The 72,089-nt window shown below is 34.7% G+C and overlaps 1 protein-coding gene across 1 annotated transcript; it reads left to right on the forward strand.

Moving 5' to 3' along the window:
• The first annotated feature begins 31,902 nt into the window (after positions 1–31,902).
• Positions 31,903–34,120, forward strand: LOC139861768 (probable E3 ubiquitin-protein ligase LUL2). Its single transcript, XM_071850274.1, has 3 exons — positions 31,903–32,666; positions 33,292–33,784; positions 33,871–34,120. The coding sequence occupies exons 1-3, from the start codon at positions 32,146–32,148 to the stop codon at positions 33,985–33,987; spliced, it is 1,131 nt and encodes a 376-aa protein (XP_071706375.1). The 5' UTR covers positions 31,903–32,145; the 3' UTR covers positions 33,988–34,120.
• Positions 34,121–72,089: the final 37,969 nt, after the last annotated feature.

Raw genomic sequence — 72,089 nt, forward strand, 5'->3', positions numbered from 1 at the left:
CAATTGAGGTGGAAGATCTAAACGATAAGCAACGGTTCCAATACGCTCCAAGATTTCGAAAGGACCAATATACCGCGGATTTAGCTTCCCGCGTTTCCCAAAACGGATTACACCCTTCCAAGGTGCGACTTTTAACATTACTCGGTCACCGACTTGAAATTCAAGATCGTTGCGTCGTTTGTCGGTATAGCTCTTTTGACGACTTCGGGCCGTCCTAAGCCTATCTCGGATTTGAACGATTTTCTCGGTGGTTTCGTGAATGAGTTCGGGTCCGGTGATTTGCACGTCGCCTACCTCGGCCCAACAAAGAGGTGAACGACATTTGCGGCCATATAGCGCTTCAAAGGGTGCGGCTTTAATACTCGCGTGATAACTATTGTTGTAAGAGAACTCGGCGAGAGGTAAGTGCTTGTCCCAAGCTTTTCCGAAATCAACCACGCAAGCTCGTAACATGTCCTCTAAGGTTTGAATTATACGTTCGCTTTGTCCATCGGTTTGAGGATGATATGCGGTGCTCATGTCTAAACGTGTTCCCAACGCTTCTTGCAATGTACGCCAAAATCTAGAAACGAAACGGCCATCTCGGTCGGAGATAATCGATAAAGGTACACCGTGTCGGGCTACGATCTCCTTAATGTAAAGTTGTGCAAGTTTCTCCATTTTGTCCGTTTCTTTCATGGCCAGGAAGTGTGCGGATTTGGTGAGACGGTCAACAATAACCCAAATGGTATCATAACCGCCCGTCGTTTTTGGTAGTTTGGTGATAAAATCCATCGTTATCCTTTCCCACTTCCATTGCGGGATCTCGGGTTGTCGAAGTAGTCCGGACGGTCTTTGGTGTTCAGCTTTGACTTTGGAACATGTCAAACACTTGGAAACATAAGTAGCTACGTCCCTTTTGATGTTCGGCCACCAATATAGCTGTTTAAGGTCGTGGTACATCTTATTGGCACCGGGGTGAATCGAGTATCGTGACTTATGGGCTTCATCTAAAATAAGGCTTCGTAGGTCCCCATAACTAGGCACCCAAATCCTTCCGGCGAAATATCGGAGTCCGGTTTCTTTAACTTCGAATCGAGAGGTGAGGACGTTCAAGTGTTCGAGAGAGATGTTTTCATCCTTGAGAGTCTCATCTTGGGCTACCCGAATTTGGCTATTAAGGTTTGTGTGGATGGTGATGTTTAAGGCTCGAACACGAAGAGGCACCACTCTTTCTTTTCGACTTAAGGCATCGGCTACTACATTTGCCTTCCCGGGATGGTAACGAAGCTCGCAATCGTAATCGTTTAAGGTTTCAATCCACCTTCGTTGTCTCATGTTTAGTTGCTTTTGATCGAAAATGTGTTGAAGGCTTTTGTGATCGGTGAAGATAGTACTCTTGGTTCCATAAAGATAGTGTCTCCACATTTTAAGTGCAAAGACGACGGCTCCGAGTTCGAGATCATGCGTCGTGTAGTTTCGTTCATGGATTTTGAGTTGTCGAGAAGCATAAGCAATGACTTTCGTTCGTTGCATCAATACACACCCAAAACCATGTTTCGAGGCATCACAATATACAACAAAGTCATCATTGCCTTCGGGAAGTGACAAGATAGGAGCGGTGGTTAGCTTCGTTTTCAAGATTTGGAATGCGGATTCATGTTCGGTCGCCCAAATGAATTTCTTTCCCTTGTGAGTCAATGCGGTTAGAGGACGTGCAACCAAAGAGAAATTTTCGATGAATCTACGATAGTACCCGGCGAGACCCAAAAATTGACGAATGTGAGTAGGAGTAGTAGGAGTCTCCCATTTGCTAATGGCTTCGATTTTCGTTGGATCGACTTTAATACCTTGGTCACTTACAACATGACCAAGAAATTGAACTTCCTTTAACCAAAATTCACACTTGGAGAATTTGGCATAGAGTTGTTCTTGTCTTAAAAGTTCAAGCACAAGTCGGAGATGTTGTTCGTGCTCTTCTTCATTTTTAGAATAGATCAATATGTCATCGATGAACACAATAACGAATTTATCGAGATACGGTTTGCACACGCGGTTCATAAGATCCATGAACACCGCCGGTGCGTTAGTGAGACCAAATGGCATGACAAGGAATTCATAACTACCATAACGAGTTCGGAAAGCGGTTTTGGAGACATCTTCCCCCTTAACCCTCAATTGATGATAACCTGAGCGGAGATCGATTTTCGAATATACACAAGACCCTTGTAGTTGATCAAAGAGGTCATCGATGCGAGGAAGAGGATATCGGTTCTTAACCGTCAATTTATTTAGTTCACGATAATCAATGCACATTCGTAGGGATCCGTCTTTCTTTTTAACAAACGAAATCGGAGCGCCCCAAGGTGAATGGCTAGGTTGGATAAAACCACGATCAAGTAGTTCTTGGATTTGACTTTGCAATTCTTGCATTTCAGATGGAGCGAGTCTATATGGTGCACGTGCTACGGGTGCGGCTCCTGGAATAAGATCGATTTGGAATTCAACCGGTCGATGAGGCGGAAGACCCGGCAATTCGTCGGGAAATACATCGGAATAGTCACTAACAATTGGCACATCATCGATGTGCTTCTCATCGGACCCGACTTTCTTAACGTGGGCAAGGATCGCAAAACAACCCTTACGGAGTAGTTTTCTAACTTTAAGGCACGAAACGAGGTTGAGTCTGGTGCAACTCTTATCGCCATAAACAATCAAAGGTTCACCATTCTCGATAGGAATTCGGATTGCGTTAAGATCACAAAGAATGTGAGATTTCGTTTTGACTAACCAATTCATACCAATTATTACATCAAAGCTTCCTAGTTCCATGGGTATCAAGTCAATTTCAAATTCCCTACCCAAAATGTTTAACGTACACCCCCGGTAATATGTGTTGGCACTTAATAGTTTCCCGTTAGCCACTTCAATGGTATAAGTGGTATCTAATGGAAGAGGTGGAGTGCTAAAAGAATGAGTCAAAGTCTTGGATACAAAGCATTTATCGGCACCCGAATCGAATAAACAGGAGACATAGGAATTGTTGAGAAGAAACGTACCCGTGACTAGTTCAGTGTCATCCCGGGCTTCCTCGGTGTTGATGTTAAAAGCTCGGCCGGGCGTATTGGTGTTATCTCTCCTTTTCGGGCATGCATTTCTATAATGACCCGTTTGGCCACATTCGTAACAAGTGCCCGTCTTTGGTGCATTGGGCCACTTTCGAGCGACGGGATTAGCACTTTTACAATCGTTGGCCTTATGACCAACTCCTTGGCACCGGTGGCAAGTTAACTTACTACATTCGCCAAAGTGATGTTTGTTGCATTTGTTGCAAAGAGGTAGGTTCCCGGCATAACCTTTCTTGCCGTCGGAGGTGTAAGGCTTCTTAGCAAAGTTGTTGTTGCTTGATTGGGAGGGTTCCCACTTTCTTTTGTTGCCGCCCGATTTATCCTCGGCCTTAGGTGCCGGAACTACGATTTCGTCAACCGTTTCAATTAGTTGGCGAGCCATGTTCATAGCGGCTTGATGAGTAGTGGGTTTGGATGACATCACCCCTTGTTTGATGCTTTTTGGAAGACCGAGCATGTAGAGCTCAATCCTTTGAGATTCGGGGTTAACAAGATTAGGACACATCAAGGATAGTTCGGCGAAGCGTTGATTATAAGCTTTAAGATCGTTTCCGACCGCTTTCAAAGCTCTTAGTTCTTCCTCAAGCTTTCGGGTTTCTTCGCGCGGAAAATATTCAACAATCATCTTTTCCTTTAGATCGGCCCAAGAGAGGGCATGAGCTTCATCGGTACCCACCGATTGTACATAAGTATTCCACCATGTAAGAGTGACACCGGCGAAGGTGTGAGTGGAGTATTTGACCTTGTCTTGGTCCCGACAACCGCTTATGCTAAAGACGGCTTCCGTTTGCTCAAACCATCGGGTGAGCACGACCGGTCCCCCGGTTCCATCAAAAGTGTGAGGTTTGCACCCCATGAAAGCTTTATAGGAGCATCCCTCGTTTGAGTTTCCGGCTCCATTGTTGTTGTTGTTGTTGTTGTGGTTGTGGTTGTTATTATTATTGTTGTTGGATGAGTGACCGGCCATGGCCGCATCTACGGCGGTAGCTATCATCCGTTCGAGAGCTTGTTCGGGAGTTTCATTGCGGCGTACACGACGAGGAGCCATTGTTCCTTCAAGACACAAGAATATCATTGATTAGTATTCTCAATAATACTAACCGTGATATAGAATAAAGATAAAGAGAAGTTTTTTTTTTTTTTTTTTTTTTTTTTTTTTTTCTCGACTCGCCTTAAATTCTTTATGTCATAATGTCGGAACGTTCATACGAGTCACCGTAATATAATCCCGGAAATTATATTACCCTGATTCATATGTGCATTCGACATCATTTCATATAGTCAAGGTGGCGTGTCAATCAAATTAAACAACGTGAGATTAAGATGAACTAAGAGTAGATATGAGTAGAAACGTTCGAGTATAAATGCACAAGTAGTCAAGTAATTCCTACTTCAAGTCTATATGCCGGTTGTAGTCTAGACTCACCAATGTACCCTATGACTCGGGGTTGACACTAATGAACTCTAAATCCCTACAACCAACGCTCTGATACCATCTGTAGCGACCCGACCAAATCATGTTTGACGGCGCCGTCTACTTAGGTCCCGTTACGTGGTCGTAAGTCTTTAAGACAAAGTTTGACCAAAATATGTCGCCTTCATTTCAAAATAAAGATTGTTCCCAAAGTTTACAAGAATTGTTCAACCAATAGTTAAGTTACAACGTTATAATACGAATGAAATCTAGGCGACACGGTTTAAAGTAAAGTCAAAAGACGCTCCATGAAATGCACATATACTCGACATCCAATGCAAGTATCAAATAATGAGCGGAAGCATGTATCATGTATCGTTCAAGGACCTGAGAAAAACATAGAAATCTGTCAACGAAAACGTTGGTGAAATCATAGGTTTAAGTAAGTAAGTACAAGTGAACCACAAGATTTGCATCAATGAAATAATAGTAATACATTCCAAAAGTTTGTTTCACGAGCACCCAATTATCAAAGCTTAACATTCCTTCCATTGTATACCCCATCACTTAGTGCTAGAACAAACACTGATTCTCGAAAATATATTTCATCCGTAGACGGTAGCGAACCGTCAAGGATGAGGGTTGTCAACCCATATGGCCATATAACATAAGTTCTCGCTTACACCCGGCAAGTGTAACTAATGATAATCGAATTGAGGATTTTGTTCTAAACTCGTATGTAGAATGTTTGTTTTCCCGTTCTTATGTTCACTTAGTTCAAAAGAATCGTTTATGTTTTCTCATCCCAATATAAGTTCAAAAAGAGTAAAAGTGGGACTATGATCTCACCTTGAGTGCACGAGTAGTAAAGTACTTCGACAAGTAAACGTGTGCAAAGAACAATGCTAGTCTTGACCTAAACAATAGGTTGTATCAATAACGGTAAACACGATAGGTCAAAGATGTTCAATTAGTCCTATGGCTCGTTACGACTCGATTATTTAGCATGTGAAATCAAATTGCCAAGTTTCATGCAAGATACAAGTATATAAATAAGTTAGGAAGGTTGCATAATCATTTGGTTAAGTTTGACAAAAAGTCAAACTTTGGTCGGTCAAAGTCAACGAAAGTCAACACGTTCGGGTCGGGTTCCGAACTATTTTTCTGAGGTTTTTAATCATATATGAACATGTTAGAACAAGTTTCATGTGAATCGGAGGTCCGTAGTATGCCAAACATTTTTCGTAATTTGGACATGGTGGTCAGAGCCTGACCAAGGCTTATGTCGCGCCGCGACATAGTCTGGCCGCGCCGCGGCATTAGCCGTGCGCTGGTACCTGGTCAGTCTCAATTGTTCAAGTCCCAAATCAAAACTCTTTCAAGCATAAATTACAAACCGCTAACATTTAGAACTCGCACCTTATATCGTTGGAAAGGTAATTTGACAAAGAACACAACTAAACACAATTCATCAACCAAACTTCCACTTACAACAACCAAAAACCGTAATTAAACGTTCATAATCAAAGTTCAAGTTCCAAAAACGCATTTTATGATTCGGGCAACCAATTTACATGAATGATATGCCGTTTCGAAGGTAATCAAGCATACAATCCAACTAAACACTTACCAATAATAATCCATGGCATTCAATGCATCAAAAGTCCATTTCAAGTTCATCAAACCCTAACCCAAATTCACCAAAATCAATAATCAAGTTCATGAAGTTTTTCTAAGGCAACCTACACATCAAATTGAAGCTAGTGATGCTAGTAACACAATTAAAACATCAACTTTTAACATCTAACAACATATGATCATCCAAAATTCAAGAATAACACACCAAAATTCAAGTTCATGCTAGTTACACTAAAACAACGAGATCGAGCATACAAATTACATATTCATGTTAGACTTGAGCCATAGACACTAATTAACACTTTTATAAGTTAAAAACATCAAGAACACAAAATCTAGTGATTTTAGAAAGTTACCCAAATGAGATGAAGTTGGTACCAAAACGAAGAGGATGAAGAGAGGATCACGAATATGTAATTTATTTTGTTGTAAGCCTCCTAGATCGAATTTAGATGATGATTGAATGAATTTGGAAATTGGGTGTGTGTGTTCTTGCTAGAGAGAAAGAGAGAGAGATGAAGATGAAATGAATGGGTGAAAGGGGTTTGACCCTTTGACCTAGTCAAGGGTTTGATCCCTTGTCAAGTTTAGTCCCTCAACTTTCGCTCGGGTGCGGGAATTACCTAAACGAGATAATTTAAAACGCGTATCAACGGGAGATGTTATAAACATATAACGGACTTTATATTAGTATAACGGAAAAATAAATGGAAAAAGGCGGGATGTTACAAAATAGTACTAAATCAGTAAATCGTATTAATAGGTTTAAAATTATGTAATTAAGTTCTTAAGGGTCATCATCAATCATCATTAAACAAAAGGCGTAAAGTAGGTTTCGTTTATGAAAGTAGTTTAAAACAAAGTCTGACTTCAGTCAGTCACCACGGCCTCTAACCTTACTGAATTAAGGTGAGACCAGTGGCCATGGCTCCGTCTATGAGTCCCTTAAGTGTGGTAAAATTTACAGAAGCAAAATCGTCTTGGTTTGACCGTGGCGACGGTCTAAGTGCGAGTAGGTCAGAAATTTCTGCACAACGTTAAAGGACATAGTAACGATCGGAGGGCCATAAATCCTAAACCGTAACTCGGATTAAGACGAGTACTATATGAAAAGTTATCTACTCGAAAAGATCTATCTAAAAATCAAGGTTAGAACAGCTCAGGTATACTGGTCTGTTACAGAATCACCAGACCAGTAGCTTTTGGACAGAACAGTGAGTTTAAAAGGGTTTCGGTGGTCTTGGTGCTTGATGTTCATCATGGTTCTCATCCTTGATGCATATAGCTTCAAGTGTACAACTCATTGATGTATCTACATCATCTTAACCAAGTCTTGACCATCATAACCCATGTGCAAGTCTAAGACATGAAGCACAACTCACTTAAGAGTTGTATGAAGTTTGATGAACCAAAGTTGCATCCAAGTCTTAGATCTAACACATACATAGACTTGAAAGCTAATAACAAGTTACAAACTTGAAAGTAAACTAACTAATCAAGATCATAAGTAGTAGAACATAGTTCTTAGTTTGATCTTGAAGATCCAAGACTCAAAAGTCTAGATCCAAAGTTATATTTAAAGAAAACTTATTTGTGTGTTCTTGAACTTTCAAAGTTAACTTAATTTGTTCAAGAGATATGAGATCAAGACTAACTTGTAGTACTTGACCATATAAACTAACTACATGAAATTAAAGTGTATAAATTGAAGAAGTAAACTTAAATAAACAAGAAAAGGTTCATGGTTGTTCATACTTTAAAGATTCAAACCAAAGTTTGATCTTTAGAAAGTAAACTTTAAAGTTTACTTCATGAACTTCAAGTATGTCTTTCAACCATGAACTTTATAAACTTTGAACAAGTATTTAGTGGAGATCATAAACTAGAGAGTTTATGTCTTGTATGTTCTTGAAGATTCAAGATAAAAGAAGAATTAAACTAAGAAGTTTGATTCTTGAAAACATGCAAGTAAATAAAGATAATAACAACTAGTAATCAACACAAGTAACAAAAGATTATAACAATTAAAGAATGATGATGATTTAAGGGTGCTAGAAATCGGTTTTAGCCAAGAAAGAAGAGAGAAAAAAGTTTGTTACATACAAGGTTTAGAGAGAAAAGTGAGAGAGAAAGAGTGAAAAGATGAAAGCAAATGAATGTGTGTTTGAATGAGAGAAGTCTTAGCAAGTTAACAAGTAATGTAAAAAAAAATTTGAACCCCTTTGTGCCCATGAATGGTCACGGCTGCAGCAGCCCAAAAGGAGGAGGGGGAAGTTGTTCTATGGTTACTAGCATGAAAAGCTTACAAAAGTTGGATAAAATGGGTGTTTGCATGGGAATGAACAAGTAACTTGATTCTTTACTAAGTTAACTAACTAGTTTGCTTCTAATTGATACTTACAAGTGTTAGTGGGCTAACTAAGTCCACTTAAAATGTAGGGTGGGCTTGGAAGTCCAATAACATGAGTCCATTACAGTAACAAAGCCCAAGTTCCAATAAATCACAAGTTAAACTAATTAAAGCCCAAGTAACTAACTAATAGCCTTAGTTAATTAAAATGATTAATAAATTTAATCATGAATGTAAATAATATCTAAAAATATTATTCGTGAAAGTTCCGGGTGTCACAAAGACGTTTCGGGCACTTAAAAGTCAAGTACGGGCAATCATGGTAACATGTAAATGTAATAACATACATTCATTTAATCACACGTATTAATAATAATAATTATTAATAAATAAATGTTGGAAATTCCAGGGTCGTTACATTACCCACCTGTTAAAGAAAATTTCGTCCCGAAATTTAAGCTGTAGTAGATGGAGGAGTCGGGAAAAGGTGAGGATACTTCCGCATCATTTGATCCTCTCGCTCCCAAGTAAACTCAGGTCCTCGTTTGGCATTCCATCGCACTCGGACGATCGGAATCTTGTTGCGTTTCAAAGTTTTGATCTCACGATCCATAATCTCAACAGGCTCTTCCACGAAGTGGAGTTTGTCGTCAATCGTAAGTTCCTCAAGTGGTATGATAAGTTCAGGTGCAGCAAGACACTTTTTCAAGTTTGACACATGGAAGGTAGGACGAACTGAGCTCAATTGTGCTGGTAGATCCAAACGGTATGCAACGGGTCCAACACGTTCCAAAATTTCAAAAGGACCAATGTATCGTGGGTTTAACTTCCCACGTTTTCCAAAACGGATCACACCTTTCCAAGGTGCAACCTTTAACATTACACGATCACCAACGTTGAATTCAAAGTCCTTACGTTTAAGATCGGCATAACTCTTTTGGCGATCACGGGCAGTCTTAAGTCTAGCTTGAATCTGAGCAATCTTCTCTGTGGTTTCATGGACTACCTCGGGTCCGGTGATTTGCTTTTCGCCTACTTCGGCCCAACAAATAGGAGATCGGCACTTACGGCCATACAATGCTTCAAAAGGTGCAGCATTAATGCTTGAGTGATAACTGTTGTTGTACGAGAATTTGGCGAGTGGCAAATGCCTTTCCCAGGCCTTTCCAAAATCAATAACACATGCACGCAACATGTCCTCCAAGGTCTGAATCGTTCGTTCACTTTGCCCGTCATTCTGAGGGTAATATGCAGTGCTCATGTCGAGACGAGTTCCCATGGCTTCTTGCAAAGAACGCCAAAATCTAGAAGCAAATCGGGGATCGCGATCTGAGATGATCGATAAAGGTACACCATGACGAGACACTACCTCCTTGATGTATAATTGAGCAAGTTTTTCCATTGTATCCGTTTCCTTCATCGCTAGAAAGTGTGCAGATTTGGTAAGGCGGTCAACAATAACCCAAATAGTATCGTATCCGCCCACCGTCTTCGGCAGCTTAGTAATGAAATCCATTGTGATCCTTTCCCACTTCCATTGTGGGATTTCCGGCTGTTGGAGTAAACCAGAAGGTCTCTGATGCTCGGCTTTAACCTTTAAGCAAGTTAAACACTTACCAACATAAGTCGCAACGTCCTTCTTAAGATTCGGCCACCAATACTGTTCTTTAAGGTCGTGGTACATCTTGCCCGCACCGGGGTGAATCGAATATCTCGATTTATGTGCTTCATCAAGTATCAGGTTTCGTAGATCTCCATAATAAGGTACCCAAATTCTTCCGGCATAACATCGGAGTCCAGACTCCCTAACCTCGAATCGAGAGACAAGTATGTTCAAATGTTCGTGAGATATATTCTCCTCCTTAAGAGCCTCATCTTGGGCTACTCTGATCTGGCTGTTGAGGTTCGAATGGATGGTGATGTTCAGAGCCCTAACACGAAGAGGTGCCGTCCTCTCCTTTCGGCTTAAAGCGTCAGCTACAACATTGGCCTTGCCAGGGTGATAACGGAGTTCACAGTCGTAGTCGTTGAGCGTCTCGATCCATCGACGCTGTCTCATATTCAGTTGCTTCTGATCAAAGATGTGTTGGAGACTCTTGTGATCGGTGAAAATAGTGCTCTTAGTTCCATACAAATAATGTCTCCACAATTTGAGCGCAAAGACAACGGCTCCAAGTTCAAGATCGTGAGTAGTGTAGTTCCGTTCGTGAATCTTCAATTGTCGGGAGGCGTAAGCGATAACCTTCGATCGTTGCATCAGTACACAACCAAAACCACTCTTCGATGCATCACAATAAACAACAAAGTCATCACTGCCCTCAGGAAGTGATAGGATAGGTGCGGTGGTTAACTTCTTCTTCAAAGTTTGAAATGCTGATTTGTGTGCGGGTTCCCAAATGAACTTCTTACCCTTGTGAGTCAGCGCGGTAAAAGGACGCGCAATCAGAGAGAAACCTTCGATAAACCTTCGATAATAACCAGCGAGACCTAGGAATTGGCGAATATGCGTCGGAGTAGTGGGGGTCTCCCACTTGCTGATGACTTCAATCTTGGCGGGATCAACTTTGATACCCTGGTCGCTTACAACATGACCCAAAAATTGTACTTCCTTCAACCAAAATTCACACTTGGAGAATTTGGCGTAAAGTTGCTCTTGTCTTAAGAGTTCAAGCACTAATCGGAGGTGTTGCTCATGTTCTTCTTCGCTCTTAGAGTAGATGAGGATATCATCTATGAAGACGATAACAAACTTGTCCAAGTAAGGCTTGCAGACACGATTCATGAGGTCCATGAACACGGCAGGTGCATTTGTTTTACCGAACGGCATCACGAGAAACTCATAATGACCATAACGAGTCCTGAATGCAGTTTTCATCACGTCACTTTCCTTCACCCTCAGCTGGTGATATCCGGATCGCAAATTGATCTTTGAATAAACGCTCGATCCTTGTAGTTGATCAAAAAGATCGTCAATTCGTGGAAGAGGATACCGATTCTTGATAGTCAATTTGTTGAGCTCACGGTAGTCGATACACATACGAAAGGATCCATCCTTCTTCTTCACAAACAGAACCGGTGCGCCCCAAGGCGAGAAACTTGGTTGGATAAATCCTCGGTCAAGTAGCTCTTGTAGTTGACTCTGTAATTCTTGCATCTCAGAAGGTGCAAGTCTATAAGGTGCGCGAGCTACAGGTGCAGCTCCTGGCACTAAGTCAATCTGAAACTCTACGGCTCTCTGCGGTGGCAATCCAGGCAATTCCTCTGGGAAGACATCGGAAAATTCGTTCACAATTCGAACGTCATTCACGCTCTTCACCTCAGTTTCTACCGCTTTCACATGTGCTAGGACAGCAAAACATCCCTTCTTCATAATCTTTTGCGCTTTCACGCAACTAATGAGGTTCAACTTCGAGGTACATCTCTCTCCATAGATAACCAGCAGTTCGCCATCTCCTTGTGGTATGCGAAGTGCTTTATCTCCACAGATAAAATCGGCCTTTATCTTACTCAACCAATCCATACCAACGATCACGTCAAAGCTACCCAGTTTGATAGGTATCAAATCAATTTCGAAATCTGCACCATCAATGTTGATAATAGCTCCACGACTAATATGGTCAACCTTTTCAAGTTTTCCATTTGCGACCTCGACAAGCATACTTTCTTTTAACGGGACTAATGACCAATTAATCTTATCGCAAAAATGTCTACATACATAACTTCTATCCGCACCAGTATCAAACAAGACAGAAGCTAAAAGATTGTTGATTTTGAATATACCTGTCACCAAGTCGGGGTTATCGCGTGCATCCCTTGCATTAACATTAAAAGCTCTACCACGGGGTGGCCCGCCATCTTTTCGCTTGTTGGGGCATGCATTTCTGAAATGGCCCGTCTGTCCACATTCGTAGCACTTCTTAGGTCCATTGGTGTTCAGTTTCCCATTCAAAGTGGTGACCTTGTAGTCCTTTCCGATATGCCCAGCCCGTTGGCACTTCTCACAGACAACATTGCAATATCCAGTATGGTGCTTGTAGCACCGCTTGCATTGTGGTAAGGTTCCTTTGTAGTTCGGGTTGGTGTTGGTGTTGTTGTTAGGATTAGGGTTTCCACCGTTGTTGTGCCTCTTGGCGGGGGTCTAATCGTAGTTTCTCCCCCTGTTATTGTTGTTGTTGTTGTCCCATTTCCTCTTTTCGCTACTACCGGCTTCAAACTTAGCCTTCTCCGGCTTGTCAAGGATGATTTGATTCAGGAGAGTATGCGCCATGCACATTGCTTCGGGGACATTTGGTGGCTTGGATGAGGTGACATTACCCTTGATGGACTTAGGAAGTCCCGAGAAGTATTTCTCCATGCGCTTGAATTCGGGGGTGACCATGGTCAGACACATCAGTGCTAACTCCAAAAACCTACGATTGTAACTGTTAAGGTCATTCCCTACGGCCTTTAATTGTATGAATTCAATTTCCATCTTCTGAATTTCGGTTCTTGGACAGTATTCCTCAATCATAGCACACTTAAACTCTTCCCAAGGCGTAGCATACGCCTCATCAATCCCTTTTGCTTGAGCTAATGTGTTCCACCACGTTAGCGCGCCGTCAGATAGCGTGCAAGATGCAAACTTGGTCTTATTATCCTCTGAACAGTTGCTAACTCGGAATACTGATTCAAGTTTTTCGAACCATCTGGTGAGACCAACTGGTCCCTCGGTGCCGCTGAAGTTATGCGGTTTGTAGCTCTGGAATTCCTTGTATGTACACCCATTTCGAACGGGTGAAATAACCGGTGGCGGTGGCGGTGGAGCTTCGAGATTTCTTTCTGCTAGGGCTGCAGCGACCCGTTCGTTGATCATGTCCTCAATCTGGGCAGCGGTAGGTGTGGATCTTCCGTTAGCCATGGTATTCTAAACAAAAATTTTGACTCAAGTCAAAATCCAGTATGCAAGTAGTAATAATACAGTATATAGTGACCAACATAGAATCAAAACATCACGTGTTATTAAATAATGCATCTAGGTACAAATACCACAGAATCATCGTACAGCAAAGTAAATAGAACATCGTGCAAGAATTAAATAACGCAAAGTTCCATTCATTAATAATAATAAGTTTCATACATCTGAATAAGTTCGTACAATACATATGAAATACATGAAACTATATCTAGATTACATCATGAAATCTAAATACAAGGTCCTACGGTGAAGGCGGGTGAACTGCTCCTCGAGCCAACCGCTCCTCGAGCTCAGTGACTCGAGCTCGGAGGATCTCAATCTCCCTCATCAGTTCCTCGTTAGAGGGAGCTAGTGGGGCAGGCGGTGCAGGTGGGGCGGGTGGTGCGGGTGGTGCCGGTGGTGCTGATGTAGATGGTCCGGCTCCGGATGTAGACGGTACGTCCCTAGATGTAAGTGGTCCGTATCTAAATCTAGGTGGTACGGTTCCAGGAATAGTCAATACGTAACGGGGAACCTTACGTATCTGTGGGTCGGCAGGGTATGGCACAACTCGTTTACGAGCAGTAACCCTACGACGATGGCCAAAAGCGTCAGTAAAAGCACGACCTCCATTCACCCCTGGAATGACGCTGCCGTCGAAATGGTACCGCTTCCTCGGCGGGGTGGAGGGTGCCTGAATAGGTCTATCAGCAGGATCCTCATCATCGCTGGAGTCGTCTGATGATGAAGAATCGGCGGATGATGAGTCATCTGAATCGTGTGGCGGTGACACTGGTGGCTGAGCTGGTAATCCGAAGCATCCGAAGGCGGCCAACATCTGTCTGTGTCTGCCTGGCAGAATCAAGACTAAACGTCCGTCGGGAGTGCGTCGGCAAGGCGTGCGCATGTGGTTACGAAACGGCCCTTCCCCGAACTCCGCGGGGATCTCAATACCACCAATGCGGGGCTGTGACCTCGAGGGTCCGGGAGCAGACACTGGGGCAGGTGCACTAGTACCAGCTCCGGAAGTAGAAACACCGGGATCACTAGTGGGTATCGGGGCCGGTGTATCGGCAGTAGCAGCAGCAGGTGTAGAAGTAGGTAGGGCGACGGGGTCTGAGTCTGTACTGCTCGAAATGCCAGCAGGTGGAACATCCGACATCTGAACAAGGAAAAATAAATTTTCCATGTCAGTATGTCATAAAGCAAGCAAATAATAGGCCAACAGTTTAAATCATGTATAACGGTAACTAGCATGGCAATAACAGTAATTCGTATGAAGGTAGCATGCAATCGAAAGCAAGTAGCATCATGCAGTAGTGAAATCATGTAGTAGCATACGGCATATAGCGGAAAAAGTAAGCAGTAGCATGCAGTAAATTCAGCGGAAACAAGTAAACTAGCAAGTTGTAGATTAGTCCTATTAGTGAATCCTACTCGGGTCGGTCTTAGACTCACTAATGCAACCTAGTTCCCTACAACCAATGCTCTGATACCAAATGTGATGCCCCGTACAAAACGATCGTGTACGAATCATCAACAATAGGATCATTACAAGGTTAAGTACTATATGCTGTAATTAAAGAAGTTGCATTCATGATAAGAAGGTGATGTCATAACCGACATCAAATGTTTTACATTTCAAAAGCATGCTTCACTAAGTAGAAGCAATAAATAAGTGTACGTGACCCCAAATGGTCGTTACAAGTCATAATTCAAAAGTACTAGTGTTTGAATGCAAAGTAAAGTAGTTCATGCGTGGACAACTCTAAGCAGCGGGTGTCTACAGCACAACAAGTAAGACAGCGGAAGCAACCTCAAGCACCTGAGAAATACATGCTTAAAAACGTCAACACAAAGGTTGGTGAGCTATAGTTTAAGTATAACAGTATGTAAGGTAGGCCACAAGATTTCAGTGCTACAAAGAGCGTTTCAAAACAGTATGATAAAGTATATGTTAACCGTGGGCACTTGGTAACTAACTTAACGTTTATACCCCCTGAAAGTACACTTGGCAAGTGCGTATGTTTACGAAGTATTAAACACTCATTAAATGCTAGCGCTACTAGCCCGAGTGGGGATGTCAAACCCTATGGATCCATATATAAGATTCGCGTTCATGGTTCAAAAACCAATGATTAAACGTTACCGAGCTAAAGGGAATGTTTCTGCCGTTATATAACCCACACATATATAAAGTTTAAGTACTCGTGCCTGGTATGTAAAACATAAAATCCGCATGTATTCTCAGTTCCCAAAATAAGTTAAAGTAAAAAGGGAATGCTATAACTCACAATGATATGTAGCGGTAAAGTAGTAGTCAGGAAAGGTGTGCAAGTAAATGGTCCGAAGTCCTCAACCTAAGTCAAATAGTACTAAGTCAGTAAATCGTCTTAATAGGTTTAAAAGTATGTAATTAAGGTCTTAAGGGTCATCATCATCATCAATCATCATTAAACAAAAGACGTAAAGTAGGTTTCATTTATGAAAGTAGTTTAAAACAAAGTCTGACTTCAGTCAGTCACCACGGCCTCTACCCTTACTGAATTAAGGTGAGACCAGTGGCCATGGCTCCGTATATGAGTACCTTAAGTGTGGTAAAATTTATAGAATCAAACTCGTCTTGGTTTGACCGTGGCGACAGTCTAAGTGCGAGTAGGTCAGAAATTTCTGCACAACGTTAAAGGACATAGTAACGATCGGAGGGCCATAAATCCTAAACCGTAACTTGGATTAAGACGAGTCCTATATGAAAAGTTATCTACTCGAAAATATCTATCTAAAAATCAAGGTTAGAACAGCTCAGGTATACTGGTCTGTTACAGAATCACCAGACCAGTAGCTTTTGGACAGAACAGTGAGTTTAAAAGGGTTCCGGTGGTCTTGGTGCTTGATGTTCATCATGGTTCTCATCCTTGATGCATATAGCTTCAAGTGTACAAATCATTGATGTATCTACATCATCTTAACCAAGTCTTAACCATCATAACCCATGTGCAAGTCTAAGACATGAAGCACAACTCACTTAAGAGTTGTATGAAGTTTGATGAACCAAAGTTGCATCAAAGTCTTAGATCTAACACATACATGGACTTTAAAGCTAATAACAAGTTACAAACTTGAAAGTAAACTAACTAATCAAGATCATAAGTAGTAGAACATAGTTCTTAGTTTGATCTTGAAGATCCAAGACTCAAAAGTCTAGATCCAAAGTTATATTTAAAGAAAACTTATTTGTTTGTTCTTGAACTTTCAAAGTTAACTTAATTTGTTCAAGAGATATGAGATCAAGACTAACTTGTAGTACTTGACCATATAAACTAACTACATGAAATTAAAGTGTGTAAATTGAAGAAGTAAACTTAAATAAACAAGAAAAGGTTCATGGTTGTTCATACTTTAAAGATTCAAACCAAAGTTTGATCTTTAGAAAGTAAACTTTAAAGTTTACTTCATGAACTTCAAGTTTGTCTTTCAACCATGAACTTTATAAACTTTGAACAAGTATTTAGTGGAGATCATAAACTAGAGAGTTTATGTCTTGTATGTTCTTGAAGATTCAAGATAAAAGAAGAATTAAACTAAGAAGTTTGATTCTTGAAAACATGCAAGTAAATAAAGATAATAACAACTAGTAATCAACACAAGTAACAAAAGATTATAACAATCAAAGAATGATGATGATTTAAGGGTGCTAGAAATCGGTTTTGGCCAAGAAAGAAGAGAGAAAAAAAGTTTGTTACTTACAAGGTTTAGAGAGAAAAGTGAGAGAGAAAGAGTGAAAAGATGAAAGCAAATGAATGTGTGTTTGAATGAGAGAAGTCTTAGCAAGTTAACAAGTAATGTAAAAAAAAATTTGAACCCCTTTGTGCCCATGAATGGTCACGGCTGCAGCAGCCCAAAAGGAGGAGGGGGAAGTTGTTCTATGGTTACTAGCATGAAAAGCTTACAAAAGTTGCATAAAATGGGTGTTTGCATGGGAATGAACAAGTAACTTGATTCTTTACTAAGTTAACTAACTAGTTTGCTTCTAATTGATACTTACAAGTGTTAGTGGGCTAACTAAGTCCACTTAAAATGTAGGGTGGGCTTGGAAGTCCAATAACATGAGTCCATTACACTAACAAAGCCCAAGTTCAAATAAATCACAAGTTAAACTAATTAAAGCCCAAGTAACTAACTAATAGCCTTAGTTAATTAAAATGATTAATAAATTTAATCATGAATGTAAATAATATCTAAAAATATTATTCGTGAAAGTTCCGGGTGTCACAAAGACGTTTCGGGCACTTAAAAGTCAAGTACGGGCAATCATGGTAACATGTAAATGTAATAACATACATTCGTTTAATCACACGTATTAATAATAATAATTATTAATAAATAAACGTTGGAAATTCCAGGGTCGTTACAACATCTACCGTTAGCAGAATTTTCCTACAACAACAGCTACCATTCAAGCATTGAGATGGCGCCGTTTGAAGCACTTTATAGTAGAAAGTGCAGGTCTCCGATTTGTTGGAGTGAAGTGGGGGATAGACAGATTACGGGTCCGGAGATAATACAAGAAACTACCGAGAAAATCATCCAAATTCAACAAAGATTGAAAACCGCCAGAGTCGACAAAAGAGCTACGCGGACAGTAAAAGAAAAGATATAGAGTTTGAAATTGGAGAAATGGTCATGCTTAAGGTTTCACCTTGGAAAGGCGTTGTTCGATTTGGTAAACGGGGGAAACTAAATCCAAGGTACATTGGACCATTCAAGATTATAGATCATGTCGGACCAGTAGCTTACCAACTAGAGCTACCTTAACAACTCGCGGCTGTACATAACACTTTCCACGTCTCAAATTTGAAGAAATGTTTTGCTAAAGAAGATCTCACTATTCCGTTGGACGAAATTCAAATGAATGAAAAACTTCAATTCATTGAAGAACCCGTCGAAATAATGGATCGTGAGGTTAAGAGACTTAAACAAAACAAGATACCGATTGTTAAGGTTCGATGGAATGTCGTAGAGGACCCGAGTTCACCTGGGAGCGTGAAGATCAGATGAAGAAGAAATACCCGCATTTATTTCCAAAAGATACGTCAACACCTCCAAGTGCTTAAAATTTCGGGACGAAATTTATTTAACGGGTAGGTACTGTAGTGACCCGAACTTTTCCATGTTTATATATATATTAAATGAAATTTTTATTTACATGATTAAGTGTTTCCAACATGTTAAGCAATCAAACTTGTTAAGACTTGATTAATTGAAATAGGTTTCATATAGACAATTGACCACCCAAGTTGACCGGTGATTCACGAACGTTAAAACTTGTAAAAACTATACGATGACATATATATGGTTATATATATATATAGTTAACATGATTTTATTATAAGTATGTATCTCATTAGGTATTTTAACAATGAGTTATATACATAAAAATGAGACTATTAATTTAAGAAACTCGAAAACGATATATATAACGATTATCGTTATAACAACGTCTTACTAGGTACATATGAATCATATTAAGATATTGATACACTTGGTTAATTATGTTAAATGATAAGTAAATATATTATTAAGTGTATTAACAATGAAATACATATGTAAAAATAAAACTACTAACTTAATGATTTCGAAACGAGACATATATGTAACGATTATCGTTGTAACGACATTTAACTGTATATATATCATACTAAGATATATTATATATCATAATATCATGATAATATAACAATTTAACATCTCATTTGTTATAATAAACAATGGGTTAACAACATTCAACAAGATCGTTAACCTAAAGGTTTCAAAACAACATTTACATGTAACGACTAACGATGACTTAACGACTCAGTTAAAATGTATATACATGTAGTGTTTTAATATGTATTCATACACTTTTGAAAGACTTCAAGACACTTATCAAAATACTTCTACTTAACAAAAATGCTTACAATTACATCCTCGTTCAGTTTCATCAACAATTCTACTCGTATGCACCCGTATTCGTACTCGTACAATACACAGCTTTTAGATGTATGTACTATTGGTATATACACTCCAATGATCAGCTTTTAGCAGCCCATGTGAGTCACCTAACACATGTGGGAACCATCATTTGGAAACTAGCATGAAATATCTCATAAAATTACAAAAATATGAGTAATCATTCATGACTTACTTACATGAAAACAAAATTACATATCCTTTATATCTAATCCATACACCAACAACCAAAAACACCTACAAACACTTTCATTCTTCAATTTTCTTCATCTAATTGATCTCTCTCAAGTTCTATCTTCAAGTTCTAAGTGTTCTTCATAAATTCCAAAAGTTCTAGTTTCATAAAATCAAGAATACTTCCAAGATTGCAAGTTTACTTCCAAGTTTTCTAAATCCATTCCAAGTAATCATCCAAGATCAAGAAACCTTTGTTACTTACAGTAGGTTATCTTTCTAATACAAGGTAATAATCATATTCAAACTTTAATTCAATTTCTATAACTATAACAATCTTATTTCGAGTGGAAATCTTACTTGAAATTGTTTTCGTGTCATGATTCTGCTTCAAGAACTTTCAAACCATCCAAGGATCCTTTGAAGCTAGATCTATTTTTCTCATTTCCAGTAGGTTTATCAAAGGAACTTGAGGTAGTAATGATGTTCATAACATCATTCGATTCATACATATAAAGCTATCTTATTCGAAGGTTTAAACTTGTAATCACTAGAACATAGTTTAGTTAATTCTAAACTTGTTCGCAAATAAAAGTTAATCCTTCTAACTTGACTTTTAAAATCAACTAAACACATGTTCTATATCTATATGATATGCTAACTTAATGATTTAAAACCTGGAAACACGAAAAACACCGTAAAACCGGATTTACGCCGTCGTAGTAACACCGCGGGCTGTTTTGGGTTAGTTAATTAAAAACTATGATAAACTTTGATTTAAAATTTGTTATTCTGGAAAAATGATTTTGATTATGAACATGAAACTATATCCAAAAATTATGGTTAAACTCAAAGTGGAAGTATGTTTTCTAAAATGGTCATCTAGACGTCGTTCTTTCGACTGAAATGACTACCTTTACAAAAACGACTTGTAACTTATTTTTCCGACTATAAACCTATACTTTTTCTGTTTAGATTCATAAAATAGAGTTCAATATGAAACCATAGCAATTTGATTCACTCAAAACGGATTTAAAATGAAGAAGTTATGGGTAAAACAAGATTGGATAATTTTTCTCATTTTAGCTACGTGAAAATTGGTAACAAATCTATTCCAACCATAACTTAATCAACTTGTATTGTATATTATGTAATATTGAGATACCATAGACACGTATACAATGTTTCGACCTATCATGTCGACACATCTGTATATATTTCGGAACAACCATAGACACTCTATATGTGAATGCTGGAGTAAGCTATACAGGGTTGAGGTTGATTCCAAAATATATATAGTTTGAGTTGTGATCAATACTGAGATACGTATACACTGGGTCGTGGATTGATTCAAGATAATATTTATCGATTTATTTCTGTACATCTAACTGTGGACAACTAGTGGTAGGTTACTAACGAGGACAGCTGACTTAATAAATTTAAAACATCAAAATATATTAAAAGTGTTGTAAATATATTTTGAACATACTTTGATATATATGTATATATTGTTATAGGTTCGTGAATCAACCAGTGGCCAAGTCTTACTTCCCGACGAAGTAAAAATCTGTGAAAGTGAGTTATAGTCCCACTTTTAAAATCTAATATTTTTGGGATGAGAATAAATGCAGGTTTTATAAATGATTTACAAAATAGACACAAGTACGTGAAACTACATTCTATGGTTGAATTATCGAAATCGAATATGCCCCTTTTTATTAAGTCTGGTAATCTAAGAATTAGGAAACAGACACCCTAATTGACGTGAATCCTAAAGATAGATCTATTGGGCCTAACAAACCCCATCCAAAGTACCGGATGCTTTAGTACTTCGAAATTTATATCATATCCGAAGGGTGTCCCGGAATGATGGGGATATTCTTATATATGCATCTTGTTAATGTCGGTTACCAGGTGTTCACCATATGAATGATTTTTATCTCTATGTATGGGATGTGTATTGAAATATGAAATCTTGTGGTCTATTGTTACGATTTGATATATATAGGTTAAACCTATAACTCACCAACATTTTTGTTGACGTTTAAGGCATGTTTATTCTCAGGTGAATACTAAGAGCTTCCGCTGTTGCATACTAAAATAAGGACAAGATTTGGAGTCCATGTTTGTATGATATTGTGTAAAAACTGCATTCAAGAAACTGATTTCGATGTAACATATTTGTATTGTAAACCATTATGTAATGGTCGTGTGTAAACATGATATTTTAGATTATCATTATTTGATAATCTACGTAAAGCTTTTTAAACCTTTATTTATGAAATAAAGGTTATGGTTTGTTTTAAAATGAATGCAGTCTTTGAAAAACGTCTCATATAGAGGTCAAAACCTCGCAACGAAATTAATTAATATGGAACGTTTTTAATCAATAAGAACGGGACATTTCATCATACGTCCAGAAACAAGTCATGCATTCTGGTTTTACTAGGACTACTTCCCATCCTTGGTCTTGTGGAACATAACCGTTATGGCCGTTGATAAGACAGCGTGTTGTAACGTCGTCAAAGGGACGAGGGTTACGTAATGACCAACAGTCTCGTAATAACCTAAAAACCTCATTTCTTACCCCAATTACTGACTCCGTTACTTGTGGGAACGTTTTGTTTAATAGTTGTAGCCCGATGTTCTTTTTCTCACTTTGGTGAGAAGCGAACATTACTAACCCGTAAGCATAGCATGCTTCTTTATGTTGCATGTTAGCCGCTTTTTCTAAATCATGAAGTCCTATATTCGGATACATTGAGTCAAAATAATTTCTTAACCCGTTGCGTAAAATAGCATTTGGGTTCCCCGCAATATATGCGTCAAAGTAAACACATTGTAACTTATGAGTTTCCCATGTGATATCCCCCATCTTTCAAACGAAAGTCTCTTATAAACCAAGACATTCTTGGAACGTTCTTCGAATGTCTTACAAACTGATTTAGCCGTAAATAGTTGTGCCGAAGAATTCTGACCGACTCTAGACAAGATTTCATCAATCATGTCTCCGGGTAGGTCTCTTAAAATATTGGGTTGTCTATCCATTTTGTATTTTTATACTGTAAAATAGACAAGAGTTAGATTCATAAAAAAAATACTTATTAATACAAGCAATTTTTACATATATCATAAAGCATAAGCACACTATATTACATATATTACACCACACGAATACAACTATCTTATTCCGACTCGCTCGTTTCTTCTTCTTCGGTTTTGGTTCGTTTTGCCAAGTTTCTAGGGATATATGATGTTCCCCTAATACGAGCTGTCGTTTTTCACAACGGTTTAGAAAAACCTGGTGGTTTAGAGGTTCCCGGGTCATTGTTACAACTTAAGGGCTTCGGGGGTTGACGATACATATAAAGTTCATCGGGGTTAGAATTAGATTTCTCTATTTTTATGCCCTTTCCCTTATTATTTTCTTTTGCCTTTTTAAATTCAGTTGGGGTAATTTCTATAACATCATCGGAATTCTCGTCGGAATCCGATTCATCGGAGAATTGGTAATCCTCCCAATATTTTGCTTCCTTGGCTGAAACACCATTGACCATAATTAACCTTGGTCGGTTGGTTGAGGATTTTCTTTTACTTAACCGTTTTATTATTTCCCCCACCGGTTCTATTTCCTCCTCCGGTTCCTCCTCTTCCGGTTCTGATTCTTCTTCCGGTTCTGATTCTTCTTCCGGTTCTTCTTCGGGAACTTGTGAATCAGTCCAATATATATTCGACTCTTCGTTATTATTAGGTGAGTCAATGGGATTTGTGCTAGAGGTAGACATCTATCACACAATATTAAGCATGTTAAGAGATTAATATATCACATAATATATACATGTTAATAATATATAGTTTCCAACAAAAATGTTAAGCAATCATTTTTAAAGAAAACACGGTCGAAGTCCAGACTCACTAATGCATCCTAACAAACTCGATAAGATACACTAATGCAAATTTCTGGTTCTCTAAGACCAACGCTCGGATACCAACTGAAATGTCCCGTTCTTATTGATTAAAAACGTTCCATATTAATTGATTTCGTTGCCAGGTTTTGACCTCTATATGAGACGTTTTTCAAAGACTGCATTCATTTTTAAAACAAACCATAACCTTTATTTCATAAATAAAGATTTAAAATTTACGTAGATTATCAAATAATGATAATCTAAAATATCCTGTTTACACACGACCATTACATAATGGTTTACAATACAAATATATTACATCGAAATCAGTTTTTTGAATGCAGTTTTTACACAATATCATACAAACATGGACTCCAAATCTTGTCCTTATTTTAGTATGCAACAGCGGAAGCTCTTAGTATTCACCTGAGAATAAACATGTTTTAAACGTCAACAAAAATGTTGGTGAGTTATAGGTTTAACCTATATATATCAAATCGTAACAACAGACCACAAGATTTCATATTTCAATACACATCTCATACATAGAGATAAAAATCATTTATATGGTGAACACCTGGTAACCAACATTAACAAGATGCATATTTAAGAATATCCCCATCATTCCGGGACACCCTTCGGATATGATATAAATTTCGAAGTACTAAAGCATCCGGTACTTTGGATGGGGTTTGTTAGGCCCAATAGATCTATCTTTAGGATTCGCGTCAATTAGGGTGTCTGTTCCCTAATTCTTAGATTACCAGACTTAATAAAAAGGGGCATATTCGATTTCGATAATTCAACCATAGAATGTAGTTTCACGTACTTGTGTCTATTTTGTAAATCATTTATAAAACCTGCATGTATTCTCATCCCAAAAATATTAGATTTTAAAAGTGAGACTATAACTCACTTTCACAGATATTTACTTCGTCGGGAAGTAAGACTTGGCCACTGGTTGATTCACGAACCTATAACAATATATACATATATATCAAAGTATGTTCAAAATATATTTACAACACTTTTAATATATTTTGATGTTTTAAGTTTATTAAGTCAGCTGTCCTCGTTAGTAACCTACAACTAGTTGTCCACAGTTAGATGTACAGAAATAAATCGATAAATATTATCTTGAATCAATCCACGACCCAGTGTATACGTATCTCAGTATTGATCACAACTCAAACTATATATATTTTGGAATCAACCTCAACCCTGTATAGCTAACTCCAACATTCACATATAGAGTGTCTATGGTTGTTCCGAAATATATATAGATGTGTCGACATGATAGGTCGAAACATTGTATACGTGTCTATGGTATCTCAAGATTACATAATATACAATACAAGTTGATTAAGTTATGGTTGGAATAGATTTGTTACCAATTTTCACGTAGCTAAAATGAGAAAAATTATCCAATCTTGTTTTACCCATAACTTTTTCATTTTAAATCCGTTTTGAATGAATCAAATTGCTATGGTTTCATATTGAACTCTATTTTATGAATCTAAACAGAAAAAGTATAGGTTTATAGTCGGAAAAATAAGTTACAAGTCATTTTTGTAAAGGTAGTCATTTCAGTCGAAAGAATGACGTCTAGATGACCATTTTAGAAAACATACTTCCACTTTGAGTTTAACCATAATTTTTGGATATAGTTTCATGTTCATAATAAAAATCATTTTCCCAGAATAACAACTTTTAAATCAAAGTTTATCATAGTTTTTAATTAACTAACCCAAAACAGCCCGCGGTGTTACTACGACGGCGTAAATCCGGTTTTACGGTGTTTTTCGTGTTTCCAGGTTTTAAATCATTAAGTTAGCATATCATATAGATATAGAACATATGTTTAGTTGATTTTAAAAGTCAAGTTAGAAGGATTTACTTTTATTTGCGAACAAGTTTAGAATTAACTAAACTATGTTCTAGTGATTACAAGTTTAAACCTTCGAATAAGATAGCTTTATATGTATGAATCGAATGATGTTATGAACATCATTACTACCTCAAGTTCCTTGAATAAACCTACTGGAAATGAGAAAAATAGATCTAGCTTCAAAGGATCCTTGGATGGCTTGAAAGTTCTTGAAGCAGAATCATGACACGAAAACAATTTCAAGTAAGATTTCCACTCGAAATAAGATTGTTATAGTTATAGAAATTGAATTAAAGTTTGAATATGATTATTACCTTGTATTAGAAAGATAACCTACTGTAAGTAACAAAGGTTTCTTGATCTTGGATGATTACTTGGAATGGATTTAGAAAACTTGGAAGTAAACTTGCAATCTTGGAAGTATTCTTGATTTTATGAAACTAGAACTTTTGGAATTTATGAAGAACACTTAGAACTTGAAGATAGAACTTGAGAGAGATCAATTAGATGAATAAAATTGAAGAATGAAAGTATTTGTAGGTGTATTTGGTCGTTGGTGTATGGATTAGATATAAAGGATATGAAATTTTGTTTTCATGTAAATAAGTCATGAATGATTACTCATATTTTTGTAATTTTATGAGATATTTCATGCTAGTTGCCAAATGATGGTTCTCACATGTGTTAGGTGACTCACATGGGCTGCTAAGAGCTGATCATTGGAGTGTATATACCAATAGTACATACATCTAAAAGCTGTGTATTGTACGAGTACGAATACGGGTACATACGAGTAGAATTGTTGATGAAACTGAACGAGGATGTAATTGTAAGCATTTTTGTTAAGTAGAAGTATTTTGATAAGTGTCTTGAAGTCTTTCAAAAGTGTATGAATACATATTAAAACACTACATGTATATACATTTTAACTGAGTCGTTAAGTCATCGTTAGTCGTTACATGTAAATATTGTTTTGAAACCTTTAGGTTAACGATCTTGTTGAATGTTGTTAACCCATTGTTTATTATAACAAATGAGATGTTAAATTGTTATATTATCATGATATTATGATATATAATATATCTTAGTATGATATATATACAGTTAAATGTCGTTACAACGATAATCGTTACATATATGTCTCGTTTCAAAATCATTAAGTTAGTAGTCTTATTTTTACATATGTATTTCATTGTTAATACACTTAATAATATATTTACTTATCATTTAACATAATTAACCAAGTGTATCAATATCTTAATATGATTCATATGTACCTAGTAAGACGTTGTTATAACGATAATCGTTATATATATCGTTTTCGAGTTTCTTAAATTAATAGTCTCATTTTTATGTATATAACTCATTGTTAAAATACCTAATGAGATACATACTTATAATAAAATCATGTTAACTATATATATAACCATATATATGTCATCGTATAGTTTTTACAAGTTTTAACGTTCGTGAATCACCGGTCAACTTGGGTGGTCAATTGTCTATATGAAACTTATTTCAATTAATCAAGTCTTAACAAGTTTGATTGCTTAACATGTTGGAAACACTTAATCATGTAAATAACAATTTCATTTAATATATATATAAATATGAAAAAGTTCGGGTCACTACATTATTCTGTTTGAGTTGTGCAATATCATGAGCTAATTGATAGATTCTATGACCATCAATTTGAGAATAATGCTCATGTAGTTCATGCCAGAGATGATGTGCAGAGTTGATGAAACTTATACTATTGCTAATTTCTTCTATGACAGTGTTTAAAATCCATGAAATAATCATGTCATTGTTCCTCTCCCATAGTGCTCGAAGAGGTGATGTGATTTCTGGTTCTTTGTATTCCTTTGTGATGATTTTGAGCTTGTTTTTGGCATTAAGTGCAATCATCATAGATCGTTTCCAACTGCTATAGTTATCTGAACCGGTTAGCTTCTTCGAGATGAGTATGATGCCTGGATGATCATTTTGATGTAAGTAAAGAGGATGATTACTTGAATTTGTGTCTTCTGTGTTGAGATCTGTAGCAGTTGTAGTCGCCATGGTTGATGTGACGATCGGTCCAAATCCATATGGACGAACACGTCATTCATTGATTTCATTGCGAGGTATTTGACCTCTATGATACGTTTTGTAAACATTGCATTCTTTTGAAAAGGCACACCATAAATGAATATTTAAATCAAAGGTTTTCGACATCTAATGATTTCTACATATAGACAATCACCATAAATAATAGTTTACAACAGTACTTCCATTGACAATGCAGTCAAAATAAGATACATGGTGATGATTTGGTGAATGCAACGTTTCCTTGAAAAATATGTCATGCAAGACTCCATGCACATAGCTTGTCTAACATCTAAGCAAACAGCGGAAGACTTCTAGGAAACCTGAGAATAAACATGCTAACAAGTGTCAACACAAAGGTTGGTGAGTTCATAGTTTTAGTGTTTCGTATAATCTGTATATAAAAGTGGATCACAAGATTTTAGTTGTTTCATCCAGAAATGTTTATCAATAGATTATATAAAAGTGGATCACAAGATTTCAGTTGTTTCATCCAGAAACGTTTATCAAAATATTCTACGAAATTGAGCACCCTGGTAACTAAACTTTAACGTATATATAATTTGTACCCTTTGTATAATCATCTTAATAATACACGCAAACCAACGTGTACGCTTCTCAAATAGCATACGTCCGTTAAAAGGCTAGCGCTCTAGCTCGGACGGGGATATCAAGCCCTATGGATCCATATACTACTACTCGCGCCCACCAGTTCTTATAACTAGCAGTTAACAGTTACCAAAGCTAAGGGATTTTCGGTTCAAACTCAGTGTAGAATTTAGTATGTACTTGTATCCATTGCGTTTAAAATAAAGTGCATGTATTCTCAGCCCAAAAATATAGATTGCAAAAGCAATTAAAAAGGGAGCAATGAAACTCACGCATATAAATATTGTATATCGGTTAATAAAGCATTTGCATGTATTCTCAGCCCAAAAATATATGTAAAAAGGGATCAAATGAACTCACGCATATAAATATTGTAAATCAGTTTATAAAGCATTTGCATGTATTCTCAGCCCAAAAATGTAGAGAGTAAAAGGGATCATATGAAACTCACACAAAATCAGTTTTAGTATTTGTATCCATTTAGTAAAACAGTTTATAAAACTGCGCATGTAAATCTGGTATTTTCAGTATTTATAAACAGTCGCATGTATTCTCAGCCCAAAAATATATTGAGTAAAAGGGATCATATGAAACTCACTGTTTAATATTGATATACAATATTGTAGGAAAGCATGTAGACGCATCGGAGATAATAAACTCGAGGTTTGATTCACAAAAATACCCCGAACATTACCCATAACCTCCTTGGCAATAACCCATATTTTCCTTAGCTCTAGCTCGCTCGGAAACTCGTTTTGAAAATTACTTGGACAGTACTCCGTCGTAATATTTTATGTACATTATTATTTTTGTATCGCAAAAATAATAATACTAATAATAAGATTAATAAGATTAATAATAATCTTAATAATAATAATAATAATAATAATAATAATAATAATAATAATAAATATTATACGGAGTAATATATATTTGTGTATGTGTGTTTGATTTTTCATTCGAGCAAAACACCTGAATTTATAGTACCTGGCCTGGAATCTGGAGTCATGCGACTCGCATGGAAATGGCCTTCTGGCCATGCGACTCGCATGAGGACCAGGGACAGCTCACATTGTTTTGGCTCCTAGCTTGTCGACATAATATAAAATAAATATATAATATATATAATTTAAATAAATTAATTATATATTATATTAAATTTACGTGCATAGTTGACTTGTAATTTTTGTTCCGATAAGTCGTACGTTGTCACTCGACTTATGTCCCGGTTCCGGTTTTTCGAACGCCCTTTCGTACGCTGAGAAAACTTGTACTTTACGTTTCGTGAATCGTACCTTTGTCAAAATATAGTCTTAAATCATCCATAAAATATACCACTGTAGCAAAGTTACTGTAGCAAAATAAAATATACCACTGTAGCAAAGTTACTGTAGCAAAGTCAATTTTTACTGTAGCAATTCACTGTAGCAAAGTCAATTTCACTGTAACAAATAGTGATTTTCGAAAACACTGTAGCATTTTGAGTAATGTGGCAAATTGGAAAACACTGTAGCAAATTAGTGTTTTACTGGTTCATCTTAAACGCTTTAGTTAACTTATCTAAATATCAATCGAATCAATAAATGAATGTTACTATCGTTTATTATATATATGTATATATCTTTTTAATATACATAAATCAATTTTTAAATACACATTGGAAGTTATTTATAAATAAATTTTAATAATAAATATCTCAACTTATCATATATATTCAAATAGATATTTAAACCAATAAGTTTAATGTACGGTATCAAACAATTAATACATTGTTACCTTTTCATGTTATAGTATATATGTATCTGTTTACATATAATTGTTCGCGAATCGTCGAAAACAACCGAAGGTATTTCAAAAATTTTGAGATTCAGTTTTACAGACTTTGCTTATCGTGTCGGAAATGTTAATCATACAAAGATTAAGTTTAAATTTAGTCAAAATTTCCGGGTCATCACAGTTGATTTAGGTTAGCAGATGCTTTGATCAATTTTACGTTGTTGTTGATGAATGTTTTGGAAGATTTTTGTGATTTTAGGGTTAATGATTGTTATTATCTGTGAAATGGAGAAGAAGATTGTGATAGTTGTTATGAATTTTGGTTGCGGAATTTAATCATACACCTTGTGTGCATGATTGTGTGTGAATTTTGGTGGATCGTTGTTGATTATCTGATACCATAAAGTGATTTGCAGAAGATGAAGATAGAAGAAGATGAAGATAGAGAGAGAAAATTGTATTCTTTTCACTTAATCCAAATGGGATCCAATGTACAGTATATAAAGAGTAGAGTACTGGTAACTGCTACAGCTACAACAACTACCAGAAAATAACAAACTATCTAACTAATTATTCTGCACGTGAGTAAAATAAATATCTACATGGATTTACAATCAACTAAGTATTGGTGATGTTTGATGTAGGCTACAGAGAGTGAGTCTGATGTGGTCTTGCATATGGCTTGTACAGTGTGCATATCAGTTTGACCTTTAACTTGACTTGCTTGACCTGTAGCATGACCTGTATTATGGAAAGGTGTTGTGGATACACCTTTAAGTAGTTATCTTCAACATATGTAATTTTGCATGTTAATCTTATGTTGTAGCTCATGTGGTAGTGCTCTGACTCTCTTAGCGATATGTCAGAAGTTCGATTCCCGTGGGGGTGTAACATTACACACAAGGTTGTCCTTTTACTCTTGAATTTTACATAAAGGTGCCTTCCGCACATCACATTGCGAGGGCAATGGGAGAGGGGGCTTTACCGCCTATGTCTTCGGATTAAGTTGGGTTTCTTACTTTATTTCTAGGCAGCAGTTAAGGGCAGGTCCAAAAAAATTGCATGTTTAAGTTTGGTAAGGATACTCCTAACTATCTTTAGATAATTCTTTTTAGAAAATAAAAAAGTGCAGTAATAACAATACACAATAATAAATTTATTCTAACCTTCTACTAAAAGATATAGAGTTTATAAATAGCAAACTCTTAAAGTTTCAAAATTTCACACATAACTTTTGAAATTTCACAATTTTACACTACACTAAAAGATAAAGTTTATAAATACCAAACTTTAAAAGTTTTAGAATTTTACACTTAATTTTTCAACATTTACAATTCAACACAAAAACTTTTTAATTTTTACAAATCAACTACAAAACTTTTCACTTATTACAAATCAACCACATACTTTTCACTTTTTGTTATAACCTACCCTAGAATATAAAATCTATAAACATAAAATTTTTTACTTTTTACAATTCAACATAAAACTTTTTACTAAATGTATGGAACAAACCACCTTCTAGCAAGACCACGAGTTATAATTACTTAAATAGATAGTCGTCTCATTCAGTGGCGGGGGATAGTGGAGGCAGGGCGGGGCCGCCCCAGCTGGATTTTTTTTATAAAAAAAATTACACTAAAAAAAATAAATTTTACTAAAAAATAAGGTTTTTATTAGTGTTTACCCCAGCTGTAACGAAAAATTTAATAAATTTTTACATCCGCCCTATCTGTGGTCGGGTTCAAGTTCCGCCCCTGGTCTCATTAATTTTAGCTAGGGATTTACATAAATAAATATGAACGTTTAAAGTATTGATGCATATGTCAGTACCAACCTCAATTATTAAAACTTCAATACAACGTCAACATAAACGTAAATAATCGATGATTCACAAATTTGGCGCAACCCAAGGCGCCACCACTAGTTTATACTGTATATAAATATAAATATAATTAAATAAATAAATAGTTGTTCCGTTTCTGAGTGGAGCTTCTTTACGTGATAATCAACCCCCCACCCCCACTCTCCTTATCACACACACTTTCATACAAATAGACACAAATTATGTCCTCTCTCTCAATTTCATCTTCATATGCTGTTTATACAGTTTATTTCCTTGTTTTTTGAAACTAATTAAAAAATTTCAAAACACAATCTGATTTTCGCCAATTCTGTACACCCAATTCGTCAAGATTCAATCTTGTTCCATCCCCACAGTTTATCAACGATCAAAATTTAATTTTGGTCAATGGGTAATGCCGGAAGTAACAGTTCCAACGGCCGCCGTAGACACGGCGGAAACCGCCGTGGCAACAATCCAAACCACCCAACACCTCCACCGTCGCAACAACCACAGCCGGAGATCAACGCTAATCGATACGTATTCGCCGCAGCTACGCCATACCCTTCTAATCAATATCCAAACCCTAACCCTAACCCTAACCCTAATTCTGTCCCAAATCCAACACCTTATTACCAATACCCCACCCCAGCGTACTACCCACCGCCTCCAGCTGCGCCACCGTTGCCGGCACCGTATGATCATCACCACCGTGTGCCGTTGGAACCATCGGCGCAGGCGTGGGTCGGTGGGAGGTACCCATGTGGGCCAGTGATGCACCCACCGACACCTTATGTTGATCATCAAAAGGCTATTACTATTAGAAATGATGTTAATCTCAAGAAAGAAACTTTAAAAATTGAGCCTGATGAACAAAATCCTGGAAAATTTCTTGTTGTTTTTACTTATGATGCTACTGTTTCTGGCAGGTAACATATCTACATAACTACATTTATATATGTTTATATGTATGCATGCTATAAATGATTTTAGCTTTTAAAAAAATGTGATTTTCTGTTTTAGTTTTAGTAATATCATCTCAATTTTGTTAAAGTTTGCATCTTGTAGATGTTACTGTATATAGTTTGTGTATTAGGGTAGTTTTGTAATTTGCATTAGAGTGAACTGTAGATACTCTGGTCAACTTTTTTGATGGAAATATGATATTTTGGAAAAAGTTTATTACCATTTACCATTATGCTTTGTTATGTGGATGACTGGATGATTAAAGCAGTGATTATCAGTTTTAGGATAAGATAGTATTGATCTAGTGATGAGTTACTTTGTGCTTTATTGACGTGGATTGATAACATGGCACTATGTTTTGTGTTAATTACACTTATATTTAAGTATTCCAAGTTTTTTTATCATATTGTTGTCAAACTTTAGTTATGATTTTAACTATAACAAGCACAAGAGTGGAATTGGACCACAAAAAGAATCATTTTAATATGACTTCTTGTCGCCAATTGCATGTCGGTTGCTTTCAACTCTTCACTGACTATTTTGATCATAATTTAGCATTAAAGATTCGACCTTTTGTTCTTGTGGCAGCATTACTCTTTTTTTCTTTGCAAAAGAGGGTGAAGAATGTAACCTAACTTCAACAAAAGAAGACAAACTTCCACCAATTACAGTTGAATTTCAACAAGGTTTAGGCCAGAAATTCAGACAAGAACCAGGAACCGGTATAGACTTTTCAATATTCGATGAATCAGAATTATTGGAAGTTAGTGAAACAGGGGTATATCCTTTAGCAATAAAAGCAGAAGCAACCCCATCTGTATCAGAAGATGAAAACGCGATTCCTGGTGCTACTAATTCACAAATAACTCAAGCAGTTTTCGAAAAAGAACGAGGTGAATATCAGGTTAGGGTTTCGAAACAGATATTGTGGGTGAATGGGATGAGGTATGAGTTGCAGGAGATATATGGAATTGGTAATTCAGTCGATGGTGCTGAAGCTGATGCGAATGACCCTGGTAAAGAATGTGTTATTTGTTTATCAGAACCTCGAGACACAACTGTCCTACCTTGCCGCCACATGGTAAAAATTGTGTCTTTTTTTATAAGATGAAAAAAGTCTTCTTTTCTAAGTGTTAAATTAATAAAGTTGGTTGGTTTTGGTTACAGTGTATGTGCAGTGGTTGTGCGAAAGTATTGAGGTTTCAGACGAACAGGTGCCCGATATGCAGGCAGCCAGTAGACAGGCTATTGGAAATCAAGGTAACAAATGGAGTTGAAGAATGAGAATCACCATAACCGTATTATGTTGTAATGTTTTTGTTGTTAAACTTGTATACATTATGTTTGAGTAATTTGAGTATGAGCAGAGTTGAATGATGCTTAATTTTTGTATGCTTGATATTTGATATTTGCAAAAAGTGTAATCAGTGGGGATACCCAAATTTACACAATTAAAAGTAAAGTCTTACTTGATTTGCTTGCCAATTTAGGAGAATATAGAGCAGAACTCTCATTTGCATCCAAATTTATGAAAACCCATCAAGCGCACACCGTAAGAGTGTAAGAGTATGATGTCTATAAAGTACTTCCATTGAATACCTTTATGTGACGGAAACGAGACTAATTTCATGGTGGTAAGAGGTGAAAATTCTTAACGTGAATGGAGCTCGAACTCACGCCCACATTTCTAAAGAGTTTCCACACAGAAAGAAAGAAAAAGCATAGTAATACGTACATGCCCATAGTGTTTTTATCTATTTACAATATTCATGTGTTTTTAGTCTCGACTTTTTATAAAATAGTAGCTTATGAAGTGATTTCGTATATGGGTAATTAAATGACTTGAAATAAAGTGGATAATTGAAAGTTTTTTCACAAGTAGTCGTTATTGCACCAAGGGTGTTGATTAGCTCGGTTTTTAATTTTCTCAATTTATTCCGTTCGAATTTCAAAATTTTAGAGGCAAAACTGATAAACTAAATCGAAACGGAATTCAATTTCAACATTGAAACTAAACCGAAAAGCAAAATCTAATTCAGTACGGATTAGGTTAAAGTCCAAAAACTTACAACTCATAATTTAAAGAATAATCATAATAGATCGATTTTAAATTTGATTTTGGATTTAAAATTGGTTTTCGTCCATATACATTAATAGGTTACTATATTATTAGTGGATTTTTTAGGAAAGTTGATATATATATATATATATATATATATATATATAGGGGCAGGTTCAATGGGTAAGTAACCAATCGGGGGGAAACGGGAGGAAAAAAAAAAAATTTTGTTTTTTGAAAAAACTTTGTTCACGAACATTATAGATTGGATGAAAATAAGAACATTTAGAAAAGACACTTCGTGATGAATGTTATTATTTTGGCGAAAAAACAATCGACAAAAATAACATTCAAGATAATATTGTTCGTGAAAAATGTTAACGTTTTTTTTCTCCATGTTTTGTGAAGTAAAATTTAGCCCGATTTAGAGTTTAGGGTTTAGGGTTTAGGGTTTGGGGTTTTGGGTTTATGGAATAAACCCAAAACACCAAACCCTAAACCCTAAACCCTAAACCCTAAACCCTAAACCCTAAACTCTAAACCGTTCGTGTTAAAAACTCAATCTAAATCCTAAATCTAAACCCTAAATCTAAACCCTAAACCCTAAATTTCTAAACCCTAATATCTAAACCCTATAAACCCTAATATCTAAACCCTAATATCTAAACCTTAATGTCCAAAACCTCAACATACGTTCGAAAAACACGATAATTGTTATATATTACTTCTTCGAGCGTTTTCCCGCCAAAATAATAACATTCATCACAAAGTGTCTTTTCTAAATGTTCTTATTTTCATCCAATCTATAATGTTCGTGAACAAAGTTTTTCCAAAAAATGAAAAAAAAAAAAAAATTGCTTCCCCTCGCTTCCCCCCGATTGGTTACTTCCCTCTTGATCCTACCACTATATATATATATATATATATATATATATATATATATATATATATATATATATATATATATATATATATATATATCAACTTATATATATATATATATATATATATATATATATATATATATATATATATATATATATATATATATATATATATATATATATGCATGATCAATGGAGAAGTAACCAATCGGGGGGAAGCAAATTTTTTTTTGTTTTCGTTTTTTTTTGGAATTTTTATTTTTCGGTATCAAGATCACATGAAAATATGAACATTTAGAAGAGACACTTCGTGATGAATGTTATTATTTAGGCGGGAAAACGATCGACAAAAATAACATTCAAGATAATATTGTTCGTAAAGAATATGAACGTTTTTTTTCTTCATGTTTTGTGAAGTAAAATTTAGCCCGATTTAGAGTTTAGAGTTTAGGGTTTAGGGTTTAGGGTTTGGTGTTTTGGGTTTATTCCATAAATCCAAAACACCAAACCCTAAACCCTAAACCCTAAACTCTAAACCGTTCGTGTTAAAAACTCAATCTAAATCCTAAATCTAAACCCTAATCTAAACCCTAAACCCTAAATTTCTAAACCCTAATATCTATACCCTATAAACCCTAATATCTAAACCCTAATATCTAAACCCCAATAGCTAAAACCTCAATATACGCTCGAAAAACACGATAATTGTTATATATTACTTTTTCGAGCATTTTTCCGCCAAAATAAAAACATTTATCACAAAGTGTCTCTATTAAATGTTCATATTTTCATCTCATCTATAATGTTCGTGAACAAAGTTTTTTCAAAGAACAAAAAAAAAAAGTTTTTGCTTCCCCCGCTTCCCCCCGATTGGTTACTTCCCTCTTGATCCTTCCACTATATATATATATATATATATATATATATATATATATATATATATATATATATATATATATATATATATATATATATATATATATATATATATATATATATATATATATATATATATATATATAATCAAACAAAGAACTCTCTAGCAAAGAGCTAGAAGAGTATTACACCGAAAAATTAAGCCATAAGTTTCAATTGGATACACAATTACTCGTATATCTGAGTCAAAGAAATGAGAAAAATCTAGAAGAACAAAATATATTACATTTTCTCATTAACTTGTCGCTGAACAGTACACAAATTCGGAACCGCCAAATTACCCATAAGGTTGCACCAACAATGGATCGGGCACGAATCTTCCTATCAAGCGTTGTGAACGTCTTATCCACCCAACTCACAATTTCAGACCACGAAGTAAAGCTCATGTTGTTAACATTCGTCCAAGAACCTACCAATCTCCAAGTGTCAATCGCAAAGGAACATGGAAAGAAGACATGGTGCAAACTTTCAGCTCCTTGATTGCAACAAACACAAGTTATCGACTAAATCTCCAAACCTAATATTGATAAGTTTAAACGTAACACAAGGCGATCATAATATATTATTAGTGGATTAAGTTTTCGAATGAATCGAATTCGTAAATTAAAACCCAATATCGAACTGAAAACTGAATTCAGATTGAAAACATAATCAAAACCGAATTGACTTTGAATATATTTGTTTCTTTCATTCGATTCGTTTTCAGGTTAACGGTTTGAAACCAGATATTGAATACTTTGCACAATATCTTTGTTATGATTTGACCTTTAACGACCTAGAGTTTTTAGCAATTATAGAATTCATTTTTTTTGCTAAAGTAGTACCTTCATGTTTCAAAAATGCTTGTTGAAGTAGCGCCTTTTAAAAAGCTCTACAACATAACTTAATCCCACACATATATAGTATGGAAGAAGTAAAATGTAGACAATATTCCATCTAACTTGAAGTAAAAGAGAAATAGTATTTCCACCCACGTATAGAGAATAACGTTCTCCAAATACGGGTAAAAAAAAGTCATCCGTCTGTCAACTCAATGAAAAGAGACTCCTTCCAGCATGCCCTTCGATCAACATTGAGTTGTTTTTACGAATTCTGACTTCGTTGATGCAGAATTATGAATTGATGTTTAATCTGTAAAAGTATCGTGACGATTGGAAAATTATAAAAAATCGGTGTATGAATATGAAATATAAAAGAATCGTGATGTTGCAGAGAATTAAATGTATGATAAATTGGGATTCATAATAATTTGAGAGTTTATAATATAGTGCAAGGAATTCATTATGTAAGATATGAATACAATCGTATTTTGTATATGTGGATATATATAATAAATGACCTGTCTACTTTAGGGATAGATGTCGCTATTCATAATCCGTTATGACTCAACGACGATAGCTCTGCTATTCAAAATCCAAAAGACTCAACAGAGAAACCAGTGAGGTTTATTATCAGATACAATCTGAGAATATAATACAACTGATGTCTCCTTATATAGAGGAACCTTGACATTATTTACAGATGCCCTGAGATCCATGCACTATTGTTAGTCTTCAAGATATGACTGCTATGGCCTGAGCACTTAGACTACTTTAAATACAAACCTTACACATTCAAATACTTTATTGATTCATATGTCCCACATGGCCTACACACTTATTACATGCATTATGACTATGACCTACATGGGACACACTTATTTATTATCTTTAACTGTAATCCTCCCCATGTGGGCCATTTAGGTCATAGTCATATAAGCGAGTAATAAGTGTGTAGGTCATGTGGGCCATATGAATCAATAAAGTATTCGATCGTGTACGATTTGTATTTAAAGAAGTCTAGTGCTCTGGCCATAGCAGTCATGTCTTTACGACTAACAATAGTGCTTAGATCTCAGGTGTGACGATCGCTCCAAATCTATATGGACGAACACGTCATTCATCGATTTCATTGCGAGGTATTTGACCTCTATATGATACGTTTTATAAACATTGCATTCTTTTGAAAAGGCACACCATAAATGAATATTTAAATCAAAGATTTTCGACATCTGATGATTTCTACATATAGACAATCACCGTAAATAATAGTTTACAATAGTACTTCCGTTGACAATGCAGTCAAAATAAGATACATGGTGATGATTTGGCGAATGCAACGTTTCCTTGAAAAATATGCCATGTACGACTCCATGCACATAGCTTGTCTAACATATAAGCAAACAGCGGAAGACTTCTAGGAAACCTGAGAATAAACATGTTAACAAGTGTCAACACAAAGGTTGGTGAGTTCATAGTTTTAGTGTTTCGCATAATCTGTATATAAAAGTGGATCACAAGATTTCAGTTGTTCCATCCAGAAACATTTATCAAAAGTTTGTCAATAGATTCTACGTAACAGAGCACCCTGGTAACTAAGCTTTAACGTTATAATGATAAATACCCCATTCGTTTTAATACACGCAAACCAACGTGTCCTAAACTCAAATAACACACGTCCATTAAAAGGCTAGCACTCTAGCTCGGACGGGGATGTCAAGCCCTATGGATCCATATACTGTTATTCGCACCCACCAGTCCATATCTTATGTACTGGCAGCTATTAGTTACCAAAGCTAAGGGATTTTCGGTTCAAACTCAGTGTAGGATTAAGTATGTACTTGTATCCATTGCGTTTAAAATAAATTGCATGTATTCTCAGCCCAAAAATATATATTGCAAAAGCAATTAAAAAGGGAGCAATGAAACTCACCTTAGCAGCATATAAAGTTATTCACCAAAATGTGACCGAAACTCGGATTACCAATTAATCGTAGATCTCAACCTAGAGAACATATGTTGGTCAATAAATGTCTATTAAGCTAGGTCAGGTAATAGTGTATCACAATCCTAATGCTCGAGATCGACATATAATTGTTATCCAAAGTTGTTTCAAAAAGTCAATTTTGACAATAGTTCAACAAAACGAGACGTGCCTTATATAAGGATTCATTTACTAGGTTGGTAATATTTAAAAGTTCACTTTATCAGTCTCGTAAACAATTTGTTTAAATCTTAATTGCAGAATCAAAAGCAATTTTAATTAACGTCAATCATAATTCAGTTGATCATATCTTTTAATCCGTTCATCGAAACTATTCGATATCTAAATGAAAAGTTATTGATTTTTCGCCAGCTTTCCAAAAATATGTATATCATATACTTTTTACCAGTAATATATGTATTTAATTAGTGATTCATTATAAACTGTTTAACGATGAAATTTAGCATACAAGCATATATAAATATATATACTCGAGCACTAGACATGGATACATAATTAATATATAAAAGATAAGATATGAGTGCTTACGTATCAGTATTGAGATTCAATATTGTAGGAAAGTACGTAGACGTAACGGAGATGATAAACACTAGGTTTGATTCACAAATATACCCCCGAACATTACCCATAACCTCCTTGGCAATAACCCATAATTTCCTTAGCTCTATCCCGCTTGAAAACCATTTTGAAAGTGACACGCTCATAACCACGTCGTAGTATTTTATGTATAATACTAATTAATAATATTAATAATAATAAGATTAATAATAATATTAATCTTAATCTTAATAATAATAATAATAATAATAATAATAATAAATAAATAAATAAATAAAATAAATACAGAGTAATATATGATTAGAGAAAGAAGTGTGTGAAAACTGAGCCTAAAATCGAGCAATTTATAGATCATTTTCTGAAAAAGTACCCCATGCGATCGCATGGGATTTGTGCTTCAAGCCCATGCGATCGCATGGCACCCTGGGACAGCTCACAAATTTTTAACTTCTTGTTTGTCGACATAATTTTATATTATATATATAATATATATAATTTATATAACTAATTATATATTATATTAAATTCACATGCATAGTTGACTTGTAATTTTTGTTCTGATAAGTCGTACATCATCACTCGACTTATGTCCCGGTTCCGGTTTTTCAAATGTCCTTTTGTACGCTGAGAAAACTTGCATTTTACGTTTCGTGTCACGTACCTTTGTCAAAATATAGCCTTAAATTATCCCTAAACTATACCACTCAAAGTATATCTTAAACTTTCGAGTATTTTGGTCATTTACTTCTATAAATCATCGTCTTACTATTTGTTAATATATATATATATAATAACAATTCATTTTTATGACCAAGTTAATATTATATTTTATCGTATTGTTAAATATATATTTTCAATATTAATAAAAACGTTTTAAAATACATATCGCAAGTTATTCATATATCTAATTCCAACAGTTAATATTCCTTATTATTGTATGTGTCCAAATTACGTTATTTAAACAAACACTTTACCATTTATTCCGAATACCGTTAAGAATGAATGATTTCCCAAATCAACGTGGACCTCACAACAGAGACCCGTAATAATATTATAATCCTTAAGGGACTCATTAAATATCTTTTAATTCAATCGTTTGGCATAATCTTTTAATTCCGTAGTTGAATATATCAATCAGATAATCAAACCAATAAGTTTAATGCACAGTATCATTTACTTAACATTTTGTTATGTTTTCAAGTTATAGTATATGTACCTATTTACATATAATTGTTCGCGAATCATTGAGAACAATCGAAGGGTAATTGAATAATTCAAAATTTTGAGATTCAACTTCATAGACTTTGCTTATCGTGTCGGAAACGTTAAAGATTAAGTTTAAATTTGATCAGAAATTTCCGGGTCATCACAGTACCTCCCCGTTAAAGAAATTTCGTCCCGAAATTTGAGTGAGGCCGTCATGGCTAACAATAAAAATGTTTTCATGACGAATATGAGTTGATAAATAGAATTTTTATTACCGTTGAATAATATGGATAAAACAATCCAATTACTCGAAGCATATGAGAGAAGTTATCGTAAAATAGTGAATTGAAGGAATAGAGATTCGCCTTAACTGTTGACGTAGTAACGATTGATATCCGGAATTTAAGGAATAGAAAATCTTCCTTATCTAAATAAGATTTGATTCTTCGGAATTTGCGGAAATTAGGATTTTCTTTGATTAAATGCGTAATCTGCCTCGATTGCTATGTCTGATATTTTGCTATAAATTAAACACTTCCGTTTCATTATTTTCACCACTCCTACATCTTCTTCTTCATTTCATACTTCCAAAAGATTGTGAAATGTTTCATCCAGTTCTGATTCTTGATATACTCCTAACTTTCATATCTGTCATTCTTCTTTTTCATCTACCACCAGAGGAAGTTATTTTCTTCTACCATTACCTTGGGGTTATAGTGTTTTTCATTCTCCCATGTCTTTATATTGTTATACGCATTGATATACACGGTTTGTAATTTCGGGGTTGTTATAGGGCTTTATATTTTCCATTATATTTCGGAGCTTCATGCTTTCGTTTTCTCTTCCCGACTTTAAGTCAAGCGAATAATGGTCCAGAATTAGTAGGTATGGATTTTGAAATGAACATAGTTAATGTTCTAAGAAGGGAATTGTAATGGCACGATCTTGATTTATCAAATTACCAGAATATCCGGAAAAGACCGAATCATCAAGAAATATATTTTCTTGATATATTTAGAGATTATATAGAATGAAAGAGTTATGTAACATGGTTCATGATGAGGGTGGGATCTGTGAACCTTTATCACGTTCCATTAGAAACTCAGCATGACTTACTGTAATATAATCACATTGATTAAGTGTCATTATATTATACTAATTCATGCTTCAGTTCCCAACACTACTTCAAAACATTCATATTTTAAACTTGAAGGTTTCAGAATTTAGAAACTAAAATAGTTTCTTTTATGATGTAATACAGATAGCGCGAAGAGATGAATGATTCCATATAAGAATAGTTATGAAGATATCTCCAGAAATATCGAGGATATTTATAATGAAAGATACGATGATATCTTAGAATTTCTAATATCAGAGGATGATGCGGAAAATCTGTCTGTGAAGGTTTAGAATGAGGAGTAAGGTGTTTGCTAACGATTTTAGCAGACACTGAATCATTTGGATCCTTTGAAGGTAGATTTCGTCCTTGTGTTTTGTCCACAGCCTCCTTCATGGTTTGCTCAATCCGTTTTCTAGTTTCAAACCTTCTCTTTTTTCTCATCTTTACCACCATGCTATTCTTTATCATCAAACTTTTGACTGTTAAGGTCGTTTACAGTTTTTGCTGCTTCATCAGCATTATTCCAATTTCAGAGAACTAGTTCATAGTTTGGGATGTTTTTCAGAAACTTCACATTCGGAGTAAATAAGTCTAGGAGATAGACATTATATGTTTATATATAACTGTTGGCGTAGAATTGCTGCGAAATTTGAAATACTGATTGCTAATTCCTGGTAGTTGGTATGGCAATTATCGTTAGAAGATGTAGATGAGTACATGATAGGGTTTCAATGAGTATAAGGATTTTTCGGAAGGTCAAGGATCAATGAAGTTGTTGGTAAATTTACTGTTAATGTGGTGGAACATAAAAGGTTCCCCAGTAACAAGAACGTATATATCAAGATTACAATAAGGCTTAATCTGAAAAGTTGAAGTTGACTGGTTGGAAGTGTGGTAAAACTGGATACTTTGAAAAGGAATTGCAAGGTTATTTTTAGTAAAAACAATACCAAAGGATCTTTCACAGTTTTGAAGTCAAAGTATAGCTTTGAAAGATGTAGAGATCTAAGAATGATTTCACCAGTTCAGAGTTATGACTTGGATTCTGATCCGTCAATATCAGAATATGTAATTGAATTTGTATGAAAACGATTGTATATCGTTGTGAGCATTGTTAATAATTTTTGAATCAAAGTTGAAGAATGTACAGTGTAACATATTAATTGTGAACTTATATATTTCCCGAGTATTACCTACCCGTTAAAGATTTCACAAGTAATATTTTGTACAAAAGAATTTTTCATTACAGTCTTTATGAAAATATCTGTATGTATATTTTCTTCGGATGTAATTCGGATCATAGTAAGCTCATTTGATTTTTGGCTTGAATTAGAAATGAATAATCTCTAAAACATTAGAGATTACATAATCTTCGCGGAGTATTTCACTATTGAAATCAATACTTCATTATTTATTCTTTTTCCTTGGTGAAGGATGTTGATTGCTCGGGGAATTTTTGTGAACCTTACAAGGTACAGATGATATTTTCTGGAAAGTTTCGAGTACATCGAAAATGAAAATGTAAAATCAATTATGTAATTGAATAATACACTTGGTTTGTTAGGAATGGAATTTATTAATTTGAAACAGAGATTGTAGTTAACGATGGCTAAGTTGTTAACGAAAGATGTACCTTATATCATATTAGTAATATGAATTAACTGAGTAATATTTACCCTTTTTCAATTCATATATAATAGCTTAGTACGAAAAGATTTATGATAGTTTTAAAATTTATATATATATATAAGATATACATATTAATTCTTTAGAGGAATTGAGTTATTACTTCATAACTCATTGATATAATATACTCGTTGTTGTCTCGTAATGATGTCCACGGTGCTTTCTTGAACTAGCAGAGCTTGTGATGTTAGAGGCGATGTTGACAGTACTGACTGTGCAGGTGAGGCTAAGGGTACTATTGATGCTGTTGGTAAAACAAGTCTAGCTTGTACCTTATGCACAATTCTTGTCAGGGTTTCTATTCTTCCTTCTATCATTTATATTCATCTGATTTACGGTTAGAACTGGGATAAATAATCTCTAAGATTTTAGAGATTACCTAATCGCCGTAGAATATTTCTCCGATGAAGTTATGAATCAATACTTCATCATTTATTGTTGTTGGTACTCCTTGGTACCTATGGTGAGTATGATGTTGATATCCGAGGTACAGATTGTGATGTTGAGGCGTGTGATGGGGATGTTATTGTTGGTGGTGGTAATGATACTGTTGGTGTTGATGATGGTGGTGCCGGTTATGCTGCTGGTGCTGTTGCTGGTGTTCGTAACCCTTGCACCATATTCTCCAAAGCCACTACCCGAGCACGAAGCTCGTTGACTTCTTCTACTACCCCCAGATGATTGGCGGTTCGGACAAGTGGATGAATATGATTTACAATATTGGATATTACGTAGTCGTTGCGAGTTGTTCTGGAAATGAGGGTGAAAATGGTGTTACGAACGGGTTCGTCGGTAAGTGCTTCAGGTTCTTCACCAAGAGGTGAATGTGGTGGATGGAAGGGATCGCCTTCTTCCTATCTCCACTGATTAAGTAGATTACGAACCCATCCCCAATTCATCCAGAATAGATGATGGCTAATTGGTTGATTCATTCCGGTTACGCTGCTTTCGTAGCTCGAATGAAAATCCATATCGGAATAGCTGTCGGAATCTGAGGAATTCGAACTAGATGCGGAATTCATCTTACACGGTTTGGAGAAAGGATTTTTGATATGAAATGATTTTTGGATATCGGATGATATTCTAATTACATAGAATACCTATATATAATACAAGGGATCCGTAAATTAAGGAGGAACTTTCGAAAGCTGTCAGACAAAGTTTACTGTAATAGATATACCAAGATATGAATTTTGTCTATACTCTATCTATGCAATCAATGCAATAAGACGCGTTTAGACTTAAGATGATAGACAGGTAATTTCCGACAAGAAATGATAAGAAAAACTTTTGACATGCAGACACAGTCGAAGTCCAGACTTACGAATGCATTCTAACAACTATCAGTTAGACACACTAATGCAAGACCTGGTTTACTAGGACCAACGCTCTGATACCAACTGTAATGATCACTCCAAATCCATATGGACGAACACGTCATTCATCGATTTCATTACGAGGTATTTGACCTCTATATGATACGTTTTGTAAACATTGCATTCTTTTGAAAAGGCACACCATAAATGAATATTTAAATCAAAGGTTTTCGACATCTGATGATTTCTACATATAGAAAATCACCGTAAATAATAGTTTACAATAGTACTTCCGTTGACAATGCAGTCAAAATAAGATACATGGTGATGATTTGGTGAATGCAACGTTTCCTTGAAAAATATGCCATGTACGACTCCATGCACATAGCTTGTCTAACATATAAGCAAACAGCGGAAGACTTCTAGGAAACCTGAGAATAAACATGCTAATAAGTGTCAACACAAAGGTTGGTGAGTTCATAGTTTTAGTGTTTCGCATAATCTGTATATAAAAGTGGATCACAAGATTTCAGTTGTTCCATCCAGAAACATTTATCAAAAGTACCCCATGCGATCGCATGGGATTTGTGCTTCAAGCCCATGCGATCGCATGGCACCCTGGGACAGCTCACAAATTTTTAACTTCTTGTTTGTCGACATAATTTTATATTATATATATAATATATATAATTTATATAACTAATTATATATTATATTAAATTCACATGCATAGTTGACTTGTAATTTTTGTTCTGATAAGTCGTACATCATCACTCGACTTATGTCCCGGTTCCGGTTTTTCAAATGTCCTTTTGTACGCTGAGAAAACTTGCATTTTACGTTTCGTGTCACGTACCTTTGTCAAAATATAGCCTTAAATTATCCCTAAACTATACCACTCAAAGTATATCTTAAACTTTCGAGTATTTTGGTCATTTACTTCTATAAATCATCGTCTTACTATTTGTTAATATATATATATATATATAATAACAATTCGTTTTTATGACCAAGTTAATATTATATTTTATCGTATTGTTAAATATATATTTTCAATATTAATAAAAACGATTTAAAATACATATCGCAAGTTATTCATATATCTAATTCCAACAGTTAATATTCCTTATTATTGTATGTGTCCAAATTACGTTATTTAAACAAACACTTTACCATTTATTCCGAATACCGTTAAGAATGAATGATTTCCCAAATCAACGTGGACCTCACAACAGAGACCCGTAATAATATTATAATCCTTAAGGGACTCATTAAATATCTTTTAATTCAATCGTTTGGCATAATCTTTTAATTCCGTAGTTGAATATATCAATCAGATAATCAAACCAATAAGTTTAATGCACAGTATCATTTACTTAACATTTTGTTATGTTTTCAAGTTATAGTATATGTACCTATTTACATATAATTGTTCGCGAATCATTGAGAACAATCGAAGGGTAATTGAATAATTCAAAATTTTGAGATTCAACTTCATAGACTTTGCTTATCGTGTCGGAAACGTTAAAGATTAAGTTTAAATTTGATCAGAAATTTCCGGGTCATCACAGTACCTCCCCGTTAAAGAAATTTCGTCCCGAAATTTGAGTGAGGCCGTCATGGCTAACAATAAAAATGTTTTCATGACGAATATGAGTTGATAAATAGAATTTTTATTACCGTTGAATAATATGGATAAAACAATCCAATTACTCGAAGCATATGAGAGAAGTTATCGTAAAATAGTGAATTGAAGGAATAGAGATTCGCCTTAACTGTTGACGTAGTAACGATTGATATCCGGAATTTAAGGAATAGAAAATCTTCCTTATCTAAATAAGATTTGATTCTTCGGAATTTGTGGAAATTAGGATTTTCTTTGATTAAATGCGTAATCTGCCTCGATTGCTATGTCTGATATTTTGCTATAAATTAAACACTTCCGTTTCATTATTTTCACCACTCCTACATCTTCTTCTTCATTTCATACTTCCAAAAGATTGTGAAATGTTTCATCCAGTTCTGATTCTTGATATACTCCTAACTTTCATATCTGTCATTCTTCTTTTTCATCTACCACCAGAGGAAGTTATTTTCTTCTACCATTACCTTGGGGTTATAGTGTTTTTCATTCTCCCATGTCTTTATATTGTTATACGCATTGATATACACGGTTTGTAATTTCGGGGTTGTTATAGGGCTTTATATTTTCCATTATATTTCGGAGCTTCATGCTTTCGTTTTCTCTTCCCGACTTTAAGTCAAGCGAATAATGGTCCAGAATTAGTAGGTATGGATTTTGAAATGAACATAGTTAATGTTCTAAGAATGGAATTGTAATGGCACGATCTTGATTTATCAAATTACCAGAATATCCGGAAAAGACCGAATCATCAAGAAATATATTTTCTTGATATATTTAGAGATTATATAGAATGAAAGAGTTATGTAACATGGTTCATGATGAGGGTGGGATCTGTGAACCTTTATCACGTTCCATTAGAAACTCAGCATGACTTACTGTAATATAATCACATTGATTAAGTGTCATTATATTATACTAATTCATGCTTCAGTTCCCAACACTACTTCAAAACATTCATATTTTAAACTTGAAGGTTTCAGAATTTAAAAACTAAAATAGTTTCTTTTATGATGTAATACAGATAGCGCGAAGAGATGAATGATTCCATATAAGAATAGTTATGAAGATATCTCCAGAAATATCGAGGATATTTATAATGAAAGATACGATGATATCTTAGAATTTCTAATATCAGAGGATGATGCGGAAAATCTGTCTGTGAAGGTTTAGAATGAGGAGTAAGGTGTTTGCTAACGATTTTAGCAGACACTGAATCATTTGGATCCTTTGAAGGTAGATTTCGTCCTTGTGTTTTGTCCACAGCCTCCTTCATGGTTTGCTCAATCCGTTTTCTAGTTTCAAACCTTCTCTTTTTTCTCATCTTTACCACCATGCTATTCTTTATCATCAAACTTTTGACTGTTAAGGTCGTTTACAGTTTTTGCTGCTTCATCAGCATTATTCCAATTTCAGAGAACTAGTTCATAGTTTGGGATGTTTTTCAGAAACTTCACATTCGGAGTAAATAAGTCTAGGAGATAGACATTATATGTTTATATATAACTGTTGGCGTAGAATTGCTGCGAAATTTGAAATACTGATTGCTAATTCCCGGTAGTTGGTATGGCAATTATCGTTAGAAGATGTAGATGAGTACATGATAGGGTTTCAATGAGTATAAGGATTTTTCGGAAGGTCAAGGATCAATGAAGTTGTTGGTAAATTTACTGTTAATGTGGTGGAACATAAAAGGTTCCCCAGTAACAAGAACGTATATATCAAGATTACAATAAGGCTTAATCTGAAAAGTTGAAGTTGACTGGTTGGAAGTGTGGTAAAACTGGATACTTTGAAAAGGAATTGCAAGGTTATTTTTAGTAAAAACAATACCAAAGGATCTTTCACAGTTTTGAAGTCAAAGTATAGCTTTGAAAGATGTAGAGATCTAAGAATGATTTCACTAGTTCAGAGTTATGACTTGGATTCTGATCCGTCAATATCAGAATATGTAATTGAATTTGTATGAAAACGATTGTATATCGTTGTGAGCATTGTTAATAATTTTTGAATCAAAGTTGAAGAATGTACAGTGTAACATATTAATTGTGAACTTATATATTTCCCGAGTATTACCTACCCGTTAAAGATTTCACAAGTAATATTTTGTACAAAAGAATTTTTCATTACAGTCTTTATGAAAATATCTGTATGTATATTTTCTTCGGATGTAATTCGGATCATAGTAAGCTCATTTGATTTTTGGCTTGAATTAGAAATGAATAATCTCTAAAACATTAGAGATTACATAATCTTCGCGGAGTATTTCACTATTGAAATCAATACTTCATTATTTATTCTTTTTCCTTGGTGAAGGATGTTGATTGCTCGGGGAATTTTTGTGAACCTTACAAGGTACAGATGATATTTTCTGGAAAGTTTCGAGTACATCGAAAATGAAAATGTAAAATCAATTATGTAATTGAATAATACACTTGGTTTGTTAGGAATGGAATTTATTAATTTGAAACAGAGATTGTAGTTAACGATGGCTAAGTTGTTAACGAAAGATGTACCTTATATCATATTAGTAATATGAATTAACTGAGTAATATTTACCCTTTTTCAATTCATATATAATAGCTTAGTACGAAAAGATTTATGATAGTTTTAAAATTTATATATATATATAAGATATACATATTAATTCTTTAGAGGAATTGAGTTATTACTTCATAACTCATTGATATAATATACTCGTTGTTGTCTCGTAATGATGTCCACGGTGCTTTCTTGAACTAGCAGAGCTTGTGATGTTAGAGGCGATGTTGACAGTACTGACTGTGCTGGTGAGGCTAAGGGTACTATTGATGCTGTTGGTAAAACAAGTCTAGCTTGTACCTTATGCACAATTCTTGTCAGGGTTTCTATTCTTCCTTCTATCATTTATATTCATCTGATTTACGGTTAGAACTGGGATAAATAATCTCTAAGATTTTAGAGATTACCTAATCGCCGTAGAATATTTCTTCGATGAAGTTATGAATCAATACTTCATCATTTATTGTTGTTGGTACTCCTTGGTACCTATGGTGAGTATGATGTTGATATCCGAGGTACAGATTGTGATGTTGAGGCGTGTGATGGGGATGTTATTGTTGGTGGTGGTAATGATACTGTTGGTGTTGATGATGGTGGTGCCGGTTATGCTGCTGGTGCTGTTGCTGGTGTTCGTAACCCTTGCACCATATTCTCCAAAGCCACTACCCGAGCACGAAGCTCGTTGACTTCTTCTACTACCCCCAGATGATTGGCGGTTCGGACAAGTGGATGAATATGATTTACAATATTGGATATTACGTAGTCGTTGCGAGTTGTTCTGGAAATGAGGGTGAAAATGGTGTTACGAACGGGTTCGTCGGTAAGTGCTTCAGGTTCTTCACCAAGAGGTGAATGTGGTGGATGGAAGGGATCGCCTTCTTCCTATCTCCACTGATTAAGTAGATTACGAACCCATCCCCAATTCATCCAGAATAGATGATGGCTAATTGGTTGATTCATTCCGGTTACGCTGCTTTCGTAGCTCGAGTGAAAATCCATATCGGAATAGCTGTCGGAATCTGAGGAATTCGAACTAGATGCGGAATTCATCTTACACGGTTTGGAGAAAGGATTTTTGATATGAAATGATTTTTGGATATCGGATGATATTCTAATTACATAGAATACCTATATATAATACAAGGGATCCGTAAATTAAGGAGGAACTTTCGAAAGCTGTCAGACAAAGTTTACTGTAATAGATATACCAAGATATGAATTTTGTCTATACTCTATCTATGCAATCAATGCAATAAGACGCGTTTAGACTTAAGATGATAGACAGGTAATTTCCGACAAGAAATGATAAGAAAAACTTTTGACATGCAGACACAGTCGAAGTCCAGACTTACGAATGCATTCTAACAACTATCAGTTAGACACACTAATGCAAGACCTGGTTTACTAGGACCAACGCTCTGATACCAACTGTAATGATCACTCCAAATCCATATGGACGAACACGTCATTCATCGATTTCATTACGAGGTATTTGACCTCTATATGATACGTTTTGTAAACATTGCATTCTTTTGAAAAGGCACACCATAAATGAATATTTAAATCAAAGGTTTTCGACATCTGATGATTTCTACATATAGAAAATCACCGTAAATAATAGTTTACAATAGTACTTCCGTTGACAATGCAGTCAAAATAAGATACATGGTGATGATTTGGTGAATGCAACATTTCCTTGAAAAATATGCCATGTACGACTCCATGCACATAGCTTGTCTAACATATAAGCAAACAGCGGAAGACTTCTAGGAAACCTGAGAATAAACATGCTAATAAGTGTCAACACAAAGGTTGGTGAGTTCATAGTTTTAGTGTTTCGCATAATCTGTATATAAAAGTGGTTCACAAGATTTCAGTTGTTCCATCCAGAAACATTTATCAAAAGTTTGTCAATAGATTCTACGTAACAGAGCACCCTGGTAACTAAGCTTTAACGTTATAATGATAAATACCCCATTCGTTTTAATACACGTAAACCAACGTGTCCTAAACTCAAATAACACACGTCCGTTAAAAGGCTAGCGCTCTAGCTCGGACGGGGATGTCAAGCCCTATGGATCCATATACTGTTATTCGCGCCCACCAGTCCATATCCTATGTACTGGCAGCTACTAGTTACCAAAGCTAAAGGATTTTCGGTTCAAACTCAGTGTAGAATTAAGTATGTACTTGTATTCATTGCGTTTAAAATAAATTGCATGTATTCTCAGTCCAAAAATATATATTGCAAAAGCAATTAAAAAGGGAGCAATGAAACTCACCTTAGCAGCATATAAAGTTGTTCACCAAAATGTGACCGAAACTCGGATTACCAATTAATCGTAGATCTCAACCTAGAGAACATATGTTGGTTAATAAATGTCTATTAAGCTAGGTCAGGTCATAGTGTATCACAATCCTAATGCTCGAGATCGACATATAATAGTTATCCAAAGTTGTTTCAAAAAGTCAATTTTGACAATAGTTCAACAAAACGAGATGTGCCTTATATAAGGATTCATTTACTCGGTTGGTAATATTTAAAAGTTCACTTTATCAGTCTCGTAAACAAGTTGTTTAAATCTTAATTGCAGATTCTAAAGCAATTTCAATTAACGTCAATCATAATTCAGTTGATCATATCTTTTAATCCGTTCATCGAAACTATTCGATATCTAAATGAAAAGTTATTGATTTTTCGTCGGCTTTCCAAAAACATGTATATCATATACCTTTTACCAGTAATATATGTATTTAATTAGTGATTCATTATAAACTGTTTAACGTCGAAATTTAGCATACAAGCATATATAAATATATATACTCGAGCACTAGACATGGATACATAATTAATATATAAAAGATAAGATATGAGTGCTTACGTATCAGTATTGAGATTCAATATTGTAGGAAAGTACGTAGACGTAACGGAGATGATAAACACTAGGTTTGATTCACAAATATACCCCCGAACATTACCCATAACCTCCTTGGCAATAACCCATAATTTCCTTAGCTCTATCCCGCTTGAAAACCATTTTGAAAGTGACACGCTCATAACCTCGTCGTAGTATTTTATGTATAATACTAATTAATAATATTAATAATAGGATTAATAATAATATTAATCTTAATAATAATAATAATAATAATAATAATAATAATAAATAAAATAAATACGGAGTAATATATGATTAGAGAAAGAAGTGTGTGAAAACTGAGCCTAAAGTCGAGCAATTTATATAACTTTTTCTGAAAAAGTACCCCATGCGATCGCATGGGATTTGTGCTTCAAGCCCATGCATGGCACCCTGGGATAGCTCACAAAATTTTAACTTCTTGTTTGTTGACATAATTTTATATTATATATAATATATATAATTTATATAATTAATTATATATTATATTAAATTCACATGCATAGTTGACTTGTAATTTTTGTTCTGATAAGTCGTACGTCATCACTCAACTTATGTCCCGTTTCTGGTTTTTCAAATGTCCTTTCGTACGCTGAGAAAACTTGCATTTTACGTTTCGTGTCACGTACCTTTGTCAAAATATAGCCTTAAATTATCCCTAAACTATACCACTCAAAGTATATCTTAAACTTTTGAGTATTTTGGTCATTTACTTCTATAAATCATCGTCTCGCTATTTGTTAATATATATATATATATATATATATATATATATATATATATATATATATATATATATATATATATAATAACAATTCGTTTTTATGACCAAGTTAATATTATATTTTATCATATTGTTAAATATATATTTTCAATATTAATAAACACGTTTTAAAATACATATCGCAAGTTATTCATATATCTAATTCCAACAGTTAATATTCCTTATTATTTTATGTGTCCAAATTACGTTATTTAAACAAACACTTTACCATTTATTCCGAATACCGTTAAGAATGAATGATTTCCCAAATCAACGTGGACCTCACAACAGAGACCCGTAATAATATCATAATCCTTAAGGGACTCATTAAATATCTTTTAATTCAATCGTTTGGCATAATCTTTTAATTCTGTAGTTGAATATATCAATCAGATAATCAAACCAATAAGTTTAATGCAAAGTATCATTTACTTAACATTTTGTTATGTTTTCAAGTTATAGTATATGTACCTATTTACATATAATTGTTCGCGAATCATTGAGAACAATCGAAGGGTAATTGAATAATTCAAAATTTTGAGATTCAACTTCATAGACTTTGCTTATCGTGTCGAAAACGTTAAAGATTAAGTTTAAATTTGGTCAGAAATTTCCGGGTCATCACATCAGGGCGTCTATAAATAGTGTCAAAGCTCCTCTATATAAGGTGACCTCAGTTGTATTGCATTCTCGGGTTGTATTTGGTAATAAACCTTACTGGTTTTCTCTGTTGAGTTTTTTAGATTCTGAATAGTAGAGCTATCGTTGTTGAGTCATAACGGATTCTGAATAGTGACATCCATCCCTGAAGTAAGCAATTCATTTATTATATATATCCACATATGCAGAATACGATTGTATTCATATCATACATAATAGAATCCCTGGACCATATTGAAACTCTCAAATTATTATGAATCCCCATTTATCATACATTTAATTCTCTGCATCATCACGTTTCTTTTATATTTCATATTCATACACCAATTATTTATAATTGTCCAATCGTCACGATACTTTTACAGATTAAACATCAATTGACAATTTCGCATCAACTCAGTCAGAATTCGTATAAAATCCATAGGTTAGGAGTTCGACTTCGCTGGCCTGCAACATTGCACTCAATGTTATCCATGACCTGAAGTATCCACTCAGGTTGCCTTTCGCTTAGTGCGGGGGCAGCAGGGAGGGATGTAGACAAAAGATAATAAATAAGTGGGTCCCATGTGGACCATTGTAATAATGTAATGTTAGGTATCATGCCATTGTAATTATTATAGTCGGTAACGATAGTCTAAACGTGTGGGCCATGTAGGCCATAGATCCAATAATGTTAGATATGTGTGCGGTGTGTATTTAAATAAGTCTCAGTGCGCAATAATGTATAAGCAGTGCGCGGGCCACATGGCATCTATGTATAGTGTCCAATAGTGTTGAGGCTCTCCTATATAAAGAGACCTCAGTTGTAATATATTTCTCAGGTTCTATTTGGATAATAAACCTCACTCATTTTCTTCTGTTGAGTCTTTTTAAGATTCTGAATAGCAGAGTTCCGTCGTTGAAACCTAACGGATTCTGAATAGCGACACCTATCCCTGCATTATAAATAGCATGCACCATTCATCATACTAATTCATATATTCCATCACCACCTGTTTAAACACCGTAGAATAATATGCACCATGAAACATGTCAACCATTATCACAAAGTTATTCTTCATGAACGTATCGTATCATTCATGAATTACAAATAAGAATTCATACAATCACTATCTTCTACTAAACATTAATCGGTTTATATCGATTTGATATTTAATTCACGCATATAGAAATAATTCCGCAATACCTTAGTTTAGTAAAATCATGGTATCAGAGCGTAGCATCACGATAAAGACCGTAGCATCATGATTCAAGAAAAGCAGTGATACTCTCTGAAGTCTACATCAAGAATAATCAAGAAAAAACTCTCAGGTATATTTCTAAATTTATATTCAAAATAATAAGATGTTCAAACTCAAGAAAAAACATATTGTTAAACTCTAAAATTTGAAAAAATGAGTAATTTAAAAGAACAAATGGAAACATTAACTAAACTTATGGCAACTCTAGATATACCCGAAACATATGAAGAAACAGATATAATATATGATTATAGTTTAGAAGAGGAAACCCTTATACACAATATAATTTTTCTCAAAAACGTAAAAATCAGATATTGAAGAGGAAAATTTAAGACAATTCGATTATAAGCCACCATCACCAACAGAAAACTATTTATATCGACAAGGTATAGTTAGGAACAAAATGTATAAATGAAAACATATACCATCTCAATATATACCTAAGGTACCTATAATTAAAACAAACGACGAAATTGTAAACATTGATTGTGAAACAAATATAGATGAAAATCTATAAGATCGAAGTAACAAGATTAGTGAACAAATACAATTAACAGAAGAATTAAAAGATCTTTCTCCCATAGACTTATTAAATTTTATAATCCATAAAAATTCAGGATACGTTTTTAGATATCTAGAATCATGGAATCAAAAAGAAAGAATTAAAATAGCTACAATCGACGTTGTAACAACATTTAAAAATCTAATTAGTATATTGTCCAAGAATTTACAGGAAGAAATCCCAAAGTTGAAGTATTCAATGAATAAATTAGTATATTTTTCGTCTATATTCTCGCTGGTGTTTGAATAATTTAGTATATTTTTGTTAACGTAATTAATTCTTATGTTTTCTTGTTGTTCTTGGCCATTTCCTATTTTTGAGGAGCTAAAGTGAACTCCTGCTAAAGTTGTTACCAGGTGGTCAATAGTGGGTGTTATTTGAGGTGCTTCATCTCTTGTTGGATAGTTACCATTGCTTACTCTGAGTTGTGCTATAGTGATTGCTGGAAAGAGTAGTTATAGACACTCGTTGAATATTGGGTAGCTTGAATGCATTCTGAGAAATATTTTTCTGTCTTTTGAAGTTAACTTTGTATCGGGTAATTGCGTCTTGCATTTTTTGAGGAAATTCTTTAATTTCATGAAGTGTCTGACCATCGATATAGAGAGTATCGATTAGCCCGTGGACAAAGTATTCTGATATTGTTAATGGTGATGCTTCTGGTAGAAAAAGTGCTTTAAGGCCAGTTTTCCTATTTTTGGGATAGAACATCATTGTTTTATGGGTGTCATTGTAATTTACAAGGCTATCCCATAGCCTTTAGAATCTATCTGTTGATGGCTTTTTCCTGTCTTCGTATTCTGTTGTAGAGAGAATATTTCTTATTCTATTTATAGCATTGAGGCTTGCTTTTTGACCGTGTAGATACTGATTGAGGTTAACCATTCCTGATCCTGCCGAAGCTTTGGCTTCAAGAGGTTGTTGCATTAGCATTGATATGTATGCTACTTTATATGATGTAATTGCTGCTTCTTGAGATGTATAACTTTTGTGTGTTACACGCTTTCCTGCTATGTGTTGATTTGCTATTAACCATTCGTTGTATACTCCCTTGAATGGTCAGTCAAAGATGACATACCATTTTTTCTTTGGTTCTTCTGGACTTGAATTTTATTGAGATTGTTCTTCTTCTTCTTCAGCCATTTCATACCAGCTTTGTTTCTTAGGTACTTGTTGATCTTGCTCTGATTCTTCTAGGTTGATGACGATTGGTTCCCGTGGTGGTTGTGAACTTTGTGTTGATATTGATGATGAAGGTATTGTTGATGGAGATTATTCGTTTTTGATTTTTTCTGGAGTTTTTTTTTTTTGGGTTTTTTGTTGGGTTAAAATTTTTAGTGTTTCTTGTAGTTCTTCCTCCTCCCTCGTAAAATTTGAGAGTTGTCGTTGGTGTGCTTGAATTTGTTCTTTCTTTGCTGTAACTGGTGTTGAATCTGCTTGATGACTGCTTCCATTGTTGAAATACCTGCAGAAATATTTTTATATACTTGGTGCTTTTTGCTTTCAGAAAACCAATACATGTACTCGTAAGAGTTGTTTGCTTTTCATATACTCAAAAGAGTTGTTTTCATGAATATGATCTTGACTTCATCGAGCTTATAATTCATAATGAATATTACTTGAAGATAGATTTTGCATAAAATATTTTCCCAAAGTAATTTGTGCTTGGAAGATTTGTAAATGATTAACAAATTACAAGCTTTGCTGAATTTTCTTTAATACTTTTCAAAGCGCTGTTTACTAATTGCTTGTGTATTCTAATAATAGATGATAAAAGTTTGATGCTTTCAGCGTCTTTTTCTTCTTCAAGATATTTTTTCATATTCTTCAATATTTTTAGTTAATCGTGAAATTCTTTTCCATCTTTCATTTATAAGAGTCTTCCAAAAGTCGTTTGAAAAGTTATTCATTTGAATTTTAGAATCCATGATAAAAAAAATTCTTTTCATAATTTTTTTTATTATTATGTTATGCGTAGTGGTGGTATTATTTTATACCTTTTTCTTGAACTCGATTCTTCCTGATACGTATCAAATTCTTCTGTATCTTCATATTTTATAGCACTTGTACTAGTATGTTCATGATTAATGTCTTGTCTTACTATTTTTATTTTATCTATGTTTTCTAGAATCGTTTCTTTTATTTCTGAAAGTTGTCTTAATGCTAGAAAACTTAGGATTTCTATAATATTATTTAATGTGGAGTTTAATATTTCTATTTTTTCTCCTGTAGGTTTTTCTGAAATATTTTCTATATCAATCTTGTAAATTGATTCATCGGGTAAACTTTTAGGTATTTCAAAAAGTGTTTGATTAAATGGTATAATTGGTTTGTTGAATGTGATTCCTTCTTTCCCAATTTTAATACTTGATAAATCCATGAATTTTTAACAAGTTGAATACGTTAACTAAGATGAAATTTCTTTGATTACATATAAATGAGAATTAATATTGTTTGTAGAAAAGAATCTTTTTTTCTAATTTTGGAATTTTAGATTTTAAAGTGGAATATTGATATGACTTTTCTTTGATCAAAACATTTTCTAGTCTTTCGATATCTTTATATGTGCTTGAAATCATTTTCCAATGTTTTTTTATAATAGAGTTTAAAATTAGATTATTAGATGAAGAACTAATTTGTTTTTTAGAACTCATTACCTTAAATTTAAATTCTATTTGTTTTTTTCATATTCTATTCTGAAATCTTTTCCTTGTTTTATTAGTATAATAATTAACTCCAAAATTTCTTCATCTTTGATTATTTTTTCTGTTATCGCGAAATATAGAATTTTTAATAGATTTTTATTGCAATTATTGGTTTTTTTTTGAAAGGCAAACTCACACACACCATTAACAAGAATATTTACAACCACGAATATGTCCTAAATGGGACTTGAACCCTCAACCTCTTGGTTGGAGGGCCACCACGATACCGCTAGGCCAAATGCCCTTTGGTGCAATTATTGGTTTTTATATATTCTAATCGATAAGTCTTTTCACTATAAATTATTTATAATTCAAGTTCAAGTGTTTCGCTATATATTTCTTTAGTGATTATATTCCTAAATTTGATAGAAGCTATACTACCAAGTTTGTACATTTAAATTCGTTGACTTAGAGTTCGTAATGTTTGTTGTATATTTTCTATTTTTTCGTCTGCTGTTACGCCTGTTGTTACAGAGATTGGCTTTTCTATTTGTGGTATCCAAACAGATGGTAAATCTGAGGTTGATTTTCTTCTTTCAATATATTTTTGACTAGTAAACATTCTTGATGTTTCTAAACTTAATAAGGGTTCAAAAAGTTTGTCTATATATATTCTGTTGGTTGAATGTTGGTTAATGGACTAACCGACAAAGTTAAGTATGATGCTTAACCAAAGAATATGTTTTGATGATGACACATACATATGCATAAGTGATGATCGACATCTTAACATAAAACACGCAAGTTCACTAATCCATACTTGATCTTGCAAATGACCTAGTAAAACAAAACTTATAGAATGAAAATAAAGTACACGGCCAAAGTAAAGTCGAACGTATACTTAGCCGTAGAAGCCCAGACTGAATCTGCAACACAGTTTTGTGAAAACAAAGTTGCACGGCTGCCACCACGGTCAATCGTGGTGCGACTGTAGAATTCATTGTCACCATTTTTTATCAATTTAGTTTGACCACTTCCCGACATCTATAACTCATCAAACCTTTCTCAACACGCTTAGAATAGATGCCCTTTCCATACTCAATTGAGTTTTGGTCATAAAACACTAATCTTGGTTAATTACGCTTAGTTACATCTTAATGACAAATTAACCATGATTAGGCATAACACATAAGTGTTAATCAATAACTTGTGATCTTAAAACTTGTCTAGACATTCTTAGGATAATGTCAATACAACACTAATTACAATTAAAGATTACTTAGTGACTAATTAAGACTAAATGAAGAACAATGTTTTTAAGTATAACTAGTAAGAACTTCTAATCCTAAAATACACTTAGATACATTTAGGATGGTCATCAAGTCCCAACTAGAGAATGCTCTTCCCTTGTGCAAGTGTTGAAAATTAATGTGTGCTTACACTTAATCATGCAATATGTTATATTGCAAGTTAGCTTGCTAAAAGCTTAAACCATAAGTGTTGTGCAAATATCTATATGATTAATTTTAGAATAAATATCTCTTGCTATGTGTGAATATTACTTGCTACTTGCTAATATGTTAAATACTCATTAATTTGCCAACTTGATTAACATGCTTGCTATGTGTTACTAGTTAGAATACTAGGATTCAAGTAACTAGTTTACTTCAATGAATTAAGTGTAAACTGGTTTACAAAAGAATAATGGTCAATAATCTATTTGGTCTTGTCTAAGCAACACATTGTGTAACATGTCCAAGTATGACTTAACATTGATGTCTTAATACACTTAATGTTTGATTTAAAAAGACATCATCCAATTAATCTCTACTTAGTCTTAAAATGAATATGACTTGTGATTAATTGAAACTAGGAAGTTAATGACATGTTGACTAGTCTTTAGGATTGAACCAAATGCATTAATTAACCTAACTAAGTCTTGACCAAAACTGAGATTACCCAAAATGTCAATCAAGACACTTCTCCAAGAATGTTGGGTTCGCCACATTTGGAGTGTTATGTCATTTTCACTCTATAAGACCAAATCTCACACACTTAATACATATAGTACTTGTATAGGATATTGAGTTTCTTTTGCAGGTGCTAGATGAAGTAAAGATTCCAAAATGTGATTTTCAAATCTGAGTCAAACGGCTATACAATAGATACATATTTTGGACTAGAATACGCGCGGTCGAACCACGGTCGACCGTGCTGGTGACCGTGTGACAACGACTAGTTTTTGAATGTCACTATAAATAGTAAGCATTAAAGAGCATTTGAAGCTGACCCTCTTGCATATTTAAAAGGCTTATTTCCAGATATCACAAGTGCTTTAATTACTACTAAAATGTGATCAAGCAAGAGAATATTCTATGATCTTATAGATATAGAATTTGGCTATTATAAACTTACTAATCAAAATTGTTTGTCTTGTGAGTTTACTTAGTGTGATGTATGTACTAGTATTGTCTTAGGATCATCATTGCAAATTGTATGAGTCTTGTAACTTCAATTATTAGAAGCATAGGCTACCTTAGTGATCAACTTCCTTAAAGGGACTTAGGAAGTTGATTAACCTTATTTGAAGATTAATACTTGTCCAAATTGAAGACAAATTGATCTAGGTTAGAGTTGGTCTTTCAAAGAGATAGAAAGATTAGGTTTGTTGTCTACCAAAGAAGTTGAAGACTTGTAAATAGGATCTCCTTCGGGTTTGGAGAAAAGTGCTTAGTGAAGCAAGAAATCCCGATTAGTGTAATCGGGGAGTAGATTAAGGTGGATTAGTTAACATCCACCCGAACCACTATAAATCCTTGTGTCTATGTTCTTTACATTACTCTACTTATCATTTTGAACATATACACCACACACATCAAGTTTGAGTTGAATTGGTTGATCATAGTTAATCAAATTTGGTTATCAATCGAAAAAGTGTTAAAAACATATTAAGTAACTATTCATCCCCTCTAGTTACTTAAAATTGGTATCAGAGCGGTTGCTCAAATCATTGCTCTATAAATGTTTTTGGAAGTGTCAAAATTCGTTTTGTGTAAAAACTTGAGTCAACGATTCTCGGATCAACTCAAACTATGGGATACTTGGAAGATTTGGTGAAAGAAGCACCAATATTTGATAAAGAGGATATTGATGTGTGGAAATCAAGATTTGAAGATTATCTCAAATCTAAGGATTACTACTTATGGAGGATAATCAAAGTAGGATACTTTGTTCCACAAGCTAGTTCAAGACTAGTGAAGTCAACATTTCAAAACAATGAAGTTTTAAAATAATTTGATGCTATTTCACTACTTCATGAAGTTCTTCCTAGTGAAGAAAGAATTAAGATACTTTCATTTGAAAATGTAAAGAAATGTTGGAATTCACTATGCTCTCAAGAAAAAGAAGAAAACTCAAGGAGTTTAAAAGGTAAAAGGGTAAGAGAGAAATTGAAGAAGCTTGGGGATTTCGGTCGAGATTGGGAAGATGCTCAAGAAAAGGGTTTGAATGGAGATGGAGATGAAGAGTTTTGCCTCATGGGTTCTCGGAATCATTTAAATCAAGATGGTCAAAGTGAAGAAGAGGTTGAATCTCCCTACAATGAAGATGATGTCTCAAACATGGATTGCAATAAGGTACATGTATTCTTAACATCTAATTATGAAGAATTGCTAGATGATTACAAAACTATTAAATTTGTATATGATAGTAGTCGTGACAAAGTAAAACTTTTAAAAAAAGAATTACACAAAGTTAAGCAATTTAACAAAGTTCTAATTGATGAAAAAAACTCTTTGAAAAGAATGCTTGAAAAGACAACTATGTATAATTCATCAAAAGATAAACTTGAAATGAATTTGTGTCACGGCTCTAGCAAATACAAATCATGTAATCAAAGTCCATTGTATATTATTAGGAGAATTGAGAACATGGGAAAAATGGGCCAAACTAGCAATTCAATGAAAGGGATAAGTCAAGGATTGAGTAACCTTAAAATCAACCAAAACCAATGATCAAAATGCTAATAAGAATAACCTTCTCAAAAGACTTTGAATTAATAAAAGGTTTTTCATACAAATGCAAAATTGTTTTTGGAAATGATTTCAAAAGGAATGTTGAAGGAAGTCTACTTGTATTTGGATTGTGTGTTTAAATGAAACTATGAAATTGCATGCTAAATACAAGTTGATGCGTTTTATGTATACTATATATATATATATATATATATATATATATATATATATATATATATATATATATATATATATATATATATATATATATATATATATATATATATTACATGTCATTGATGATGAAACATCGGGAGGATGTGATCATTCAATGTTAGAAAAAGAAAAATTGTCCTCAAGTATTATATAGAACCTAAGAATCGTCAAAACGCGTTCAAAAGAAGAAGAAGTGAAGAAATGCTTCATCAGGAGATCAACGGCTGATCGCAGACACGACCGTAGATATCTGTTCCAATCGTCTAGAAGTTTTTCATCCACGGCCAATGCCACGGTCGACCGTACTTTGACTGTGCGCGGCCTGACACTGTTTTAAATTGAATAAAGCCCTCACTTTTCATTTAACTCTAACTCAGTTCAAACAAATATTCTCTGCACGACTGAGGAGATCGACCGTGCATCGAAGAACACGCTAAAATGTCCCGTTCATATTGATTATAAACATTCCATATTAATTGATTTCGTTGCGAGGTTTTGACCTCTATATGAGACGTTTTTCAAAGACTGCATTCATTTTTAAAACAACCATAACCTTTATTTTATCAATAAAGGTTTCAAAAGCATTACGTAGATTATCAAATAATGATAATCTAAAATATACTGTTTACACACGACCATTACATAATGGTTTACAATAGAAATATATTACATCGACATATGTTTCTTGAATGCAGTTTTTACATAATATCATACAAACATGGACTCCAAATCTTGTCATTATTTTAGTATGCAACAGTGGAAGCTCTTAATATTCACCTGAGAATAAACATGCTTTAAAAGTCAACAAAAATGTTGGTGAGTTATAGGTTTAACCTATATATATCAAATCGTAACAATAGACCACAAGATTTCATATTTCAATACACATCCCATACATAGAGATAAAAATCATTCATATGGTGAACACTTGGTAACCGACATTAACAAGATGCATATATAAGAATATCCCCATCATTCCGGGACACCCTTCGGATATGATATAAATTTCGAAGTACTAAAGCATCCGGTACTTTGGATGAGGTTTATTAGGCCCAATAGATCTATCTTTAGGATTCGCGTCAATTAGGGTGTCTGTTCCCTAATTCTTAGATTACCAGACTTAATAAAAAGGGGCATATTCGATTTCGATAATTCAGCCATAGAATGTAGTTTCACGTACTTGTGTCTATTTTGTAAATCATTTATAAAATCTGCATGTATTCTCATCCCAAAAATATTAGATTTTAAAAGTGGGACTATAACCCACATTTACAGATTTTTACTTCGTCGGGAAGTAAGACTTGGCCACTGGTCGATTCACGAACCTATAACAAATATGTACATATATATCAAAGTATATTCAAAATATATTTACAACACTTTTAATACATTTTGATGTTTTAAGTTTATTAAGTCAGCTGTCCTCGTTAGTAACCTACAACTAGTTGTCCAACGTTACATGTACAGAAAAAAAATTGATATATATTATCTTGAATCAATCCACGACCCAGTGTATACACGTCTCATGCTAGATCACAACTCAAAGTATATATATTTTTAGAATCAACCTCAATCCTGTATAGCTAACTCCCACATTACTGCATATAGAGTGTCTATGGTTGTTCCAAATAATATATACACATGGGTCGATATGATATGTCAAAACATTTGCATACGTGTCTATGGTATCCCAAGATTACATAATATATTAGAATACATGTATAATACAATATAAGTTAGCTAGGATATGATTAATATAGATTTGTTACCAATTTTCACGTTGCTACAACAAGAAAAATTATCCAATCTTGTTTTACCCATAACTTCTTCATTTTAAATCCGTTTTGAGTGAATCAAATTGCTATGGTTTCATATTGAACTCTATTTTATGAATCTAAACAGAAAAAGTATAGGTTTATATTCGGAAATATAAGTTACAAGTCGTTTTTGTAAAGGTAGTCATTTCAGTCGAAAGAACGACGTCTAGATGACCATTTTAGAAAACATACTTTCACTTTGAGTTTAACCATGATTTTTGGATATAGTTTCATGTTCATAAGAAAAATAATTTTCCCAGAAGAACAACTTCTAAATCAAAGTTTATCATAGTTTTTAATTAACTAACCCAAAACAGCCCGCGGTGTTACTACGACGGCGTATGTCCGGTTTTACAGTGTTCTTCATGTTTCCAGGTTTTAAATCATTAAGTTAGCATATCATATAGATATAGAACATGTGTTTAGTTGATTTTAAAAGTCAATTTAGAAGGATTAACTTTTGTTTGCGAACAAGTTTAGAATTAACTAAACTATGTTCTAGTGATTACAAGTTTAAACCTTCGAATAAGATAGCTTTATATGTATGAATCGAATGATGTTATGAACATCATTACTACCTCAAGTTTTTTTTTGAATAAAGCTACTGGAAATGAGAAAAATGGATCTAGCTTCAAAGGATCCTTGGATGGCTTGAAAGTTTTTGAAGCAGAATCATGACACGAAAACAAGTTCAAGTAAGATTTCCACTCGAAATAAGATTGTTATAGTTATAGAAATTGAATCAAAGTTTGAATATGAGTATTACCTTGTATTAGAAAGATATCTTACTGTAAATAATAAAGATTTCTTGAGGTTGGATGATCACTCTACAAGATTGGAAGTAAGCTAGCAAACTTGAAAGTATTCTTGATTTTATGAAACTAGAACTTGTAGAATTTATGAAGAACACTTAGAACTTGAAGATAGAACTTGAGAGAGATTAATTAGATGAAGAAAATTGAAGAATGAAAGTGTTTGTAGGTATTTTTGGTCGTTGGTATATGGATTAGATATAAAGGATGTGTAATTTTGTTTACATGTAAATAAGTCATGAATGATTACTCATATTTTTATAATTTTATGAGATATTTCATGCTAGTTGCAAAATGATGGTTCCCACATATGTTAGGTGACTTACATGGGCTTCTAAGAGCTGATCATTGGAGTGTATATACCAATAGTACATACATCTAAAAGCTGTGTATTGTACGAGTACGAATACAGGTGCATACGAGTAGAATTGTTGATGAAACTGAACGAGGATATAATTGTAAGCATTTTTGTTAAGTAGAAGTATTTTGATAAGTGTCTTGAAGTCTTTCAAAAGTGTATGAATACATATTAAAACACTACATGTATATACATTTTAACCGAGTCGTTAAGTCATCGTTAGTCGTTACATGTAAGTGTTGTTTTGAAACCTTTAGGTTAACGATCTTGTTAAATGTTGTTAACCCATTGTTTATTAAATCAAATAAGATGTTAAACTATTACATTATCATGATATTATGATGTATTAATATATCTTAATATGATATATATATATACATTAAATGTCGTTACAACGATAATCGTTACATATATGTCTCGTTTCAAAATCATTAAGTTAGTAGTCTTGTTTTTACATATGTAGTTCATTGTTAATATACTTAATGATATGTTTACTTATCATAATATCATGTTAACTATATATATATCCATATATATGTCATCATATAGTTTTTACAAGTTTTAACGTTCGTGAATCGCCGGTCAACTTGGGTGGTCAATTGTCTATATGAAACCTATTTCAATTAATCAAGTCTTAACAAGTTTGATTGCTTAACATGTTGGAAACATTTAATCATGTAAATATCAATTTCATTTAATATATAAAAACATGGAAAAGTTCGGGTCACTACAGTACCTACCCGTTAAATAAATTTCGTCCCGAAATTTTAAGCTGTTGAAAGTGTTGACGAATCTTCTGGAAATAGATGCGGGTATTTCTTCTTCATCTGATCTTCACGCTCCCAGGTGAACTCGGGTCCTCTACGATCATTCCATCGAACCTTAACAATCAGTATCTTGTTTTGTTTAAGTCTCTTAACCTCACGATCCATTATTTCGACGGGTTCTTCAATGAATTGAAGTTTTTCATTGATTTGGATTTCGTCCAACGGAATAGTGAAATCTTCTTTAGCAAAACATTTCTTCAAATTCGAGACGTGGAATGTGTTATGTACATTCGCAAGTTGTTGAGGTAACTCAAGTCGGTAAGCTACTGGTCCGACACGATCAATAATCTTGAATGGTCCAATATACCTTGGATTTAATTTCCCCCGTTTACCAAATCGAACAACACCTTTCCTAGGTGTAACCTTAAGCATGACCATTTATCTAATTTCAAATTCTATGTCTTTTCTTTTAATGTCGGCGTAGCTCTTTTGTCGACTTTGGGTTGTTTTTAACCGTTGTTGAATTTGGATGATCTTCTCGGTAGTTTCTTGTATTATCTCCGGACCCGTAATCTGTCTATCCCCCACTTCACTCCAACAAATCGGAGACCTGCACTTTCTACTACAAAGTGCTTCAAACGGCGTCATCTCAATGCTTGAATTATAGCTGTTGTTGTAGGAAAATTCTGCTAACGGTAGATGTCGATCCCAACTGTTTCTGAAATCAATAACACATGCTCGTAGCATGTCTTCAAGCGTTTGTATCGTCCTTTCACTCTGCCCATCAGTTTGTCGATGATAGGCAGTACTCATGTCTAGAAGAGTTCCTAATGCTTGCTGTAATGTCTGCCAGAATCTTGAAATAAATCTGCCATCCCTATCAGAGATAATAGAGATTGGTATTCCATGTCTGGAGACGACTTCCTTCAAATACAGTCGTGCTAACTTCTCCATCTTGTCATCTTCTCTTATTGGTAGAAAGTGTGCTGACTTGGTGAGACGATCAACTATTACCCAAATAGTATCATAACCACTTGCAGTGCTTGGCAATTTAGTAATGAAATCCATGGTAATGTTTTTCCATTTCCATTCTGGGATTTCAGGTTGTTGTAGTAGACCTGATGGTTTCTGATGTTCAGCTTTGACCTTATAACACGTCAAACATTCTCCTACATATTTAGCAATATTGGCTTTCATACCTGGCCACCAAAAATGTTTCTTAAGATCATTGTACATCTTCCCCGTTCCAGGATGTATTGAGTATCTGGTTTTATGAGCTTCTCTAAGTACCATTTCTCTCATATCTCCAAATTTTGGTACCCAAATTCTTTCAGCCCTATACCGGGTTCCGTCTTCCCGAATATTAAGATGCTTCTCCGATCCTTTGGGTATTTCATCCTTTAAATTTTCCTCTTTTAAAACTCCTTGTTGCGCCTCCTTTATTTGAGTAGTAAGGTTAGTGTGAATCATTATATTCATAGATTTTACTTGAATGGGTTCTCTGTCCTTTCTGCTCAAGGCGTTGGCTACCACATTTGCCTTCCCCGGGTGGTCACGAATCTCAAAGTCGTAATCATTCAACAATTCAATCCACCTACGCTACCTCATATTCAGTTGTTTCTGATTAAATATGTGTTGAGGACTTTTGTGGTCGGTATATATAATACTTTTGACCCCATATAAGTAGTGCCGCCAAGTCTTTAATGCAAAAACAACCGCGCCTAATTCCAAATCATGCATCGTATAATTTTGCTCGTGAATCTTCAATTGTCTAGACGCATAAGCAATCACCTTCGTCCGTTGCATTAATACACAACCGAGACCTTGCTTTGATGCGTCACAATAAATCACAAAATCATCATTCCCTTCAGGCAATGACAATATAGGTGTTGTAGTTAGCTTTTTCTTCAATAATTGAAACGCCTTCTCTTGTTCATCCTTCCATTCAAATTTCTTCCCTTTATGCGTTAATGCAGTCAAGGGTTTTGCTATTTTGGAGAAATCTTGGATGAATCTTCTGTAGTAACCAGCCAATCCTAAAAATTGACGTATATGCTTCGGAGTTTTTGGGGTTTCCCACTTTTCAACGGTTTTGATCTTTGCCGGGTCCACCTGAATACCTTCTTTGTTCACTATGTGACTGAGGAATTGAACTTCTTCCAACCAAAATGCACACTTTGAAAACTTAGCGTACAATTTTTCTTTCCTCAATACTTCTAGCATTTTTCTCAAATGTTCTTCGTGCTCTTGATCATTCTTTGAGTAAATAAGTATGTCATCGATGAAAACAATGACAAACTTGTCAAGATATGGCCCACACACTCGGTTCATAAGGTCCATGAACACAGCTTATGCGTTAGTCAATCCAAACGGCATAATCATAAACTCGTAATGACCATAACGCGTCCTAAAAGCAGTTTTTGGAATATCATCCTCCTTTACTCGCATTTGATGATACCCAGAACGTAAATCAATTTTCGAATAAACCGACGAGCCTTGTAGTTGATCAAATAAGTCGTCAATTCTCGGCAGTGGATAACGGTTTCTGATGGTAAGTTTACTCAACTCTCTGTAGCCAATACACAACCTAAATGTACCATCCTTCTTCTTGACAAACAAAACAGGAGCTCCCCATGGTGATGTGCTTAGTCGAATGAAACCACGTTCTAATAGTTCTTACAGTTGGATTTGCAGTTCTTTCATCTCGCTGGGTGCGAGTCTGTAAGGAGCACGAGCTATTGGTGCAGCTCCTGGTACAAGATCTATTTGAAATTCAACAGATCGATGTGGAGGTAGTCCCGGTAATTCTTTCGGAAATACATCGGGAAATTCTTTTGTGACGGGAACATCATTGATGCTCTTTTCTTCAGTTTGTACCTTCTTGACGTGTGCTAGAACAGCATAGCAACCTTTTCTTATTAGTTTTTGTGCCTTCAAATTACTAATAAGATGTAGCTTCGTGTTGCCCTTTTCTCCATACACCATTAAGGGTTCTCCTTCTTCTCGTACAATGCGAATTGCATTTTTATAACATACGATCTCTGCTTTCACCTTCTTCAGCCAGTCCATGCCAACTATTACATCAAAACTCCCTAACTCTACGGGTATCAAATCAATCTTAAATATTTCGCTACCCAGTTTAATTTCTCGATTCCGGCATATATAATCTGCTGAAATTAATTTACCGTTTGCTAATTCGAGTAAAAATTTACTATCCAACGACGTCAATGGACAACTTAATTTAGCACAAAAATCTCTACTCATATAGCTTCTATCTGCACCCGAATCAAATAAAATGTAAGCAGATTTTTTGTCAATAAGAAACGTACCCGTAACAAGCTCCGGGTCTTCCTGTGTCTCTGCCGCATTAATATTGAAAACTCTTCCACGGCCTTGTCCATTCGTGTTCTCCTGGTTCGGGCAATTTCTAATAATGTGGCCCGGTGTTCCACATTTATAACAAACTACATTGGCATAACTTGCTCCGACACTACTTGCTCCGCCATTACTAGTTCCGACACCTTTTGTTCCATTCGTTCTGTTAACCCCTGGTCCGTAGACCTCACACTTCGCCACGCTATGACCATTTCTTTTACACTTGTTGCAAAATTTGGTGCAGAACCCCGAGTGATACTTTTCACACCTTTGGCATAGCTGCTTCTGATTGTTGTTGTTGTTGCGGTTGTTATTGTTGTTGGGATGATTGTTGTAGTTGCTGTTGTTGTTGTTGTTGTTGTTGTTGTTGTTGTTGTTATTATTATTGTTGTTGGGCCGTTTGTTGTAGTTGCGATTGATGTTGCGATTGTTGGGATAGTTGTTGCGATTATTGTTGTAATTGCTGTTGTTGTTGTATTGGTGATTCTTATCACCGTTTTCCTCCCACTTTCTTTTGACTTGCTTCACATTGGCCTCTTCAGCCACCTGTTCTTTAATTCTTTCCTCAATCTGGTTCACTAGTTTGTGAGCCATTCTACATGTCTGTTGTATGGAGGCGGGCTCGTGTGAACTTATATCTTCTTGGATTCTTTCCGGTAATCCTTTCACAAACGCGTCGATCTTCTCTTCCTCATCTTCGAACACTCTCGAACACAATAGGCACAATTATGTGAATCATCTTTCGTACATGGTAATATCAAATCCTTGGGTTCGTAACCCTCTAAGTTCTGTCTTGAGCTTAATGACCTCGGTTCTAGGACGGTACTTCTCGTTCATCATGTGCTTGAATGCTGACCACGGTAGTGCGTAAGCATCATCTTGTCCCACTTGCTCTAGATAGGTATTCCACCATGTTAACGCAGTACCTGTGAAGGTATGCGTAGCGTACTTCACTTTGTCCTCTTCAGTACACTTACTTATGGCAAATACCGATTCGACCTTCTCGGTCCACCGTTTCAATCCGATCGGTCCTTCGGTTCCATCAAATTCCAAAGGTTTGCAGGCAGTGAATTCTTTGTAGGTGCATCCTACACGATTTCTTGCGCAGTTAGCTGCATTGCTAGATTCGGAGTTATTGTTGGTATGTAGCGCAGCCTGTACTGCGGCTATGTTTGAAGCAAGAAAGGCACGAAATTCCTCTTCGCTCATATTCAAGGTGTGTCGAGTAGTCGGTGCCATTTCCTTCAAAATAGTCAAATGAAACGAGTTAATCATATAGAATATCAAGAGTAGTCAATAGTATTTTGTAGCGTAATATGAACTTATTTATAAAAGCTCTTTTTTCATATTAGCGTTTTATACTCTTTAACTCGGGTAGTACCTACCCGTTAAGTTCATACTTAGTAGCTAACATACCATTTCAACTACTATAATTCTATATGAAAAACTAATCACAAAAAAAAATATCATATTCAAACCTTTATACAATAACTTGCAAACTTACAATACCACTTTTTTTTTACATATAGCATAAAATATAGCACATAAAACTTTGATACAAAGTAGTTACGAAGATAATTCTAGTTAATAAATAAGGCGTTCAGCAAAGGCAATAAAGACACGTAATTCATACGTCCAGAAATTAGTCATGAATTCTGGTTTTACTAATACCACTTCCCATCCTTGGTTTTGTGGAACATAACCGTTGTGACCGATAGTAAGACAATGTGTTGTAATGTCATCAAAAGGATGAAGATTACGTAATGACCAACAGTCTCGTAATAACCTAAAAACCTCATTTCTTACCCCAATTACCGACTCCGTCACTTGTGGGAACGTTTTGTTTAATAGTTGTAGTCCGATGTTCTTGTTCTCACTTTGGTAAGAAGCGAACATTACTAACCCGTAAGCATAACATGCTTCTTTATGTTGCATGTTAGCCGCTTTTTCTAAATCACGAAGTCCTATATTCGGATATATTGAGTCAAAATAATTTCTTAACCCGTTGCGTAAAATAGCATTTGGGTTCCCCGCAATATATGCGTCAAAGTAAACAAATCGTAACTTATGGATTTCCCAATGTGATATCCCCCATCTTTCGAACGAAAGCCTTTTATAAATCAAGGCATTCTTGGAACGTTCTTCGAATGTCTTACAAACTGATCTCGCCTTAAATAGTTGTGCAGAGGAATTCTGACCGACTCTAGACAAGATTTCATCAATCATGTCTCCGGGTAGGTCTCTTAAAATATTGGGTTGTCTATCCATTTTGTGTTTTTATACTGTAAAATAGACAAGAGTTAGATTCATAAAAAAAATACTTATTAATACAAGCAATTTTTACATATATCATAAAGCATAAGCACACTATATTACATATATTACACCACACGAATACAACTATCTTATTCCGACTCGCTCGTTTCTTCTTCTTCGGTTTTGGTTCGTTTTGCCAAGTTTCTAGGGAT

Source organism: Rutidosis leptorrhynchoides, chromosome 8, assembly GCF_046630445.1.
Source record: "Rutidosis leptorrhynchoides isolate AG116_Rl617_1_P2 chromosome 8, CSIRO_AGI_Rlap_v1, whole genome shotgun sequence".
Taxonomy (NCBI): domain Eukaryota; kingdom Viridiplantae; phylum Streptophyta; class Magnoliopsida; order Asterales; family Asteraceae; genus Rutidosis; species Rutidosis leptorrhynchoides.

Excerpts from the sequence above, each read along its gene's own strand:
- LOC139861768 (XM_071850274.1), top strand. The coding sequence starts at position 32,146 with ATGGGTAATGCCGGAAGTAACAGTTCCAACGGCCGCCGTAGACACGGC. Across the intron at positions 32,667-33,291 it reads GATGCTACTGTTTCTGGCAG|CATTACTCTTTTTTTCTTTG; the intron begins GTAACATATCTA and ends TTCTTGTGGCAG. Across the intron at positions 33,785-33,870 it reads TCCTACCTTGCCGCCACATG|TGTATGTGCAGTGGTTGTGC; the intron begins GTAAAAATTGTG and ends TTTTGGTTACAG.